Source organism: Elephas maximus, chromosome 23, assembly GCF_024166365.1.
Source record: "Elephas maximus indicus isolate mEleMax1 chromosome 23, mEleMax1 primary haplotype, whole genome shotgun sequence".
Lineage (NCBI taxonomy): Eukaryota > Metazoa > Chordata > Mammalia > Proboscidea > Elephantidae > Elephas > Elephas maximus.
This window is the reverse complement of record NC_064841.1, coordinates 1,984,153-2,041,968: the sequence shown is the minus strand read 5'-3', so window position 1 is coordinate 2,041,968 and position 57,816 is coordinate 1,984,153. Positions and strand designations below refer to the sequence as shown.

Genomic DNA, 57,816 nt, shown 5'->3' with positions numbered 1-57,816 from the left:
AGAACTCCAGACAAACTTTAAACACAGAAGAAAATATTCTTTGATGGTTATGAGGGCGGGGAGGAAGGAGAGGGATATTCACTAACTAGGTAGTAGATAAAAATTTTTTTAGGTGAAGGGAAAGGCAACACATAACACAGGGATAGTCAGTACAACTGGACAACCAAAAGCAAAGAAATTTCCTCGATACAACCAAAAGCTTTGAAGACCAGAGTAGCAGGGACGGAGGTCTTGGGACCATGGTTTCAGGGAACATCTAGATCAATTGGCATAACAAAATGTATCAAGAAAATGGTCTGCATTCCACTTTGGTGAGGTGTCTGGGGTCTTAAACACTAGCAAGCAGCCATCTAAGATGTATCAATTGGTCTCAACCCACCTGGAGCAAAGGAGAATGAAGAACACCAAAGACACAAGGTAAATATGAGCCCAAGAGACAGGGAAAGGGTCACATGAATCAGCCTGAGACCAGAAGAACTAGATGGTGCCCAGCTACCACCGATCACTGCCCTGACAAGGAATACAACAGACAATCCCTGATGGAGCAGGAGAATAGTGGGATGCAGATCCTAAATTCTTGTAAAAAGACCAGGCTTAACGGTCTGACTGAAACCGGAGGGACCCTGATGGTCATAGTCCCCGTACCCTATGATAGCCCAAGATTGGAAGCATTCCCGAAGCCAACTAACTCTACAGACAGGGATTGGCCTGGACTATAAGATAGACAATGACGGTTGTGAGGAGTGAACTTTCTGGCTCAAGTAGGCACATGAGACTATGTGGGCAACTCCTGTCTGGTGGCCAAATGAGAAGGAAGAGGGGGACAGGAGCTGGTTGAATGGACACGGGGGAGTACAGGGTGGAGAGGAGGAGTGTGCTGTCTCATTAAGGGGGGAGCAGCTTGGGAGCGCACAGTGGGGTGTGTATGGCTTTTTGTATGAGAGACTGACTTGATTTGGAAACTTTCACTTAAAGCACAATAAAGAAAAAAAAAATTCCTGGATTTGAGCATTGAGGTCTTAAAACAATTTTGGAATATTGTCAACAATTGCTACTTTGAATAGCGCTTCTTCCCCTCTCTGAAAGTCCCAGAAGATATTTGTTGGATCTTCTCACTTTATCCTCCATGCCTTTTAATCTTCTCATATTTCCTACCTCTGTGTCTTTTTGGACTGCGTTCTGATTCATTTCACTGGCTCCTTAACCGTTACTCATCTTCTCTTCGGCTGTGTTTAACCTGATTTTTAACCCGTCTACTATGCTTTTAATGTTAGTTATTTTTCATTTCTAAAAGTTCTATTGGATTCTTTTTCAATTTTGCTTGGTCTTTCTTTATAGTCTCTTCTTTCCTGCTCAAATTTTCATGTTTCTCTTTTATTTCTTTAAGATATTAAGCATAGTTTTAAAATTTTGTATGTTGGATAATTCTAGTATCTGAAGATTTTGTGGGTCTATTTTTATTGGTTCTTAACTCATTTTGCTCATATTCCTCTGCGTCTTGTGGTTTTTTTTTTTTTTTTTTTTTTTCTGTGAGGTGATTGTTTTCCTTGGAATTTTATCTGTGGGACTTCTTTGAGGCCTGTGTTCTAAAGGTTTTGTTTTTTAATTTTTTATTATGCGTTAGGTGAACGTTTACAGAGCAGATTAGTTTCCCATTGCATAGTTTGTACATAAAGTGCTCCGCGACCTTGGTTTCATTCCCCGCAGTGTGTCAGCACTCTCCCCATTTCCACCCTGGTTCCCCGTTTTCCTTTCATCCTGATTTTCTATCTTCTCCCGCCTTCTCGTCTTTGCTTTTGGGCAAATGTCGCCCTTTTCATCTCGTAGAATTGAGTGTTCTGAGGAGCACATCCCTCTTGGGTGTTATTGTTTATTTTATGGGCCTCTCTATGGTTTGGCTGGAAAGTGGTCTCCGGGAATGGCTTCAGTTCCAGTTTAGGGTGTCTTAGATCATAGTCTCAGGGATCTAAGGCATTTTTCCTCAGAAACTTTTATGTATTTCTACCAAATGCAGTTAGACAGCTTAGGTAATCTTAAATTCAATCAGCTTGAGTTTTTTACCAACCTACGCCTTTTTTTTTTCTTTTTTTACAGTTAAGGAAGTCGAAGTCCAAGAAGACGAAAGAATAACCTTAATTCATGTGGTTAAAACCTGTTGCCGTTGAGTCAATTCTGACTTATAGCGACCCGATGGGACTGAGTACAACTGCCCCATAGGGTTTCCAAGGCTGTAATCTTTACGGAAGCAGACTGCTACTTCTTTCTCCCAAGGGGGGCTGGTGGGTTTGAATCGCCAACCTTTCGGTTAGCAGCCGAGCACTATAACCACTGTGCTACCAGGAGTCCCATTCATGTGATACTTAGCAGTATTCATGCATACATTCAATAATAACTTGAGCATGCTATATGCTGGGCTCTGTTCTAACCAAAAAAAAAAAAAAAAACTAAACCCCGTTGCCGTTGAGTTGATTCCAACTCAGAGTGACCCTACAGGACTGAGTAGAACTGCCCCATAGGGTTTCCAGGGAGTGGCTGATGGATTTGAACTGCTTAACCCCTGCGCCACCAGGCTCTGTTCTAGGTGCTGGAAAAATCTAGTTGAGTAACATTGGCAAGGACCCTGGCCCTCGATTTTATCATCTACAGCAGGAAAGGCAGTAACCAGTCAAGTAAATCATGTTTCATATAGAAAACGCTCACTACTGAGAAAATAAAATGATACTGTGGTTGAGAGCGACTGGTGTTTTGTGCGTGTGGTAGCGTGGATGGTGGTGTTTTGTGCGTGTGGTAGCGTAGATGGTCGGGGAAGGTCTTTACGGAGAGGTGACATTTAGTTGGAGACCTAAATAATAAGAGGGAGCCAGCCTTGTGAAGGGCAAAGAGAAGGGTGTGCTGAGCAGCAGGTGCAGACAGCAGGTGGACGGGGGCCTGTCCCACAGGAAGAACAGGACCAGGTAAAGCGAGAGAGCGCGAGGTCCAGCTCGCCGGAGCCAGCTAACTCAGGGTGAGGAGTTTGAATCTTATGCTACATGTCCTGTGAGACTGTAGGAGGATTTTAAGCAGAACTGGCACTTGAAACGCGAAAACTTCAACAAATTCAGTGCTCTTTTTACGTATCTAGAAGTGGAATTGATGGTTTAACAACCACCTAAGGTATTCCCACAGAAGCTAGACAACTGAGAAAGTAAAGATGATCTCAGGTTTAAAAACGGCCCTGGCCTCATCAGTCTGCAATAACAGGCATAGATGAAGCCGCCAGCAAAGGCAGCAGGCAGCCAGTCCTCCAAGGACACGTTGCAGAGGTAACGTCACGACCCCCTTTCTGCATGACTGCTGCTTTCTTACTGAGAAACTTTGTTCTCGAAAATCAAACTATCAGCAATTTGCTGTTTGAAATTACATTGATGAGAATAAAACATACCACTTTTGTCTGGAGAATCTAAATCACTTTGGCACAGGAGCAGCCTCGGTTTATAACCCAGGTGAAGTACTTCAGATAAGGGGTTTCTGAGCACAGGCCTCCACACCTATCTTACTTAACGTTATTGTTTCTGAGGAAGCACGACCAGGTCCATTTTGCTGTCCATACCTAAAATTGATCTCTTTACACACATCCCTGCCTTGCTCCGGGACTATCAAAACACTGCATTCACATTTCACCTAAACCCCACCCTTCCCCCCAAATCCTATAGGAATGCCATCTTTTTCCTTGGTCAGACTCCCACGGCTCCTCTGTCTAACCTGTGGTTTCCCTCATTGCAGTGGGTCATTGAATGGGGCTTTGTAGATGACAAGCTCATCCCTGCTGGTCTTAGGTGATCCACTAGGACGTTTGGAGGTTCTGCCGAGGTTTGGCTGAGACCCTCACTGCAAATAGTCATGAGTGTCTTTAAATGTAATCAGATTACGAATGGGTAAATTGGGCCAGGTGACATAATTTTTGTCGAAGTTAAATCAATTTACCGTTAAAAAAAAAAAAATCAGATTAGAGAACCAGTTCCAGAACTGAAATCTCTTCTTGGTCAGGATTCTCCAGAGAAATGGGATAGACTACGGACACACACATTTAGGGAATTGGCTCATGTGATTGTGGTGGCTGGCAAGTCCAAAACCTGTAGGGCAGGCTGGCAGGCTAGAAACTGAGGCAGGAGTTTTAAGGCAGAATTTCTTCTTCTTTGAGAAACCTGTTTTTGCTCTTAAAGTCTTCAACTGATTGGGTGAGGCCCATCTACATTATTGAGGTTAATCTCCTTTACTTAAAGTCAACTGGTTATAGGTGTTAACTGTATCTACAAAATACCTTCACAGCAACACCTAAATTAGTGTTTTATTAAATAACTGGGTACTAGGTGGCGGGAACGGTTAAGTGTTTGCTTGCTAGCCAAAGTACTGGCAGCTCAGATCCACCCAGCGGTGCAGGAGCAAGGCCTGATAATCTGCTCCCATAAAGAATACAGCCAAAAAATCCCCATGGGGCAGTTCTGCTTGGTCGCACGGGCTTGCTAGGAGTCAGAACCGACTCGACAGCACCTAACAACACAGCCTAGCCAAGCTGGCGCACAAAGTTACCGTCACAACCGCCACAGCTCAGCGTGTTCGCAAAAACATCACACCCAGATCCTCAGTTAAGTATTCAAGTCAGAAAATGTCGTTAGTCCTTGGACACTTGGACAATTTCTAAGTAAAAAATAATGAGGAGCTTTAGTCACTAAGATGGTTTCAATTTACCCTTATTGTGATATAAAAACATTATAGAATAAATATGAATTAACAGAATGTGCAAATGCTTTGAATAATGTTATATATATTTTATCTTTCCACCTTAAAACGTACAAAGGTAATCTAAAATGTGTATTCATAAAAAGTTAGCTGGACAGTTCTTGGATTTCTCCTCTAGTTTTCTTTCTGTCCGGAGAAAACAAAAGTTGATTATTGTGGTTAAAAGTGGTGATTAACAGAAATGATTCAGTACAATAATTACAGAAAAATGTGAATATATAAATACATTCAAGATAATGGATATGATGTTTTGCTTAAGAAAATTACTAGTTTATGAAATGGTAATTTCCATTTAATAAACACTCTATTTAATATGCAGGTAGGATTAATTATGTCTTAATATTAAAGTAAAAACCTTTCATTTTATTATCTATTTACACAATTACATATTTAATTTATGAATTCTAAACAAATACATACAATGGTAAATAAAGATTAATTTTAAGAAGTCTATAAATGGGAATTTAAGTGTATATCCAATAATTAATGCATTTATTCATACAGTAGCTTACAAATTATTACATGAATGTTATACAAAAAGAATAAATTAGAAATTCATCAGTGAGCCCAATTTTTCCTGTATCTTGTATTTTCCTCTGATTTTCACTTATTTTATGTCATTCATTCATTCAACAAATATATCTTGAGCACCTAGTAAGTGCAAGGGAATACAGCAATGAGCAAAGCCAAAGCTGCTGTCCTATGGAGCTTACGTTGTAGCTGGGAGAGCCAGGCAGTCAGACAGACAGATACGTAAAATGTCCGGTGCTAAATACATCTAAAGGGGCAGTGGTTCAGTGGTAAAGCTCTTGCCTTCCATGTCAGAGACCCCTTTGGATTTTGGGACAATGCACCTCAATTGTGGCCACCAGCCATCCTCAGTGGAGACCTGCATGTTGCTATGATGCTGAACAGGTTTCAGCGGAGCTTCCAGACTAAGACAGGCTAGGAACAAAGACCCGGCCGTCCACCCCCAGGACGGAAGACCCGGCCGTCCACCCCCAGGACGGAAGACCCGGCCGTCCACTCCCAGGAAGGAAGACCCGGCCCTCTACTTCTAGGAAGGAAGACCCGGCCGTCCACTCCTGAAACTCAGCCAATGAAAACCCCGTGGATCACAACAGTCAGATCCCATTGTGCATGGGATGGGTCACCATGAGTCGGGGCCAACTCCACCACTCCACAAGATACATCTAAGAAGTGCTATCAAGGAAAACAAAGCAGCTGAGGAGATAGAAAGGGAGGGCCATGTCATTTAGAAGGGTTGGCCAAGGAACAAGGCGCCCTGGTGTCACAGCAGTTAAAGCACTCAGCTGCTAACCAAAAGGTAGGCAGTTTGAATCCACCAACCCCTCTGAGGGATAAAGACGTGGCATTCTTGCAAACATTTACAACCCTGGAAATCCTATAGGGCAGTTCTACTCTGTCCTATATGGGTCGCTATGAGCCCCATGGACTGGATGGCAGAGGGTTTGGTTTTTTTTTGGTTTGTCAAGGAACGCCTGGATGGCAGACGCTATTTGAACAGGTGAGGGGAAGAGCCGCGAGATACCCAGATGTCTGGGGAAGGCCAAAGGCTTGCCACGTGAGGAGCGCCAGGAGGTAGCGTGGCCAGGTGGAAAGAGCAAGGGCGAGGGAAGTGGGAACACGCTGGGGAGCCACTCACGCAGGGCTTTGTGGACTCTGTGAGTGGGAGGGGAAGCCCTTTCACATTTTCTAAAAAATGAATAATTTCAAACCTGCACAAATGTAGAGAGAACTGGAGAGTTTTCTTCAGAGAAATGGCGCCATCTGACTTGACAGGGACACCCCAGTTACTCTGTCGAGGGGGACGGCAGCAGAGGGGCGGAAGCACAGACATCCCTTAGCAGGCCATGGCGGAAACTCAGGTGAGACGACGGCGGTGCAGGTGGGAGAAAGGTAGGTTCTGGGTGTATTGTTGACGACAGCGCGGCTGGGATGTGCTAACACAGGCAGATGAGGCCTGTCAGAGCGAGGCGTCGACGTGAATGACATTCGTGGCCTGGGCACCTTGAGGGATGGAGTTTTCATTCATGGGGGGGCATTTTGGGGGGAAGATCAGAAGCTCGGTTTTTGGCCACGTTGAATTTGAGGCGCCTCTAAACCACCCAGGTGGAATCAATACCAAGGGCTGAGCATGAAACATTCACACTGAACAATACAGAGGCCTCCCTGAGATGAGAGAAAGCGCTCGCAGTTGACAGCTCATTCGCCTTTGTTTTTCTGTGTTCTCTTTCAGACCGTATCCTATAATTATTTTTTCATACTTGTAATAGTAACAAAAATAAAATCTGGCATTCTTTTTTTTACTTAAATTCCGTTATAAACATTTCTCCACATTTCAATGTAGGCAAAACAACCATGTTTACAGGCTGCATCTTTAATAATAATAATAGTAGAAATATGGAAAAAGAGGAAGATGAAGAAAAAACGGAGGAGCCCGGCAAAGCAATGCACTTTTTCTTCCACGCCGACAGAGGGCGCCCAGGCCACCGCTCTTTGCATCAAGCCCCGCCCCTTCCGGCGAAATCCCCGCCCCTTCCCTTCGTTTCCCCGCCCCCTCGGCCTTCGCCCCGGAAGTGGCCGCCAGCGTGACTCTGAGCGCTTCCGGCTGCGGTGCCGGTGGCTGAGGAGACGCGGACGCGAGGGCCCTGCACGCCTGTTGTGCGCTCGTCATGAGGCTGCTGGGCGCCGCGGCGGCGGCTGTGGGGCGCGGGCGGCTCCCGTGGGTCCCCGCCGCCTTGGGCCGGCAGGGGAAGCAGGTACCCGTACGGGCGAGGCGAGGCCCCTGTGCCCGGGGCAGGGCAGGCGGTGACCCCCGCTCCATCCCCGGAGCCCGACGGACAGCTCCGCCTGCGGCGGGTCCCGGTTCCTCGCCTCGTGAGCACCCTGAGCGCCCTGGGAGGCGGGCGGGCGGGCCCCCAGCTCGCGGTCCGGGAAGATGGACCGTAAAGAGGAGTGCCTGGCGTGAAGGTCACACGGCTGGAAGTGCGCCGTACGCGGGGCTCGAACCCAGGACTTGGGACTCACTGTCCAGTGCTCTTCTCATTTCAGCGTGCTCCCCGGGCGGACGGCCCCTCTCAGCCGCCCCTGGCGTTGTGTCCTTTGATTTGGCGCTCCGACCTCCCGCTCCTTTTCTGTAGCCAGTTACCAGGCGTGTAGAGGATTGAAGACTGGGAATACTGTTTCTTTTTTGGAGAGGCGCGGGGTGGGGTACGGTTACATAGCTCTTCCTCTCGTGCAGAGCTCGTTTGTTTTGCTCTTCGGGGTCCCCGGGGTTGGACCAACTGAGCGTTTATCCCCCCGACTCCGTTGACATTTTACCCGCCCTTTTCAAGCTCTTCAGCCTTTATTCTTCCCAGAAGTGGTTCTGGTGCATTTTGGATATGAAGATCTTTCGGGGACAGGCTTATACTATGTCTTGAGTCCCTAAGGTACAGGATTTTTCTCCCCAGGGTAAAATAAAAGTGAATAATTTAATAAACTTTATTGTTTTTGTTTAGAAGAGTTGGAAACTTGTTTTGGGGGACTGCCTGGGAGCTGTTGGCACCGCTACATAGAGCATTTAAATCTTTTCGCCAGCTTCCTTGCTGGTTCTGACCTACAGTAAGGAAGAGGTGGAAAAAGCAAAATTTAAGTGAAAACCTGTATTTCCCACTAAAGTAGCAGTTGGGAACTGTCTTTGTGATTTTATTGGCCTTGCTATGTTTTTTCAAAGCTGGCATCTATGGCAGAGTTATCTGTCCCCTTTTACGCCACTGCACTGTGGGGCACCTTCTTGTCACCTGGTGTCATCAAGAGTTTTACTCACTGAAGCATTTCTCATCTCATAGAGAATTAAGGTTTGGTGGGCCCGTAAGAGGCAGGGAAACAAACCAATATTTAGAAAGTAAGCACCCCAGGAGCTGAGAGTATTAAAATTAAGCATTTTTCTTTGAACAAGACCTAATCAGATGGCTCATTTCCATTTTCGGGTTTTGTTAAAGAGTTTGCCATAGGTCACAGGTACCATATTGCTAGGTTTTCAGCTCCATAAGCACAAAGCCCACGTTTGTCCAGTTTACCTTGGTGCCCTCCACAGACTTGCACACTTTGTACGTAATAATGACTTCAGTGCCATCATCCATTAGGATGGATGTGATAGGCCATCAGGTACAAGACAGACCTCAGGTTCAACTGATGTAATGTCTTGCTTCTGGTAAATATTTAAACCTATTGCCGTCAAGTCAATTCTGACTCATAGCGATTCTACAGGACAGAGTAGAATTGCCCCATAGGGTTTCCAAGGAGTGCCTAGTGGATTCAAACTACTCACCATTTGGTTAGCAGCCGTACCACTTAACCAGTACGCCACCAAGGTTTCCAGTAAATATGTAGTAGGTAATATTTCTTTGTAGTCTTTTAACTAAGATCTTTCCAATTCAGATTCTCTAATTTTTAAAAAAAATTCTGTTTTGGGAGATCTGGAAGTCCTCTCAGAGTAATTCTCTGATGATAAATGCTTATTTGTGAGATTTTGATTTTGCATCTAGGAAATAAACAAGGTCTCTTTTAGTATTTCCCTTTAGGATTAACAGCCTTTAAGGTCCACAGTAGGAATCCACAGAGGTATTTCAATATTTCCCTTTATATTGAGAAACACATCTTTCAGGGCTAATGGGTGCAGATCTCTCTGCAAACGTATAAATTGCGAGCTTCTTGGATGAGGTGGACACGTGAGACTTTGTTGGCATCTCCTGTCTGGGGGGGAGATAAGAAGGCAGAGGGAGTCAGAAGCTGGTGGGATAGGCATGAAAAGAGAGTGGAGGGAAGGAGTGTGCCGTCTTATTGGGGGGAGAGCAATTAGGAGTATATGGCAAAGTGTACATAAATTTTTGTATGAGAGACTGACTTGATTTGTGAACTTTTACTTAAAAGCACGGTAAAATTTTTTTAGAAAAGAACCCATTTATTCATTAAAAAAAGAAGTATAAATTGCTCTTAAAGAACGGTGTTATGTCTGGATCATTTTAATTCCAGGACCCAGTATAAAGCAGACACAGGAAATACATCCCTTCTGTCCTCTCTTATAGCCTCCTTTGCTGAGAGGAGCTCCTGCCAAAGGCCTTCTTCCCTGTCGGGCTACTTCCGTGATCTTGTGTGGCCATTAAGATCCCTTGGAGAAAAGACGTCTGCCAAGCCTGTTCTAATTGCTCGTTTATATAAAAAGAGTGTTGAATTGAGTTCTTTTATCTTTTCAGATTAACTGGAAGGCCTGCCGCTGGTGTTCATCAGGGGTAGTTCCTAATGAAAAGATACGAAACATTGGAATCTCAGCTCACATCGACTCTGGGAAAACGACACTGACGGAACGAGTGCTGTACTACACTGGCAGGATTGCACAGATGCACGAGGTAGACACGTGGTTGATTCCAGATTACCTGGAGCTTGGTTTTAATCGTTTGTAGTTATGATTTAATAAACTTCCCAAAACTTGGAAGATTAAAAAGAAAGAGCAACAGTGGATCTTGAACCAAAGTCACGTGTACGAAGGCGATCACTCAGGGTGGCTTGAAATGTTGCTCTGAGGGATACAGCTAGAGACCATCACTGTGGGTGTCCTGAGCAGGTTGTCTTTTAAGAATGTTAAGTCAATGTGATGTACTCTTAGGCAGCCATTAAAATAGTATGTAACAATAATTTTTAATGTGAGAAAATGCTCATTATTTTAAATAGAAGGTTTAAAATGATACATAGCGTGAGCATCATAGATAAAAAATACATATGTCGGAAAAAATTATTTTAAAAAATCCTGCAGCTCTCCTGAAGACATCAACGGTAATGTCAGCTCTCCAGTTTAAAATATCCCTTCAGTTGAAGGCCATCTTGTTAACTCATATGCTTTACAAGCAGAATTCTCCCCGTCCAGGTCTCAGAATCCACATGTAGTGTGGCTGGCAAAGACCTTCTCTCTGAAAATGCGCTGCTGGATTGACCTGGGCTGGTGGGCAGGAGCAGAGGGACAGAGATGGTCCTCAGAGCAGGGCAGTTGCTGAGAGCAGCGTTGAAAATGGGGCTGGTAGATAAAACAGGGGCTTTAACAGTTAGGCGTACCTGAAAACTGGGTCAGTCAAATATCTATGTTCAGGTTCCATTTCAGTAGATTCCTTCCCTTCTTGGAATGCAAGGGCAGGAAACGCTGAGTAAAGTGCTGTGTGTGTGTGTTCAGGTGAAAGGGAAGGACGGGGTTGGTGCGGTCATGGATTCCATGGAACTGGAGAGACAGAGAGGAATCACCATCCAGTCAGCAGCCACCTACACCATGTGGAAAGACGTGAACATCAACATCATAGACACCCCTGGTGAGTCTGGGTACTGACCTTGCCGCGGCTCGTTTTGGCACACGTGACTGTCAGTTCGTATTGAGAAGACTAGACCGACTTGGGACCTCGAGCTCTGTTCCTTACGTGGTTCCCTTAAAAATAGTGCAAATAAATTTTGAGTAAGGAAGTTCCTACTCTACGTATTCCAGCTGATTCCAGAGATGCCCGTGGCCTGGAATCTCCTGAAAGTGGTCTTTGGGGCTCTGGTCCTGGTGGGGCACGGACAGTATCCATGGGCTCTGGAGCCCACACTTGAGTTAGAAACCTTAGGTAATACACAGAGGTAGGAAATGTCTCACAGTGCGTGTGTTAAAACCTCAGGCTGCTCTTCTTTGTCTCATTTAGGTCACGTGGACTTCACGATCGAAGTTGAAAGGTCCCTGAGAGTGTTGGATGGAGCGATCCTTGTTGTCTGTGCCGTTGGAGGGGTGCAGTGCCAGACCATGACTGTTAATCGTCAGATGAGGCGCTACAATGTTCCATTTCTAACTTTCATTAACAAACTAGACCGGATGGGCTCCAGCCCAGCCCGGGCTCTGCAGCAAATGAGGTAGTGAGCCTCAGAAAGAATAGATGGGGTAGATGTTATGTACGCAGGTTTACATCCAGGAGGGTGATGAATCTGTGGTCACTAAGCTTTATCCTTGAGTTTCTCCTATTTAAAATTTAGTTACATGAATGACTTATCCTAGTAAGTGGAACACAGAGCCCGGTAGTTCTACTGATGAAAATTTATTAACTCTACTCTGTATCTTCTGTTCTTACCTGCCAGTGACACCCTTCCAGTTCTTTAGCATCTGCCAGTGATTTATTTTTATATTTCTTTTGTCATTTCAGAGGGCTTTTGGAGGAAAAAAAGGGGCAAATGTGTACTTTTATTTCTTCAGGTCCAAGCTAAATTATAACGCAGCGTTTGTGCAGATACCCATTGGTTTGGAGAATGACTTTAGAGGTATTATAGATCTTATCGAGGAACGAGCCATCTATTTTGATGGAGACTTTGGGTAAGTGTTAAAAAAAAAAAAAAAAAAAATTATTAAAATCTTTCATTTTACGAAACATTAGAGTGAAGGACAGTATGAGTTTTTTAGTAAGCATGTTTTTAAAACATAGCTGGAAGACATGATATCTCCAAGGTGATATTTTCTTAAATGCTGTTTTAGTTATCTAGTGCTGCCATAACAGAAATACCAGAAGGAGAAATTTGTTTCCTCACAGTCTAGTAGGTTACAAGTCCAAATTCAGGGTGTCGCCTCCAGGGGAAGGCTTTCTCTCCCTCTCAGCTCTGGAGGAAGGTACTTGTCCTCAGCCTTCCCCTGGTCGAGAAGCTTCTCAGCCTCAGGGACCCTGCGTCCAAAGGACGCACTCTGCTCCTGGTGCTGCTTTCTTGGTAGTATGAGGTCCCTAACTCTGCTTGCTTCCTTTTCCGTTTATCTCCTGAGAGATAAAAGGTGGTGCAGGCCACATCCCAGGGAAACTGTCTTTACGTTGGACCAGGGAAGTGACCTGAGTAAGGGTGGTGTTACAATCCCACCCTAATCCTCTCGACATAAACTTACAATCACAACATGGAGGGCAACCAAAGAATACTGGGAATCATGGCATGACCAACATGACACATATTTTGGGGGAGACGCAATTTTAATGCAAATATATCAGAGCTCTTTCTTTAAAATAGTTACAGCCCTTAATCCATGTTTTTGATCAATGCTTTATAGGTTTAATTGGATATCCCTGAAAAACCAAAATAAAACCTGTCTTTTCTTAGTCAGATTGTCCGGTATGGTGAAATTCCAGCAGACCTGAGGTCGGCGGTAGCCGACCACCGGCAGGAGCTGATTGAATGTGTCGCCAACTCAGACGAGCAGCTTGGAGAGCTGTTCCTGGAGGAAAAAGTTCCCTCAGCTTCTGATATAAAGGCAAGTGCTCTCAAAATCAGTCTTAATTAACCAGCAAGTGAGGTTTTTAAGGGGAAGAGGGGCCATGATGCTCTTATACATGGACTTTATTAATGAAACCTGAGTAAATTCATTTTAACGTAATTGGTTTCCTCGAAAAATACTTGACGTGGCATGTTACTTTTTTTATAAGTAGAAAAAAAACCCATTGCTGTCCAGTTGATTCCAGCTCCCAGTGACCCTGTAGGACGAAGTAGAACTGCTCCATGGGGTTTCCAGGGAGCACCTGGTGGATTTGAACTGCCTACCTTTTGGTTAGCAGCCGTAGCACCTTAACCACTATGCCACCACGGTTTCTTTTTTAAGTAGAGAGTTATGTAATATTTTAAATTGGAAAAACAGTCATAGTTTGTTCCAGGAGAAAGACTCACAGTAAGCTTCTTGGGTGTGGCCTTATTAAAAAGGTAGAGAAACACAAGTGTCAGAGCAGTAAGGCGGTTTGAGAGACTGGGCCGCTCACGTTTGCAGACTAAGTGTTGGTACTTAACACTGTGCTAATATTTGGAAAGCTCTTTTGGTTCCGTCTTCAGCTCTTTTAAACAAAAAAAGAAGGTTCCTTCCTAAGACATACTTGTTTTGCCAAGACAGTCGGTACACTTGGCAGAGGTTCAATAAGCAGTTATCGTAGGTGAGGAGGTGCACCTGTGAGGTTTATAACAAACCAGACGCACAGGGAAAATACCACGTTGAGACTGAGGAGGCCAAGTAACCAGCTTTTGACTGTCTTTGAGCTGGGACCACATCTTGTATCTCCAGTCCTTTTGCAGTCACAATGGCCTTACCTCAGCTCCGTGTTGAGTGAGGACACCGTACAGGAAGGCAGGGCTGACCTCAAGTAAAATCAGGTGTTGTATCCTGGGCATAGATGGATAGCTAGGTTCTTTATCCACTAAGTGGTGTGTGTCAAGAGTCTCCACGGCCACCCCAGGTTTGGTGATTCGGCAAGGGACTCACAGGACCCAGCGTGTGGTCACTGTCTTGGCTGTGATTCATGAGTTGAAAGCATAAGAAGCCCTGTCATCAAAAGGAAAGAAAGGTGCGTAGGGTGAAGTCCAGAGGAAACCAGGTGCAAGCCTCCGAGAGCCCTCTTCTGGTGGGGTCACACAGGACACCCAGGTCCCCAGCAGCGAGAGTGATGACACACGTGAGATGTTGTCTACCAGGAAAGCTTGTTAGAGACTCAGTGCCCAGGTTTTTTATTGGGGGCTGGTCGTGTAGACACTTGCCTGGCATTTACCGACACTCCAGACTCCCAGGATAACGTGAGTGTTCAGCATAAACCACGTTGTTGGTACAAGCAGTCTAGGCACACTGAACCACCCCTGTCCGTTCTGGCAGTGCTGGGAAGTCTCCCAAAATCCAAGTTCCCAGATACCAGCTGAGGGCGGGGCCTGCTGGCAGGCCTTTCTGAGGACAGCAGTCTCAGACCTGCCGTGCTGAGGTTACCCACAGGGCACATGGGTGTTGTTTAGTTTCTGTACTGTGTGGTTGGGTATGTTACTGTTGGGAACAGTGGAAAGGCCGCAACTAGGGGTCCATTTGGGAGAAAAGTAAAGCTTTGGTTAGGCTGATTGAGAGGATAATTCTGATTCCTCCTTTGTATTTATTTACCACCCACATATGGTCGGCTGTTCTACGCATGTAGTGTAAGTGGGTGAGATTCCTTTATGTCCCTAGTTGCGTATTAGGGAGAGATGAAAAGTCAGAGGTGAGACCAGGTGGCCCAGGGTGGCCTGAGTGCTTAGGGACTGAGCCATTTCTGGTTCCCAGGAACAGCAGAAGCAAGTTTTTAAGATAATTTCAGTAGTAATTGCTCTCTTCCCATGCGTGTGTTCGTTTTTATACCTTCTTTTATCATGCCAGTTACTATCCTGCCTTTCGGTGTGGTACTGTTTAGCATTGGTGATTCTAGATTTTGCTTTAAGCTTTTCTGGGTGTCAGTAGTTTTATATTTCTTCACAAGGGCTGGAAGATACTTGTATGCAGGCGCTGTATTCTCATAGGGCAGATTGTAACCACAGCATCGCTGGCAGCCTCTTCTAGCTGCCAGAGCTAAAGGTCCACCTTTAATCCTCTGAGCCTGCCAGCCACTGGGGCCTTGTGAGGAAGTGCATCTGGAATCCATCAGTCATGCTTACACTAGGAGGTGAGGAAGTCCAGCTGGGACCCATGTACTGTGCTTACACTAGGAGGGGAAGTCCAGCTGGGAGCCGTGTATGGTGTTTACACAGGGAGGTGAGGAAGTCCAGCTGGGACCATGTACTGTGCTTACACTAGGAGGGGAAGTCCAGCTGGGAGCTGTGTATGGTGTTTACACAGGGAGGTGAGGAAGTCCAGCTGGGACCTGCGTACGGTGTTTACACTGGGAGGTGAGGAAGTCCAGCTGGGACCTGCGTACGGTGTTTACACTGGGAGGTGAGGAAGTCCAGCTGGGACCTGTACGGTGTTTACACTGGGAGGTGAGGAAGTCCAGCTGGGACCCATGTACTGTGCTTACACTAGGAGGGGAAGTCCAGCTGGGACCCGTGTATGGTGTTTACACTAGGAGGTCAGGAAGTCCAGCTGGGACCCTCGTACGGTGTTTACACTGGGAGGTGAGGAAGTCCAGCTGGGACCCGTGTACGGTGTTTACACTGGGAGGTGAGGAAGTCCAGCTGGGACCCGTGTACGGTGTTTACACTGGAAGGTGAGGAAGTCCAGCTGGGACCCGTGTACGGTGTTTACACTGGGAGGTAAGGAAGTCCAGCTAGGACCCTCGTACTGTGTTTACACTGGGAGGTGAGGAAGTCCAGCTGGGACCCTCGTACGGTGTTTACACTAGGAGGTGAGGAAGTCCAGCTGGGACCCGTGTACGGTGTTTACACTGGGAGGTGAGGAAGTCCAGCTGGGACCCGTGTACGGTGTTTACACTGGGAGGTGAGGAAGTCCAGCTGGGACCCATGTACGGTGTTTACACTGGGAGGTGAGGAAGTCCAGCTGGGACCCATGTGTGGTGCCTGCAGTGTGGGTGGAGGAAGAACCCAGAGATCATTATTGTTACTATCGTGGCCTTAATTTGTGAGCAGTTTGTACTGCTGGGTTCTCTGTATTTATGTTATTTTAAAAAAAGGAAAAATGGTAATTAAATGTCTTTCAATAAATAATACTTTCATATTGATTAGACATTTAAGAAGCATACGGAGCTGCACAGTCGGAAATTTCCCACCCTGTCTCCCATGTGCCCAGCTCTCTGCCCCCTCCCTGAGACAGTTTACCTGTTAATAGCTTCTTGTATATCTTTCCAGAGATGTTTTTGTGTACGTATTAATTTTTGCCCTATTTGACACATTCATCAGCATACTGTTTACACTCTTCTGTACTTTACTGCTTTCTGTGTATATGTATTTTTTTTTGTAAATTGATTAGTAGTGACCTTCCAAGAGTGTTGAAGGAAAGCACTTGTGCCAAGTCGCCTCTTAGCCCTGAGGACGAAGTCTGCGTGTGTCTGTTCGTGTGTGTGTGTCTTGGTCCTAAGTCACAGGACACCTGATTGTTGTCTTGGTGGAGCAGCGTTCCAGAGAATATCAGTTATGTTACTTATTGATGGTGGCGCAGTGGCAAAGTGATTGGCTGCTTACCAAAAGGTTGGCAGTTCAAATCCACCTGCTGCTGCTTGGAAACCCTGTGAGGCAGTTGTACTCTGTCCTGTAGGGTCGCTGTGAGTCAGAATCCGCTCCGCAGCGGGGGGTTTGGGGTTTGGTTTGAGTTGGCGATTGATTGAAGCACAAAATGTAATTTTTAAGATTAAGTTATTAATTTTTTTGTTTTGTTTTGTAGCTTGCCATCCGGAGAGCTACTCTAACCCGATCTTTTACTCCTGTCCTTGTGGGAAGTGCCTTGAGGAACAAGGGAGTTCAGCCTCTTCTGGATGCGGTTTTAGAATACCTCCCAAATCCGTCGGAAGTCCAGAATTACGCTGTTCTCAATCAGGACGAGTGAGTCCTCGAGATGCTTCAACACTTACGTGTTACAGAGGAATTTAGGAACGATTCTTCTGGTTGTGTTGGGTTTGTTTTTCTAATTTACAAAATTGGTTTACAAAAATCAATCACTTTTTATTTAGGTAACAATTTTGGCAGATAGAAGATATTTATTATACTAGTTACCAGATCATGTACTATATTTGTGGGTTTAGAGTATGATTTGTTTTATTATCTCTCCAGGATTCTATCATTAGAAAATTTTTTCATTTGGAACCAGCTATTTTTAGTAGTATTTAAAAAAAAAAAGCTTTAATATGCAGACCTTTTTAGCTCTCACTGACCATTTTCTCCTTCTCTACCAGACCAGTTCTCTGGTTGTCCCTCACTGAGCCTGTCAGTATCTAGTAGCAAATCGCCGAGAACAACTTCTTACCCATCTCTTTCAGGAAACTTTACTTGCATGGAGTCAAAAATGTTTAGCACATTTTCTCAGATGTTACTCTTTGATGAAATAAATTGATGTAAAAGAAATATCAGATACTGTATCTCATAAGTTTATATTTCATTTATTTTAAGTGACTCAAAAGAGAAAACCAAAATCTTGATGAACTCCAAAAGAGACAACTCCCACCCGTTTGTAGGCCTGGCTTTTAAACTGGAGGTAGGTTGCCTTTTAGTACATGTAACGTCTGTAACTGGAAGCTTTATTTTAGAATTTACTCCTGTTACAAATGATTCCGTGCCCCTGATGAAAGATTTGGAGAATAGGAAGAGTGGAAAGGACAGATAGAGTTCCTGCGTCAAAACCCTCAGGGTACGGTTCCCCATTATCAGCTGCACGTCCTTCCAGCCTCTTCTCTTTGCGGTTTTGAAGTATAAATATTTCCTTAAATCATACTGCCTGTGTAGTTTTGTCGTGTTCTTTTCACTCAGCATCACAGCGGATATGGTCCATGTTTTTGTAAATGGCCTAACTGTTTTCACTGATATCATAATAGTCCATCAAGTAGATGTGTCATGATTTACTAACACTTTCCTAGGTGTCGGACACTTAAGTTGTTTTCAGGTTATCACTGTTACAGCCACATCAGGGCCACTTCTAGAAATGTGTCTCAAGCCAATGCTCTAAGGTTGGCTTCAGTTTGCTTGTCTTGTCTGGGCTTATAAACGTGAAATCTCACACACAGCTGTCAATACCCCTGAATTAGTTGGGTTAAATAAGCTGAGGTACGTTCCTACAGTGGAATGTTATTCTGACTTTTAAAATTATGTTGAAATGACCTTAATACATTTTTTTATTGTGTTAAAATATGTGTAGCATCCATTTGCCATTTTAACCAGTTTTAAGTGTACAATTCAGTGACATCAGTTACATTCATAACGTGCAGCCGTCACCGCTGTCTGTTCCATTGCCCCAGACAGAAGCTCGGTGCCCACAGAGCGGTAGCTGTCTGTTCCATTGCCCCAGACAGAAGCTCGGTGCCCACAGAGCGGTAGGTGTCTGTTCCATTGCCCCAGACAGAAGCTCGGTGCCCACAGAGCGGTGGCTGTCTGTTCCGTTGCCCCAGGCAGAAGCTCGGTGCCCACAGAGCGGTGGCTGTCTGTTTCGGTGCCCACAGAGCGGTGGCTGTCTGTTCCGTTGCCCCAGGCAGAAGCTCGGTGCCCACAGAGCGGTGGCTGTCTGTTCCGTTGCCCCAGACAGAAGCTCGGTGCCCACAGAGCGGTGGCTGTCTGTTCCGTTGCCCCAGGCAGAAGCTCGGTGCCCACAGAGCGGTGGCTGTCTGTCCCGTTGCCCCAGGCAGAAGCTCGGTGCCCACAGAGCGGTGGCTGTCTGTCCCGTTGCCCCAGGCAGAAGCTCGGTGCCCACAGAGCGGTGGCTGTCTGTTCCGTTGCCCCAGGCAGAAGCTCGGTGCCCACAGAGCGGTGGCTGTCTGTTCCGTTGCCCCAGACAGAAGCTCGGTGCCCACAGAGCGGTGGCTGTCTGTTCCGTTGCCCCAGACAGAAGCTCGGTGCCCACAGAGCGGTGGCTGTCTGTTCCGTTGCCCCAGACAGAAGCTCGGTGCCCACAGAGCGGTGGCTGTCTGTTCCTTTGCCCCAGACAGAAGCTCAGTGCCCACAGAGCGGTAATGCCACATTTCACCTTCCCGCAGCCCCTGGCAAACACTCACCTACTTTGGTCTCTGTGCATTTCTGTTGTAGGTATTTCATGTAAGTGGACTCATACAATACTTGTCCTTTTATGTCTGACTAATTCCACTCAGCATCATGTTTTCAGCGTTCATCTGTGTTGTAAGCATCTACCAGAACTTCATTTTTCTTTATGGATGAATAATTGTCCATTGTAAGTGTGTACCACATTTTATTTATCCACTCGTGTTGAGGAGCGCTTGGGTTGTTTCCAGCTTTTGGCTGTTGAGAATAGTGCTGCAGTGAACATTGGTGTAGAAGTATCTGCTTTCAGTTCTTCTGGGTATATACCACCGAGTGGAATTGCTACGTCATAGGTAATTCTAGGTTTAACTTTTTAAACAACTGCTAAACTTTTCCACAGCGGTTGTACCGTTTTACATTCCCATCAACAACGAGGGTTCCAAATTCTCCACATTCCCACCAACACTTGTTATTTTTTCTTTTGTTTTGGGTGTGAAGTGGTATCTCACTGTGGTTTTGATTTGCATTTCCCTAATGACTAATGATGTTTAGCATTTTTTCAGGTGGTCATTGGCCATTGTGTATCTTCTTTGAAGAAATATCTATTCAGGTCCTTTGCTCGTTTTTTCGGTTGGGTAGTTTGTCTTTTTGTGAGTTGTACAAGTTCTTTATATATTCTGGGTACTAAACCCATATCAGATTTATAGGCGCCCTGGTGGTACAGTGGTTAGATGCTCGGCTGCTAACCGAAGGGCTGGCTGTTCAAACCCACGGGCAGCTCAGCAGGAGAAGGATGTGGCAGTTTGCTTCCATCAAGACTTATAACCTTAGAAACCCTTTGGGGAAGTTGTACTCTCTCCTACAGAGTCACTATGTGTCGCAGTTGACAGCAGTGAGTTGGTTTTTTTTTTTTAATCAAATCATTTTGATTTTCTCTCTTTTTATAGGTTATTTATATCAGTGAGGACTCATGGATATTTATTTTATACTTTGGGTTTTAATCCAGTATTATGCTATTTATTCCGCTGCTCAGATTGGCCAGGTTTGGCCATTGGGAGCTCTTTCATTTGGCTCCTGAGTCCCTTTGATACCTTCCCAACAAGATGTTCGAACTCACCTTGTATATTCCCTGCCCAGCCCTAGAATCCGCCATTTCTTTAAGGAGCCCTGGTGATGCAGTGGTTAAGTGCTCAGCTGCTAACTGAAAGGTCCACCATCCACTGCATGGGAGAAAGATGTGGCAGTGTGCATTCGTAAGGATTACAGCCCAGGAGACCCATGGGGCAGTTCTGTTCTGTCCTGTAGGGTTAGTGTGAGAAAAATAGACTTGATGGCAATAGGATTTTTTGTGGTTTCTTGTATTAGAGAATGGTATTAGTAATCAAGATTTGGGTGCTGAGTGTGCTTGTTTGCTACTGGGTGTTATTGCTTTTGTTCGTGATATTTTAAGTGTGAAAAAAGGTGGAAAAGTTGAAGGTGTTCTGGGGTGGGATTGTATTTTTTGGCCTTTTCCTGCTTTAAAAAAGTTCTTTTACAGTATGCTTCTTATAACCTTTATAATGACCAAAAAGGATTTTTAAGTTAAAAATTATAAGTAACAATGCAGTGAAAATTTTTACACATAAAACTTTAAAAAATACGTATTTAAGAATATTGTCTTTGGATAAATTCCCAGAATAGTGACTTTTGAGTTAAAAGTATGGAATATTTTAACATTTAACGGTTTGTATTGCCAGATTGCTTTCATAGTCTCAGAATTAATAGATGTAATTATTTCAGTCAGTTTTTATCAGCATTGGGAATCATCATCTCAAAATAACTACTGATTTAATAAATGAAAAGTGGTATTTCATTTTAACTCCTCATGACAGAATGTGTTCCGTATATTATGCAGGTGTATTTCTTTTGTAATTGTCTATTTCTCTTTTTAATTTATTTCTGTCAAAGCGTGTTACTTATTTGTTTGCACAAGCTTTCTCTAATAGTTTTTAAACAATCAGCAGTTTATAGTTTTATACTCATTTTTATCTTTAGTCATTCGTTTTTGTCTTTAGTTATTCTCTCATTTTTAGCCACAGAAATCCTCTTCTTTCTGTATTCTTAGTAAATATTTACTTCTGTTTCTCATAGTTTTTCTCTGTTGGTTTTTTTTTTTTTTTTTAATCATTAATCCAACTGGAATTTATTTTAGCGTATGCTGTGAAGTAGGATCTAAATTTACTCCTTCTGCCTCCAAATAGAAAACAAGTTGCCCGGTGATCAGCGATTAGACAATCCTGTACTTTCCACTGGTTTATGATTCTACCTGTACTGTCTTTTGGCAAATGTATTTATGTTTTAGGTATTTATAATATGCTCTGAGGGCTGTTCAGTCTATTTTGTGTTCATTCTGTACTTTTAAAATTTTCGAGCATTTAATGTTTGTGTATCATTTAGGGTTGGTTTCTTTCATTACTATCGTTTTTCAGTAATTTCTATTTTTACCTATTCTTCTAAATGGGTTTTAAAATTATGAAGTGTTTAAAAATTCCTTTTGGGGTTTTGATTGCTGTTCTGTTAGACACATAAATTAACATGAGAAGAACTGGCATCTTTGAAGAAGTATATCTAATTGGCTGGTGTTGGTATTTCAGAAGATTGATCCTTGATTACTCCTTTTATGTTGAGCCACTTATTAGAACTCTTATTTAACAATAGTTTTACAAGCTATTTTTTTTTTTTTACAAGCAGTTACCAAATGTTGTTTTCGATATATAGCACGGTCTTACCATTTTTCACATGGTATTTTTGTTGTCCTTCCAACACTTGGAGCCCTGGTGGTGCAGTGGTTAAGAGCTCAGCTGCTATCCAAAAGGTTGGCAGTTCGAATCCACCAACCGCTCCATGGAAACCCTATGGGCGGGGGGGGCAGTTCTGCTATGTCTAACAGGGTCTCTATGAGTTAGAATGGACTCGACAGCAATGGGTGTGGGTTCCAATAATTATGTCTAATTTTTGTTTTATATCTTCCTGTATTAAATTGAAGTCACAAAATACCTGAAGGTAAAAACATACATCCTTACTGTATAAAAATAATCTTTAGAATTTTTTCTAAGAACTTTCATTTCAGAGGGAGCAGGAGTATCTTGGATTGTGATACCAAAAAGATAGAATCGGCATCTTTATCTTGTCTGTATTCCTAGCTAGTACTAAAGGTAGTTTATGAATAAAGCATACACATGAGGTGGACTACTAAAATCGGAAGGGGTGTTTGGGAATAGTCGTGATGTTTTCCTCCTAATTTTTGGTTCTTGTGTTTCTTTTTTATTCTTCCCGCCCTGGCCCAATCTTGACTTACAGGCAGGTCGGTTTGGGCAGTTGACGTATGTTCGTAACTATCAGGGAGAGTTGAAGAAGGGTGACACCATCTACAACACGAGGACAAGAAAGAAAGTGCGGGTGCAGCGGCTGGCTCGCATGCACGCTGACATGATGGAGGCAAGTACCGGTCCTCGTCCTGAGACTGGAAATCTGTAATGTGGTCCTGAGCCCCACCAGAGAATTCCTTCTGGTTGAACTCGAGTGTTCTCCTAACCTCTTCATTCTTACTGAAGCAGCTCCGACCTACATTTTACTGTAGGCCCCATGAGCAGATGTTAAGAACATATTTTAGACCACTGGTTGTAAGTTGGCTAGATTCCCTCAAGTGCCAAGGTTAAGGAGAAGAAACAGCCCTGAGACTCAACGCTATTCGACACTTTCCTCAAGAGCTCTTGTTACAGAGAGTGTGGTAGATGCTTAGGACAGTGGAATCGTGGTTCTCAACGGTGAGAGTAATAAATTGACACTAATTTCCTACCTTCCTACTTTCATTGAACCTGAAATAAGGCAGGTGTGAAAGTCCTGTATAACCCTAGAGATTTTATTCGTCTTGTAGAACCCTCTGGAGGCTACATTAGTGCCAGAATCCATTTAAAGATTTAAAACTCCTTAAGGTCTGGTCTGGCCTGTGGCTTGAGATTTTGAGTTAGCCCTGAATCAGCCCTGACTGCCTGTGGTCCTTCAGGTTAGGCCTTGGCAGGATCACTGAGTATGCGTGGCCCTACTCCAACCCTTTCCTAATTGAGGTCAGTATTCCTGTAGAAATATATCAGTCTAAGCAAAATCTTAACTCAGAAATTTTTGGTGGCTGTTCTCTCTCCTGAAAGGTGAATAATAAGTTTTTTCAAAATGGGACAGTGAGCGTTGCTGTTTTATGATACCGGCAGCAGGGGGCAGAGTAGAGGGAGGAGTAATTTCCACCTGTTTCCTGAGCCAGAAGCTGGATGTGCACAGCTGTGCAGATGTTAGAGTGTGCGGCATGCACACAGGCACGCCCTCTGACAGCCACCGCTGTTACGGATGACTGACAGTATAAAAGGACAACATCTCGGAAGCTTGGAGGCACCAGTGCTTTGTTCTTGGGTTTCCTGTGTTTTTTTGACTCCTTGCATCTGTGGAAAGTTAAGATTATTTTAAGTACAATGAGCTCTGTTCTCCTGTCTTTGTTCTGAAAACTTCCTTTGCATTTTTCCCTTGGATGTTTCTGTCATACCCTTCTCACGCTCCTGACTGTAGTAATGTAAACAGAGCGTGCTTTTAATCCATAGAAATAACTTTAGAACCGTGAGACTCTGTCAGTACTACAGATGCTCCGAGTTCCTCATTTAAAGTAAAATCTTGTCTACTGAGGTGTGGTTTAAGTAGGACCCTCTTTAAAATACGCCTTGGCACGGTTGATGGTTGGTGTATTGATTCTGTCTAGTTCATCCTTCGTAGGATTCTCTGTGCAAGATCTTGCCATGTTTGTTTGTGTAAAGGATGTGTATCGTGCAGTTACCATTCCATTACCCTGTTTGATTTGTATCACTCTCAGGTTTGTTGCTTGGGTTCTTTCTTTAGGATGTTGAGGAAGTGTATGCTGGAGACATCTGTGCACTGTTTGGCATTGACTGTGCTAGTGGGGACACGTTCACAAACAAAGACAACAGCAGCCTTTCTATGGTGAGTCATTTGCTTTCTAAGCTGTTTATCATCTGATTTTCAGAAGCCTGTTTTTTTTTGTAGTGCATTTAGTACTTCAGGAAAGCACCACAGAAGTTTTACTGATGCCACAGACATCAGATATGGGCCGGCTGTGGCTCTTTGAGTGCCAGTTAGCCAAGTGCTCTGTGTACACTAACTTTCCTGATGTTGCCTAGTAAAATATTCCACAGTCCTCCGAGGTTTGGTGTGTGGGAAATCTTCACGTGTAGGTACACTGGGCTGTGTATCCCCAGCTCCACATCCTGTGGTCTGCCTCCCCACTGGGGGGGTCTCAAATTGCTGCCCCATCTCCAGGGTTGTCCCAAAGGAGTGCTGCTTCGACTCCCTGGAGAATTGTGAGACGAGACTGTGATTCTAAGACTAGACTCGGGCGTAACAGAACCTATCACACAAGGGACGCAAGACGCAGCTGGTCCGCCTGACTTATCGCATATAGCCTGCCCTCTGGGAAACCAGAACAAATCCAGCCAGTAGCCATCGAATCAACTGCAACTCATGGCAACCTCATGTGTTTCAGAGTAGGCCTGTGCTCCACAAGGTTTTCAGTAGCCATGATCTTTCAGAAGTAGATAGCCAGTCCTTTCTTTCCCCTTCAGAAGTAGACAGCCAGTCCTTTCTTTCCCCTTCAGAAGTAGACAGCCAGTCCTTTCTTTCCCCTTCAGAAGTAGACAGCCAGTCCTTTCTTTCCCGTATAGAAGTAGACAGCCAGTCCTTTCTTTCCCCTTCAGAAGTAGACAGCCAGTCCTTTATTTCCCCTACAGAAGTCGACAGCCAGTCCTTTCTTTCCCCTGCAGAAGTAGACAGCCAGTCCTTTCTTTCCCCTGCAGAAGTAGACAGCCAGTCCTTTCTTTCCCCTGCAGAAGTAGACAGCCAGTCCTTTCCGCTCTGGAAGCCAGAGGCCCCTTTTCATCACTGAAGGATCCTGAGGGGAAGAGGCAGCTTCAGAAGCTCCAGCCTTTGAATCCCTGTCACTCACTTCCCTGTTGAGTTTCTCCTCCTGGAGGGAATAAACTACCGTGCGATCATCTGTTCTGAGAGTGGCCCCTCTCGTAAATTCAGAAAAGAGGGTACACAAGGGGAGGGGTAGTTTCCGGTAGAGGAATTTGTAAGGGGGCTTTTATATAAGAGCTGGTCCAGCCCTAACAGAGGAACACTGATTGATTGAAGACAGTACAAAAAACCCATAAAGATATTGGTACAATTTGGTTTGGAATCTTGGTAAGGGGAATGTTTTGTAAGTATTATTGATAAGGCTGTCTCCAGATACTTGGCCTTGGCAATGTGAAGGGACTGGAGGTCGTGGAAAGTGCTCAGGCTTTGAAGCAGATAGTCCCAGCTTGGTCTCACCTCGGCCTCACACTAACTGCTGACCCTTGGCCGAGCTAGTGTATCTTCTTTTATTTGTAAAATGAGGTTGATAGTACCTGCCTGTGACAGCCATGATGATTAAATGAGGAATCATGTGTGTACTCCAGTGCCCCTTCCCTGTTTCTGTCGTCAGTGATCCTGGTATATTTTGATTAAATAAACGGACTCGTCAGATGGTGACCACAGCAGATGTCAACGTTAGCCTATAAGAACTGCATGTCTCCGCATTTGGATCCCCCATAGAGACTGTGTTAAACTGACAGTATCAGTAAACTTCAGGGCCTTAAAAAGGGAACAAACAGAGAAATTATTTTGGGTTTGGTTATTTTTGGGGGGGAGGAGAATTATATAAGTAGACAACTGTGTGTTTAATGCAAAACAGACCAAGATATATATTGTCCAGCCTAAAGACGTTGGCTTGTGTTTGTCCTTTGTTCTGTTTAAAGTACAATGCCAAAATCAATCCATCCCTGACCCATACAGTATTGTATTTGAATTCTCTGTTCTTTTCAAAAATATTTTAGGAGTCAATTCATGTTCCTGATCCTGTCATTTCAATAGCAATGAAGCCTTCTAACAAGGTAGGGGTCTGATTTGTGGCTCAGTAAATCACAGGAAACACCTGGGCTCTTTCTCCTCTGCCTCCGTGATGCATGTGGTACCTTGTGATAACAGCCATCTCACAGTCTATTTTCTCAGTTGGTACCGAGATCACCTTTTTAAATTTATCAATCTATTCCTACTAATAACTCCTCAGTGTATTTGAAGAAATTAATGGCATTAAAATATTCACCAGACTCTGCTTTTTACTTCTTTCCTACATCAGAGTGGTATAGGTAACTTCTGGATTCAGATTGTAAAGGGATAGGAGAGGAGGACACTTGTCCTAAGTTATGGTGTATGGTGTATAAAGTATGTTAGAATTCCGCATGGACTAACTGCCCCATGGGTTATGATGTATCTCCCAATTATGAAGTAAATATCTGGTTATAAAGTGGAAAGCCTGCAAACAAAGCTGTTTTTCTCACTTTAAAATAGTTATTCTGTAATTGGGTGTGATGTCATTAGCTTCTTACAAAGCCAGAATGGCCTTGAATAGATTCTGCCTTCACATTACTTGCCATTTGAATTAGTCCTGCTATTGAAGCGTAATTGTTTAGTTCTCAAGTTGCGTTGACATTCATAGCAGTCACGTTAACATGGTGTGTTGAAATTGGTTCACGTGTGCGTTGAGTGAACACTCTGTGACCTGGGAACTACCATTTGCAAAACGCATTCTGATTTATTGTCATCTGGAATTCATTACTAACAGCTACTATGTAATCCTGAGGAATCTTAAGATTTTCCAGACCCTTGCTTCTCATAGAGTAGAAATATTGCATCACTCCGTCTTCCTCAGATTTGAGGGAAGGTGAGCCTCACGCCCAATCCCAGTAAGATGCTATAGTGCGATTGTTCCAAGCCTGCTCCTAAATTGCTTGCTTTTTCCTCTTGGAAATAAGCAGGATAAGAAGTTATATACTTCTTTGTTCCTAAATCTAGAGATTGTTTGGTACATTTAACTGTTGGTGGTCCACGATAATGGAGAGTAATCAAATGCGTCAGTATCCTGAAGGTGTTTTGTTTTCTGCTTGGGGTTGTTTATACATTAAAAACTTTAAATGTGTCTGGTATTAGTTTGCTAAGGCTGTTGTAACAAATTGCCACAAACTGTGTGGTTTTAAACACCAGGAATTTATCGTCTCACAGGGCCGGAGGCTGGTAGTGCAGACTCAGGGTGTCGTCTGCAGGGTGACGCTTTTTCTCTCTGGGTGCTCTGGGGGATATGCTTCCTTGTCTCTCCCACGCTTCTGTGTTGCTTACTGTGCGGCGGCCTCACCTAGTCTCTCTGCCTCTGTCTTCACATGGCTCTCTTTCCTCTGTGTTTATGTGTCTCTTCTCTTTTTTTAAGGGTACCAGTCACATTGGATTAGGGTCACCCTACTGCAGTATGACCTCATGTGGGCTAATTAGATCCACAAAGTCCCTGTTTCCCGGTCCCGAGGGTTAGGGCTTCAGCATGTCTCTTGGGGGAACACAGCTCGGCCCTTAACAGTATCTGCTTTGGAGGACTGTGATTCCGCCTACCACGTATAGAACTGCATTTAGGTATTTTAAAGACGCATCATATTACATCCAGGCAGATGGTTTGCCAGGGAGAGGTCTCACTGTGGCGTCTGCCTCACCGTTGGTCCTAACCATCCTGCTCGAATCTACAGTAGAATTCTGGTAAACCACTAGTTCCTTTGGTTATGTTTATATATAGGATTTCTAAAATGTAGCTCACATTCTACCTTCTACTTTATTTTCAACCAGAAATGAGCATTTTTTTTGTTAGTGTAATAGGAAAAGGGCACAGAGCTCAGCTTTGGTCTCTTGTTGCCCATCTCAGTATGGAAAGAAGTCTTTATTAGCTAAATATTTCCTGTTCTCTTGCCTGTGCGGCATCCAAGTTCACATAGGAAACAGTCCTTGGAAGTGGGTGTGGTTTATTTTTCCTTTTTAACTGCTGGTGTATTTCAATTTAATTCAGTAAAGTTCTTTCAAAAATTTAATTGTTTATCATGCTTAATAAAGTGTTCATGATTTTCCTCTTTTTCAAAAAGAATGATCTAGAAAAATTTTCAAAAGGTATTAGCCGGTTCACAAGAGAAGATCCCACATTTAGAGTCCACTTTGACACTGAGAGCAAAGAGACGGTTGTGTCTGGAATGGGGGAATTACACCTGGAAATCTATGCTCAGGTAATGACTGACGAGGAAGCTAAATTGAATTCGATGTATTTCTGTCTGTGTTTTGTTCAATGTCAACAATTCTAAGTCTTACGACCAAACCAGCGGTGATTCTTCCCTGCCTCACTCCGGTTTGTTTATGGTGAATAGCCTTCTCCGCTATGTGTTAATGAATTATCTTTGATTTCTAAACCTCTTTTTTTTTTTTATTTGTCAAATATTGAGGACTTCTAGAATCAAGGCTCAGGGTATCTGCAGTAGGGCCACCGATCCACCCCCAGTCCCAGCCTTAGGGAAACAACCTGCAGAGAGAACCCTGCTGAGAAAGCAAGCACGCTGCTGTCCCTGCTCTTCAGGCCGTTTCTCGCCTGTCGCCCTGTCTCGCCAACGCCTGAAAAGTGTTACGATACAGAGAGTGGGTGGGGCCTACGCTAGAGTCTGAATAAATACAGGAGGTATATGACTTACTGAAAAACACCGTTAGGATCCTGTCTTTGAAGTCAAGATGGTAGAAAAGCTGTCATGATAGAGTCCCGTATTATCCCCGTGAATATGTAATAACAGAGCAGCAGTAAAGTTTAGTGGGTGGCTTATTTGGAGGAAGTGTGCATCAGCCAGCCTAAATTACAAACCATTTATATAAAAATCTGTAAATGCAGTTTGCATTGTTTAATTACCATGTATCTTAATCCTTATAAGATGCTTAAATGATTTAGGATTTATAGTTTGCTTATCTATTATATTTAAATGAATGCCCCTAAGGTATTTAAAATGCTTAGGATTTTTTTTTTCCAGTTTTTTAAATTTAAATGTATTAAAAATTTATTTATAGCATTAATTTATATTGCTTGTGAAAAAAAGATTGGTTAAGTCCTGGTAAATGTCAGTTTAGTATGTATAAAAATTAGCAAATTCTGCCTAACCAAACCCACTGCCGTCGAGTCGATTCTGACCCCTAGCAGCCCCATAGGACAGAGTAGAGCTGCTCCATAGGGTTTCCAAGGAGCGGCTGGTGGATTGGAATTGCTGTCCCTTTGGTTAGCAGCCAAATGCTTAACCACTATACCACCAGGGCTCCACTTCTGCCTTAGTAAGGGAATAAAAATTAAGATTTTATTACATATCTTTATGGGGAAAACTGACTTACCTTCCTGTTTCCCTCCTCATCCCACTTTTTTTAGAGAATGGAAAGAGAATATGGCTGCCCTTGTATCACGGGAAAGCCCAAGGTTGCCTTTAGAGAGACCATCACTGCCCCTTTCCCGTAAGTATGCAATATAATTAAATATAATTATGAGGCTGGGATTGAAGCTCTTTATTATGGTCTATATTGTTATTAAGGTGTCTTTACACGGTGACACTTTTCATTATGGAATCTGTATAGTTCTATAGTCAAGACACTGATACAGAGTGACACTTTTGGATTGAATTGGGTTGGTCCTGAAACTGGATGCCAACAGAGACTGGCACAGACGTCACTGATGCGCATTTATGCTCCGTCCCGGCTTTAGGTCTCGGTTTATTCCAGTTGTGCCTCTCTCGGCAGACGGCTGTTGTGCTTTACTTTGGTGCCATACTGTGGGTGCCAGAGAACTTGCATCTGCCAGGGAGTCATCTCCTGCAAGTAGAGAAAACTAATGCCATGATCAAACTCAGAAAACATTTACAAACATACAGCTGTGTTTGTGTTTGTTAGAGGCAAACAGTTCTCATAAAGAGAAGCACAAAACAAGTTAAATGGCTACAAGTATAAATACTTCAGCCTAGTGCCTATCTGAACTTACATGAGCTGTGATTTAAAGTCAAAATTAATAAAGTATACTGTGGCCGTAAAACTTGGCTCAGTTTTCAGCATGGTATCAGATAAAGATAAGTGGTACTTACCTGAGAGGCAATGTCATGGAGCAGGATGGTGTAGTCTAATTCGATAAAGTCGTCATTTCTTTGCTAGGACAAAAATAAGAACCTGGCGTTTGAAACTTAACATCATTGGCAAAAATGAACGGCATTTTAATTTTTAAAATCAGCTTTCATTAGATGATTATATTTAGGTAAAAATAAATATCGAATGTCATAACATTTAGCTTGAGAGATAAACCATTCTATACTAAATATTCTTCCAAATCAGATTTTGAAATCATGATTTTTCATTTTCTATTTAAAGATGGTGTTTTCCCCTTTTGGTTTTAGTGTCCAGGTTTATTGGGGCAGCTCCTTAGGAGCATTACGGTACCATCTGTCATTAAACAACTCTTCCCACTGTTCAGAAAAGCAGTGTGTAAGTGTTTACATGAAAGGAAACAAATTGTATAATAGAAATTTTCTTTAGGAAACTTAAAATAGCAAGAGGTGGTAAATGTAGTTCTCTGATAATGTAATTAAAGCAAAGCCTTGGTCTGTATTGCTTAGTGCTTAGGAAGTAAAGTTACACCATCAGATACACAGAAATACAGTGCCTGCGTAGTTGAAAACCATGACGATCAGAGCTTTGCTGTGCTTACGCAAGGCTCTTTAAGGTTTGTAATCCATGTGTTGAAACAATTCCTAGACTCCAAGGGGCAGCCCAAGCTCCTGAGGCTCCCTTGGTTAACAGTGATTCTAAACGTGGCCCCAGGGTCAGATAAAGTACTGTTTTAAAGTGTACTTTTCTCTCCTTACAAGGAGAAATAATCTTTTCTTTGAATGTATCAGCAAAGAACGTCCTTTAGGATGGTATAAAAACCAGTCAGGTTTCGTACATGTTGGATCTTAATAATAGGTAAAGATATATAACATGTATGCCCTGAAGCAGTGGGGTTTTTTCGTATTGACAGAGGCCAGTGGAGACCCGTTAAATCCCTCTGTTGAGGTGTTAACAGGACTTTTTTTCATAAAACTACTAGCACTGTCTTGTGCATACTTTGCTAAAAACGTGGATTGAAAATCATGATTATGGTTTTATGGCTTCTGTTACCTAGACCAGTTACTCAGTTGAGGTCTCAGTACCCCTATAACACACCCCCAACCCCTCCCCCAAAAAAACCAGACCAGACAGAGTAGAACTGCCCCATAGTTTTCAAGGAGCGGCTGGTGGATTTGAACTGCTGACTTTTTGGTTAGCAGCCGAGCTCTTAACCACTGTGCCACTAAAAAAAAAAAAATTTTTTTTTTAGGGCCCCCAAAACAGAAACTCAGTACCCCTTAAATAGTTACATCTCAGTTTTCCCTCCCCTATAGGAATGATGTAATGTTACATGAAAATGCGTTAGAAAAAAGGCCCTATTTCTCAAACAGTTGTCACAGTATTTATGGTAGGTATCTGGCATCACTCCGAGTGCTCTAATTGGACATCCTGCCCTCCCCTGGCCTATAGGGATCAGCTCATGGTTACAAAAGCCTGGGGAGAACAGTGCTCCAGCTGCCTTGGCAGTGTGTTGCCAACAAGCCGAAACAAGTCACCTGGAAAAGTCCTTTTCTGTTAAGGACCTGACTAAGAGTGTGGTTTCTCTGCACTCCATTTTTCTTGATTTGCATTAGATACTAGTTGGAATGTTTTCTTGTTTGTTTTCTTTTCTACTGCTTAAGAAAGCAAGAATCAAAGAATTCTTGTCTCTTTAAGGTATAAGAGAAGCAGTTTTTAAGTAGTCATCCTATCAGATTTAAGAAAATAAAAACCTAGGAACAAGTAAGATATAAGCTTACAAATTATGACTAAATGAGTTATAAAGAGAAAACTGTGTACAGCAAGCTAAGGCAAGAGTAGTGAAACTGTTCTGGAGACACAGCAGGCTTCACAAAACACAGTGAACACAAAACTCCAGTTGCTAAAGGAAGCAATCTGCATTAAGCTGAGCACAAAAACTGAATGCCAGATTATAACTTGAGTTCATCTGTTGAAATTGCAAGAAAAGGCAAAAAGGAACAAAAACCCAAGAAATACAATCTAAATTAACACCTAATAACCAGCTTCAGTTGTGCGGCCCTCATTACCCTGCAGAGCTGATGGAAGGTGGGTCACACTGTCAGAAGTCTTTGAGGGCACCTGGGAGTCTCTGTCCTACCTCAACTCCTGAAGAACTCGCCAGACCTTTTTCCTCCAGCAGAGGGAGCAGAGCAGCGCAGTCAGATCTAACTTGCCGAGCGGAAAATCCCTGGTTTTGCCTTGCTACCATTCTGTGTGGTCAGTTTGTGCCCAGGGAATGCTGACCAGCCCAGCTCAGTAATTAGGAAGGCCAATTGGAGGCAGATGAGGCCTTTTGTTGTATCTCACTCAGCTAAACCAGGCTACGTTCTGGACCAGCTGCTGTTGCTCTGGCCTCTTCCTGCAGCTGTTCACTTTCTCTGGCCCTGACTGTAACTGACCTCTCCTTTAAAATGTCAGGTTCACGATTTTAAATACAAAATGACTGAAAGGGCACTACATCAATTACAATACTCTCAGTAAATATTAGTCCTGTTAGTAGTGTATTTTATAGAAATTACTTACCACTTGCTTGACAGTCTGAATTTTTACCATTTTATACCATGTATTTTCAGTAGAGTTCTGCCATATTATGTAACCACAGGCAACCCAGGCCAAATGTCGAACTGGCTTCATTTCTGGAGCTACATTTCCAAAACTGTCTGGAGGAGAAACATTTACATTAGTATTAAATAATGTAGTTATTTTATATATTCAGTATTAGCCTTAACAAATCTAAATTCTGAGTCATGTCTTAGCTTCCTTCAAATGTGTGCAAAAAAAAAAAAACTTCACTAAGCCATGGAGCTCTAAGGTTCCAAAGCCTCTTTTTTTCTTCTTGGGTTAGATTGCTAATGAAACTTTGCAAAAACCAGTATATTTCCAACATAATGTTAATATCTAACAATTTTGAGCTTAGATAATTGAGATCTTAAAGTTGGGAAAAGACATTTTTTCCAGGTCATATTTATATACCTGGAATATTTTGTGCTTCTAGTGGTTCCTTCATGGCCTTGAGCCTTTGATAAAACGCATTATCCTCTTCATCTGGGTTCTTCTCAATCTCTCCTTCAAATGTGAAGTTGACTTCTGGTGCAGTGTCTTGTCCCACTGGAGGGTAAAGTACTTCAGCCGTGCAGTTCACTGTAATTTGCTGTTTGAAACATTTTTACAAAAGATCCTTACATCTAGATTGTGGTTCTTTGAGATGGAAGATTTAAAGCACTGAGCCCTGACGTTGCTTCAGACCTGACTTTTTCCAGAGGTGTGTCATTGGAACTGACCTAGTGAATTTCCAGAGAGATCCTTTTAGTATCCTAAAAAAGAAACTTTTAGAAAGTCTCACAACTTGTAAATACATCTTATAACTTTGAATATATTTCAGTATTAATGGGGTGTCCATTTGTGAGACCACATTTTAGTCTGTTTATATTTACCTACTGCAGATGCTGGTTACTTTTTAAGCCTTTCCATTACGCTTACTCTCTGCTCCCAAAAGTACAGAAATTTTCTCAAATCCGGATACAGCAATGTGTACCTGGAAGACTGTAGCATTGAGTTATGCGTTGTAAAGGCGTCTGCCCTAACAGCTCCAATGCCTTTTAATGAATCCCCTTATGTTAGCCTGATGTCTTCTGAATTATGCTCAACAAAAGGCCAAGCTTTTTTTAATTTCAAAATGGTTATAGTACAAATTACAGTTCCTTGCTCTTCAATCTGTCTCATGAATTAATCTGAAAGGTGCATAATTTAAAAATGTTTCCGGCCCTTCTATTGAATGGGGGCACCAGTTGGCCATTCTATTGCTCCCGAATATCTGAAAGCACCTACTTTCTTTAAACGCTCAATCCAAAGCAGAATGAGATATACAGATAAATGAAAGTGATCGTGACTGAAAAGTAAATTACTTCACCTGTTCATATGGGGCGTAAGTTCAGACTGCCCTGTGAGTATGTCATCTTTTTAAAGGAAATTTAATTGAACCGAAGTGTAGAATCTATTTTCTAAATAGCACAACAGACTACTTCATGGACCTTGGAAGACACGAAGATAGTATAAAAACCGACCCTTGTATGCCTTACCCATTTGGACAGTATTTTATCAGAACCAAGGATTTCACATCAACTTAAAAAAAAAAAAATTAATCCTCTGACTTGATCAGCTAGAATCATCTGGAATATTCAGAATCAGATTTTATTTACTACTAAAGAACGCTTCACTTACTTTTTGGATAATTTCTTCCACAGAAAACTTAAGGCGATACTTGTGTCCTCTTCCTGGAATGTCCTACAGTTAAAATGTGGTGGAGAGAAGAAAGCATTATAGTGATAACTCAATTCTTTGTTAGAAGAACGCATTCTCATCTGGTTGGGGGGCTGGCTGGTGTGGGTAAGAGATTGCAGCCTTAGACCTTGAAAAAGACAATCACCATGTATGTAATATCTAATTCAGCCGGTCCTCTAACCCTGGTCGTGGCTCAGTGGTTAAGAGCTTGGTTGCTAACCAAAAGGTTAGCAATTCGAATCCATCAGCCTGCTTCTTGGAATCCCTACGGGGCAGTTCTGCCGTGTCCTGTAGGGTTGCTATGAATCGGACTCAACTCTACGGCAATGGGTTTGGTTTTCTATCAGGTTTATTTTGGATGAAAACAAAAAGATGGGATGAAAGCATACAAATAAAAGGGCACAACTCTTTTTCAGTCATCAGATCTTAACATCCGGATCTCTGGTAATTCTCAACACAAGAGATTTTTAGACGTTTCATTCTAAGGATGATGAGAAAGAGGACACTCCTTTGAAGGGTTTCTTCCACGAAGCCCATGGTACCCTTCAAATCGTGTTCAGTTAAGCCTAGTAGCCACCAAGTGCAGAGGCTTAATGAAGGGTCAGGACTGGCTTTGCGAGTTTATTAGGTGACCTGCAGAATGACACTTTAAGCCTTATAATTTTAAGACAGTTTATGCCTACTTGTGTAGTGTTATACTACATAATACCTATTCCCTGCCAGCTCTTACAGCCTGTCCACAGTTAACCCTTTGGTGCTCGTGGGTCCCTCTAGGGAGGAACCTTTTGTTCAGCCTCTGCGGTTTACTAGGAGGCTGCTGTACAGTGAGAGTGTGTGCTGCCTTGGACACCAAAGGAACAGGCATGTGCCGCAGGTTGTTTTTACAGGGTATCGTAGGAAGTCTGAGTTTTTGGTAGGAAAAACAGAAATGTTGAAAGTTTCTGTTACACGTAGGTACCAGCAGACCCCGGTGTGGACTCTGGAGTATAATTAGTAGTACTTCACGTGTACCAGTGAACGTTTAGGGTGGGCGTACGGGAGGGGGTGAGAAAAAACATCCATACTACCTGCCAAAAATTCAGACGCACTCAATTATTCAGCATGCTTCCATTAATGAAAATACATGATATCAACGAAAAACTCAAAGCTGAAAATAACTGGCGCACAAAAGGGTTAAGATTATGTAAGATAAATGAGGGACAGTCTCATAGCCTTCCAATGTTAGTCTAATGGGAACAAAGCTACTGAAGCTCCTGAGGCATTAAACATTTAGTATAACCCTTCGCAGCTCCGGAAGGCAGTCGGTGGCCATCAGGTGTGGGTGACGAAGGGGTGTGGGTGATTGAGGCCAAGCTTCACCTCACAGTGGTTTTATTCTGCCGTTGGTTGTCAGTTTCTCTTGCTTCCTTTCCCTCTTTATTTTGGTGAAAGGACCTAGTAAGGCTTGGTGTTAAAATTTAGGCAGTGAAGATGGGGGCTTTTAGTGGTCCCAGCTGTAGTAATAGATGAGAAACGTGGCAGCACTTTTAAGATTCCTTTGAATGGTTCTTACGGATTTCACGTGGGCAAAGAGGAAAATGCTTCCCTTCTTTTAGACCGTTTTCCCATTTCCCTGTATATTACACCAAAATAACTAAACCAAACCGATTGCCATCGAGTTGACACTCCTCGTGACTGTGCCAGACAGAGCAGAACTGCCCCACAGGGTTTCCAAGGTTGTAATCTTTACGGGAGCAGATCACCAGGCCTTTCTCTCCGGAAGCTGGTGGGTGGGTTCGAACCCCCGACCAGCCGAGTGCTTGCCCATGTAAACTGTGCTGGTGTCTACCTAACCCTGAAGACAGAGAGCCCCGGGCTGTCACCTGAGGTCGGAATGTGGAAATCTTAGCTTCCCTAGGGAGGAAGCCAGCGGCCTGCTTCAGGACGGAGGCGGTGGGGCAGGGCGAGGGGAGACGGGCGAGCGGAGGCCACCGGCCCCCGGAGCCCGCGCCCTGGGCGCACTCACCTCCGTGCTGGCTTGTTCCACCGTCTGCACCAGGAACACCTTGTGGGGAGTCCCTTGCTGGTAGTTGATGCAGTTCTCCGCCACCGAGGCCGCCCTGGAGGCTGCGAAGTGGGTGGGTGGGATCTCCATGCTCAGAGAGCGGGCCTTGGAGGGCACGCAGGCTGGCTGGGCGCGGACGGCTCGCGCGCTCCCGCTCCTCCTGTGGCTCCGGAAGCTGCTGCGTGGCTCGGGCTCGGGCTGGGCTCGTGGCTCGGGTTCGGCTCGTGGTTCGGGCCCGGCTTCCACCTCGTGGCCGCTCCGGGCTCTGAGCTTCCCACCCGGGCGAGTGCCGAGTGCCGGGGAGCTGGGCGGCGGGCGGCGGGGAGAGCTTCCGCGCCGGCGGCGGCTTTAAGGGCGGCTCCTCCCCGGGGCGGTGGAGGGGAGTCGGCTGACTTTCCCTGCACCCTGGAGCGACACGCCCACAGTGTCTGCAGGGTGCGAAGGTGCTCCAGGTGGCGATTCCACTTCCTCTTCCCCCTTCCCCGGGAGGGACCCGCCCCAGTCACACCCGGGGAGGCTGCAGACCACTATTAATTTGGGGGATTATGTAGTTTAGGTCACTGGAGATGAGAAATGGGCTCCCCTCCGTATTGACTTTAGAAAGATGAGGTTTTGGTAAAACGCCATACTTGAAGCTGAAATCACTGAAAATTTTACCTTAAGGATTAGAACACACTTACAAAGGGAATTTACAAAAAGCGTTACACTTGGTTAGCTTCTGACAAAAGCAGGAGTTTTAAAAGTGCCTTAAAAGCAAGGGCAGACTTCAGTAGGTGGGGCGTTTTCACTCTTGGTTTTATTCCTTAACTTTACGTGAGACCTTTAAAGGAGCCATGGCTCAGACCCTTGGCGGGTTGGGGTCCCCATCGGGAAGCTGGGGTTCCTCTGATTCTCACCCGTTGCCGGGCTTGCACTTTGCCTGGTTCGGTTGGAAAGAGTGGTTCTCTGCTCTTTCTCACACGTGGATTTTTGAAGGTGTTCTAGGTAGACCTGTCTGTATCTCCTGGTGAGACTTAAAGAAAAAGTAAACAAAAACGTACTTGTGTTGTCTTCCTCGTATACCATTTTAAATTTACTTACAGGTAAGGTCTTCTATTGAGATAAGTATATTTAAAACAAAATAGCAGCAAGACATTTTCCCTCTTTTCTAGTTACTTTAGCTAACAGCTTGAGGTAATTAGAGGTCTGATTTATTTCTGAATAAAAGGGTTAATTTCTCCTGTTAGGGTTTAAGAAATGGAAGGTTGTTTTTGTCTTTTCCTTTTGGAGGGGAGTGTGAGTCACTCGCTTGGCAGCTGACCACTGAGGCTGTAGCTGCCTGTGAATTGAGCTGTTTGAATTAGGTGCTCCTTTGATAGTGTTGGAAAGAAGTGGCTGAGGGAGTACATGATGAAAAAGCTTTTGAGAATAATGAAGTTTTAGGTTTCACAGTTGCTTATTAGCACCCTGAGTGTTATCATTTAGAGACAGAGAAGTACAACAGGTAAGCTTCCAAGAGGAAGTCACCCTTTTGAAACTTTGTGAATACAGCCACTGCCCCTGTGAGTCAAGATTAATAAGAGTTTGTGATGTATCAGGAGTCACCTGAAAGCACACATACCAGTTTAGGTTCTTTGAATTACTATTATTAGTTGTTACATGTATTTAAAAATCTAACTGCCTATTTATATGTTGAACAAATAAACCCTATTAAGAGAATCTCCTTACTGTATTTGGGTCTTTAAACTTCTAGCTCCTTGCTGAAGCTTCAAGAATGGTTGGTCATCAGTGCACTATCCTCAGACTTGAATAATGTATGGATGACTTTTAAAGTAACAAAACTACTGTGAATGTGAATCTGTAATGATGAGTCGTTATTTTTATTATAATTTTATATTACTACGTGAACTTAAGAGTCTCTGGGTGGCACAGATAGCTAAGCATTCAGCTCCTAACCGGAAGGAAGACAGAAGAAGTACTGATGCCTTTGAGTTATGGTGTTGGCAAAGAACATCGAATATACCAGGGATTGCCAGAAAAACAAACAAATGTGTCTTGGAAGAAGTACAATCAGAATGCTCCTTAGAAGCGAGGATGGCAAGACTTTAGCTCACATACTTTGGACGTGTTGTCAGGAGGACATGGAGAAGGACATCATGCTTGACAAAGTAGAGGGTCTGCAAAAAAGAGGAAGACCCTGAAAGAGATGAATTGACACAGTGGCTGCAACAGTGGGCTCAAGCATAACAACGATTGTGAGGATGGCACAGGACTGGGCAGTGTTTCATTCTGTTGTACATACAGTCGCTGTGAGTCTGAACCGAGTCAACAGCACCTAACAACAACAGGCCTCTGTAGCTGCCTGCCCAGTGGTGTCTTAGCTCTACCCCCTCTTCTCTATTCAGACTACTTGCTGAGTAAAGAGTCTTCGTGCTGGGCGCTCCAGTGGCTGTTGGAGTGGTTGCATCATTTGCATATTAAATGAGTTTATATTCTTTTCTTAGTCTTCTAGGAAAATGTTTGGTTAAGGATATTGGTTTTGGTGCAAATCCAAGCTCTGCCACTTAAGAGCTGTGTCATATTGGAGAAGTTATTTTGCTAGCCTCACTGACCGTTAGGTTTCTCATCTGCAAAATGGAGGTTGAAAATAGCACCTTCTTTATGGGTTTGTGGTGACGAACAAGTAAGACAATCCACGGTAAAGTGCTCAGCACGAACCTGGCACACGTGTGCCCCCTTGTTTGATACCCATTGATTATAAATTCAGAAACGGCCCGTGAAACTGCGTGGGATCACATGTTTATGAGTTGGTTCTCCAGAGCAGTACTGTCTAGCAGAAGAGCCTCGTGGACAGTGGAAATGTCCTGTGTCTCTGCTGCCTGGTATAGTAGCTGCTCTCCACACGCCGCCGGCAAGTGCTGGACATCAGGCTGGCGTAACCCAGGAACTGGATTTTTAGTTTTATTTAATTTTAATTTAAGTAGCTGCAGTAAGCGATTACCGTACGGATAACACAGATGTAGAATATGTCTGTGTACATGTTATTGTCAAATTTCAAACAAAATTTAAAATATCTTAATGAGAACTCATGCATCCTGAGAGTGCCACTGGACCACAGTTTGGGAATCGCGGCAGTGATTCTGTGGTGGTTTGGCAGTGGTTTCCCTTCCGCTTCCCTTGTTGTCCTTAAAGCTGTTGGTTTTTTTCTCCCAGGAAAATTAGCCTTTCCTCATTTTGTTTTCCTGGCCCATCCTGAAGCTCTTGACCACTGGAGTATTATTTAAAGGCATTTAATCAGGCACATTCACACTTAGCCTCTCTATGAAATCTCCTTTTTCAAGATGGCATCTCCTGCCAACATTGGTATTGACTTCCTCCAAACCCCTCAGATCCATACGCAGGAACATGCTTATCAGTGTCCGGTTGCCTGCCGTTATCTACAGATAGGTAGTTTGGAAAGCAGCTGGCTTCTTCCATCTCATTGTGTAGGGGAAGGCTTCAGTTTAAAAGAAGAAAGGCATACAGTGGGTACTCATGTAACGTTCTTCTCATTGAAATAGCAGCCTATGTTTAGGTATGCATGATATGTATGTAAAATGCTTATTTTATGTTGCCTTTAGTGGCTCGAAGTAAACACTGACCTGTGTTTATATATGTGTGTGTGTGTGTATAGTGGATGAATGGGCTACAAAAGACCTCTTTAAAGTGTTAAAAAGCAAAGATGTCACTTTAAGGACTAAGGTGTGCTGACCAAAGCCATGGTGTTTTCAGTCACCTCATATGCATGTGAAAGCTGGACAATGAGTAAGGAAGACCAAAGAAGAATTGATGACTTTGAATTTTGAGTACACCATGGACTGCCAGAAGAACGAACAAATCTGTTTTAGAAGAAGTACAGCCAGGAGGCTCGTTAGAAGTGAGGATGGCAAGATTTCATCTTGTGTACTTTGGACATGTTATCAGGAGGGACCAGTCCCTGGAGAAGGACATCATGCTTGGTGAAGCAGAGGGTCAGTGAAAAAGAGGAAGAGCCTCAATGAGAAGAATTCACACAATGGCTGCCACAGTGGGTTCAAGCATAACAACGATTGTGAGGATGGTGCAGGACTGGTGTTTTGTCCTGTTGTACATAGATACAGTCGCTATAAGTCAGAACCAACTCAACAGTACCTAACAACAACAACATATATGTCTATATGAATGGCTGGGGCCCTAGTGGCGCAGTAGTTAAGCACTCAGCTGCTAACCAGAAGGTCAGAAGTTCAAACCCTCCAGCTGCTCTGTAGGAGGAGAATGCAGCAGTCTGCTTCCAAGAAGATTCCAGCCTTGGAAACCACATGGGGCAGTTCTACTCTGTCCTGTAGGGGTGCTGTGAGTTGGAATTGACTTGACAGCAGTGGGTTTATACGAACGGCTTATTTGTGTTAGTCCCTATTGTGTTGTCATTAATCATTTTTAGGTGTTAATTATCCCACCGGAAACTCTCTTTTCTTACATTGAGCCAGTTTATAGTGCCCAAGCACTGAGGTCAGAAAGTAACTAGCTCAGGAAGTCAACTGTGGCCATCAGGGCTCCTGTGTTCAGTTAACTCCCTGGTTACAGTGACTGAGGGAGAGAACGCTGTGTGCCAGGGAAGGGAGGCATTCCAGAAGCTGCGGGTAAGCTCTGTGGAACATAGATCACTAGAACAAGGACTTAAACGGGCCTTTTTATCTTAATCACTTGACTTTTTGTGTTTTTATTTATGAAATTCAGAATTGGCAGAATTAAAGCCGTCGATCGTTTGGAAGGTATTCCCTGCCCTTGCCGCAAATAAGAACAGGAAAGAGAGGACCCTTTTTTAAATAAATTCTACAGTCAAACAGTATAGCAGTGTCATCATATTCAATGGAAAAAATGAACATGATTGAATGTAGTTTTTCATTTAAATTAGTGGAGTTACTTAGTTCTGGTAATTACGTAATGTCTGTTGGTTTCTCCCCCCTAAATCACTTTCAGGTTTGAGTTTACACATAAAAAGCAGTCGGGTGGTGCCGGCCAGTTTGGGAAGGTGATGGGTATCCTGGAGCCTCTGGACCCAGAGAACTACACCAAGTTGGAGTTTGTAGACAAAACCTTCGGGTCAAATATTCCAAAGCAGTTTGTGCCTGCCGTAGAAAAGGTAAAAAAAGAAAAGCTTTCCTGCATTTTTATTTCTTAAAAACAGCATCAAATTCATACGTCATCTCCTGTTACATTATCTTCCACGCTTCGTTTTGCAAACTGCAGTCGTGCTTCTGTATCTGGTTGTTATGCTTCTCCATCTGATTTAGAATCTTCGGTTCACTGAGCTCAAGACCTATGAATCATGCGGTGACGGTAGCCTGAGGTCGTCCTGTTTCTCCATGACTGTGTTCACATTTCTCTTGACAAAGTGCGGCTCCTTAGTCAGTTGTGAGCAGCAGTTAGAATTCGCAGGAGCCCCTGTGGGTTTCTGAAGTGTGGTGTGTGCTCTTATGGTGGAGTGACTGTTTGTGGTCATTCTCTGCGCCAGCTTCCTGCTGCGTCAGCGCTGCTTTTGATCAGTGTGGTCGCTTGGTACAGCTTCAGCGTCAGAAACAGTTTCTTCATTGGCAAGCTGATAAAATCCTGAAACCTGCGCCCCTCACAAAACTGCAGATCAGATAAGACTGTGTGAAGTTCCTTAGGAATTGTGGCACACTGCACATTTAAGGGGTTGCTGGTTTGTTTGGCAGTCACTTCAAGGCAAGCATTTATTAAAGATTGAGGTCTTTTTTAGCCTTTTAAGTTAGAAATCCTTATTTGCAGGTTATAATTTTGGTTTCAGTAAGAGTAATGTTTTTTGTGATCATTGCATTTCATTATGTTCCGTTTCAAGGCAATATTTTGTCATTCACGTACTTTTAAGTCTCTTCTTGATGTAGGTGAAGGGGGCTTGGATATTGTCAGCGTACATCGCCTGTCGTGAAATGTCAGGCATATGTTGCACTGTGTGTGGAGCCTGCCGTTGTCTTGCCAAGAAGAGCTGCCCTTTTTTTTTTTTTGGCTGGAGCTCTACAAAAACCTAAGTGACTGACCAAAAATTGCACACTTACTGAATTGTACTCTTTAAATATATGCAGTTTATTGTCCATAACTATACCTCAGTGAAACTGATTTTTTTTAAAAGGAGTGCATTTGGAAAAATGAAATTATTTTAATTCTAGTTCTTACTGACGTAGTGTAACACTGAAGCTGTATGTGGTGATCTGGAAATGAGGCAAAGCAGTTACAGGTGTACAGTAGGGTTCAAGACACACGTGTTGAACAAATGCCGGTTTTTGGGAGGTTTTCTTTAAATAGCCATTAAAAAAAAAAAATAAAGGAGTTTCTTAGTTTTGCCTTTTTTCTGTTACCTCATTGTAAAACTAAGATCATAATGGGTTCTGAGAGTTATGTATTTCCTGAGGATGAGGCCATGAGAAAGTGGTTGTTAGCACTCTCAGCGGCACTTTGAAAGTAGCGCGAACCTTTCAGTAACAGGCTTTTCCAAGGTATTGTTCATCTAGATGCAGTAATAATAAAGCTTAAATAGTAAAGTTGCTGAACTTTTTAAAAGTTCTTTTTTGAGGAATGGAACATAACGTACATAGAAATGATAAACTTCTGAACACTGATGTTTGCTCGTTCTTGGTAATGTACCTGCAGGTGAAATCCACTCACTCTAGAAGTTGTTTTCATTAACAGGGGTTTTTGGATGCCTGTGAGAAGGGCCATCTTTCTGGTCACAAACTCTCTGGTCTCCGATTTGTCCTGCAAGATGGTGCGCATCACATGGTCGATTCCAATGAGATCTCTTTCATCCGAGCGGGAGAGGGTGCTGTGAAACAAGGTATGCTGTGTCCTAGCCCCCACGGCCTTAGCGTGTCTCTTTCTGCCAGTGGACGTCAGAGCCGCAGAAGGCCGCACTGTGGTCTTGTCCACCCAGAGCCCTAGACACCATACCGGACAACACAGAAACGTTTACTACAATCATGCCATTTTTAGTGGCTTGTCCAAATGCCAGGGAATCCTTAAATTTGTAAGTACTGTAATTGTTTCGTGTATGACATAGTAGGCTTTAGGCATTTTGAGGATGGCAAAGTATTTTTAAAGAATATGCTTATTCACGGTGCTGAACTGTTCGAATTGTCCACCCATACACACAGAATAATATGTTTGTGGTAAAACCCTAATTAACCAGAACCCTAAACAACTGAACTCCGATTCTTTGCTTTTAAGAGAGAAAAGTAAATGACAACAGAACAATTTTACATCAGGGTTATTCAACAAAGAAACATCAAAGTTGTGCCTTGAAACCAGACAATTTATTCTTTCTCCCCTCTTCATATCCTTCATTTTCTTCATACCACCTCTCTATTAAATACACAGTTGAAATCTATGCTCTAGAAATCCTGTCACAATCTGAAAATTATGTTAATAAGAAAACAGGGAGAGGAACCCAAGGTCAAGAAGGGTGAGTGTTGACATGTCATGGGGTTGTTAGCCAATGTTGTAAAATAATACGTGTACTGTTTAATAAGAAGCTAGTTCTGTAAACCTTGATCTAAAGTACAATTAAAAAAAAATCATGCCCTTAACCACTGGTTAAACAGTTTTGTTTTGCTTGTTGCTGAATTTTATTTGTATTAAATTTTTAAAAATATATTCAACCTGAGAAGTGTCAAACAACAGAGAATATAAAATATGTTACTGAAGTATGTTACTTAAAAAAAAAAAAAAAACAGGGAGATGAAATCACAAGGAAAATAATGTCCTGGCTCAGAATAAAACACTGGCCTCTTGCTCTCCAAGTGTTTATCGTCTTAATAAAAAACTGGTAATTATAATCACCTGATATACCCTTTTAGAAGTACAGTTAGAACAAATTGAAAATCATTAATTATTCTCTGATAGCTCTTTTATTGGCTAGAAATGGGTAGCTTTCCTGGACATAGAGTTATATAAAGCCAGATAGTTGACATTGTTATCAGTTAATACAGAGCCTCGTTCTCTTTAACTGCTTCTATCTTTAAATATTAGTGAGCTGAAATGGACTGGTGTTGGTTATTCTGAATCACAGTCATATGGTCTCCTGTTCCAGGAATGACAAACCGGAAGAGGAATGGCGTCGCATTCATTGTCAAAAAGAACATTTCAAGATCTATCTTGAAATCCAATGCTGTGAGTGATAAGATGATATCCATATCCCTACAAGGAAGACCAGTTAATACGACCATTATTCAAATTTACTCAACAACCACTAATGCCAAAGATGAGGAATTCGAAGATTTTTATCATCTTCTGTAGTTTGAAATTGGTCAAACATGCAATCAAGATGCATTGGTACTTAGTGAGTGCAAAAGTTGGAAGCAAAGAAGGATCAGTAGTTGGAAAATATGGTGATAGAAACAATGCAGGAAATCACATGATAGAATTTTGCAAGACCATCAACTTAATTCAGCAACACAAAGAATGATAGTACACATGGACCTCACCTCATGGAATATATAAGAATCAAATCGACTACATCTGTGGAAAGAGATGATGGAGAAGTTCAGTATCATCAGTCAGAACAAGGCCAGGGGTTGACTGACAGAACAGACCATCACTTGCTCATGCGTAAGTTCAAGTTGAAGCTGAAGAAAATTAAAACAAGTCTACGAGAGCCAAAGCACGAACTTGAGTATGTCCCACTGCAATTTAGAAACCATCTCAAGAATAGATTTGATGCACTAAACACTAATGACTGAGAAGACCAGATGAGTTGAGAGATGACACTGAGGACATCATACGTGAAGAAAGCAAAAAGACAGGAAAGAAAGAAAAGACCAAAATGAATGTCAGAAGAGACTCTGAAACTTGCATTTGAACATAGAGTAGCTAAAGCGAATGGAAGAAATGTTGAAGTAAAAGAGCTAAACAGAAAATCTCAAAGGATGACTCGAGAAGATAAAGTATTATAATGAAATGTACAAAAACCTGGAGTTAGAAAACCAAAAGGGAAGAACATGCTCGGCTTTTCTCAAGCTGAAAGAATTCAAGAAAATATTCAAATATTGAAGGATTCTGTGGGGAAAATATTAAATGACGCAGGACACATCAAAAGAAGATGGAAGGAATACACGAGAGACCCTATACCAAAAAGAATTAGTTGACATCCAGCCATTTCAGGAGGTAGCATATGATCAAGAACTTATGGTACTGAAGGAGGAGGTCCAAGGCATTGACAAAAAAACAAGACTCCAGGAGGCACTTACTGATGAAGATTAAAGACCACAGCCTTCAGTATGGATTGCACCTCAACATAAAGAAAACAAAAATCCTCACAACTGGACCAATAAGCAACTTCATGATAAACAGAGAAAAATATTGAAGTTGTCAAAGATTTTGTTTTACTTGTATCTACAACCAACGCCTGTGGAAGCAGCAGTCAGGAAATCAAATGGCACACTGCACTGAGCAAATCTGCTTCAGAATGTGTTAAAAAGCAAGGATGTCACCTCGAGAACTAAGGTGCACCCGACTAAGGTATTTCATTTGCCTCGTATGTATGTGAAAGCTGGGCTGTGAATAAGGAAGATCGAAGAAGAACTGATGCGTTAGAATTATGGTGTTGGCAAAGAATATTGAATATACCATGGACTGCCAGACAACTGGACAAATCTGTGTTGAATGGAGTACAGCCAGAATGCTCTCTAGAAGTAAGGGTGGGGAGACTTAGTCTCACATGCTCTGGACATGTTATTAGGAGGGACCAGACCCTGGAGAAGGACATCATGGAGGGTAAGTGAAAGAAAGGAAGACCCTCGACAAGATGAATTGACTCAGTGGCTGCAACAATCGGCTCAAACACAGCAGCAACTGTGAAGATGGCTCAGGAGTGGGCAACATTTCGTTCTGTCATATGTAGGGTCGCTTTGAGTAGGAACCAACTCGACGGCACCTAACAGCAATGCAACAATATTTAAATATAACTGTATAAATACAGATATATAAACCCATTGTCATCCAGTCAATTCCAACTCATAGCAACTGTATAGGACAGAGTAGAACTGCCCCATATGGTTTCCAAGGAGCGCCTGGTGGATCAAACTGCTGACCTTTTGATTAGCAACTGTATCTCTTAACCACTACACCACCAGGGTTTATATATATATATAATGTGTATATATATTCATAAAAATGTATGTATATAGTCATGAAAAACATGTAAATATTAACTAAAGAGTTGAATATGTACATTTACTTTTACTTAAATATCAAATATTCCAAACGGGGAAACCCTGGTGGTGTAGCGGTTAAGTGCTATGGCTGCTAACCAAAAGGTCGGCAGTTCAAATCCACCAGGCCCTCCTTGGAAACTGTGGGGCGGTTCTACTCTGTCCTTATAGGGTCGCTATGAGTCGGAATCGACTCGATGGCACTGGGTTTTTTGGCTTTCTAAGAAGTGCTTTAATGATAGACTATATAAGAAAGTGCTAATTAGTTCATTAATAAACAAATTGATGCTGTAGAAAAAAAAACATGATTTTGTTTTATTAACTTTTATTGAGCTTCAAGTGAACGTTTACGAATCAAGTTAGACTGTCACATATAAGTTTATATACATCTTACTCTGTACTCCCACTTGCTCTCCCCGTAATGAGTCAGCCCTTCCGGTCTCTCCTTTCGTGACAATTTTGCCAGCTTCCAACTCTCTCTATCCTCCCATCCCCCCTCCAGACAAGAGTTGCCAACACACTCTCAAGTGTCCACCTGATATAATTAGCTCACTCTTCATCAGCATCTCTCTCCTACCCACTGTCCAGTGCCTTTCATGTCTGATGAGTTGTCTTCGGGGATGGTTCCTGTCCTGTGCCAACAGAAGGTTTGGGGACCATGACCTCCGGGATTCCTCTAGTCTCAGTCAGACCATTAAGTCTGGTCTTTTTATGAGAATTTGGGGTCTGCATCCCACTGATCTCCTGCTCCCTCAGGAGTTCTCTGTTGTGCTCCCTGTCAGGGCAGTCATTGATTGTGGCCGGGCACCAACTAGTTCTTCTGGTCTCAGGATGATGTAGGTCTCTGGTTCATGTGGCCCTTTCTGTCTCTTGGGGTCTTAGTTGTCGTGTGGCCTTGGTGTTCTTCATTTTCCTTTGCTCCAGGTGGGTTGAGACCAATTGTTGCATCTTAGATGGCCGCTTGTTAGCATTTAAGACCCCAGACGCCACATTTCAAAGTGGGATGCAGAATGTTTTCATAATAGAATTATTTTGCCAATTGACTTAGAAGTCCCCTTAAACCATGGTCCCTAAACCCCCGCCCCTGCTCCACTGACATTATCCCGGAAACTTCTTTGCTTTTGGTCCAGTCCAATTGAGCTGACCTTCCAAAAAAACATAATTTTTAAAAACAAATTATTTTCTTTGTCATGTTTTCTGTGTTTTGCTATTTGAAGATAACTCAGCTAATTTGAGACTGTAGTATTACTCTGCACTATCTTAGCTTCCAAATTAAGGATGAGAGTTTGAAGTTTTGTTGTATTCTCTCTACATTGTTACATGTGAACATCAGTCAGTCTTTGTCACAGTAAGAAGTGTTCTAGTCCTGTGTTTAGTGGGTTGAAAATAAGCACAGTGTTGAGTTTTCATGCTAAATTGCCCCAGCTTCTAGTCCAATACTTGGTTGCCCAAAGTGAAGAAGACTTGAAGCACTTATTGACGAAGATCAAAGACCACAGCCTTCAGTATGAATTGCACCTCAACATAAAGAAAACAAAAATCCTCACAGCTGGACCAATAACCAACATCATGGTAAGCCCAGAAAGGTTGAAATTGTCAGGGATTTCATTTTACTTGGATCCACAATCAATGCCCACGGAACCAGCAGTCAAGAAATCAAATGACGCATTGCATTGGGTAAATCTGATGCAAAAGACCTCTCTCTAAAGTGTTAAAAAGCAAAGATGCCACTTCGAGGACCAAGGGGCATCTGACCTAAACCATGGTGTTTTCAGTCACCTCATATGCATGTGAGAGCTGGACAGTGAAAGACTGAAGAATTGATGCCTTTGAATTGTGGTGTTGATGAAGAATATTGAATACACCATGGACTGCCAGAAGAACAAACAAGTCTGTCTTGGAAGAAGTACAGCCAATTCTGGCTCCTTGGAAGTGAGGATGGTGAGACTTTATCTTGCTTACTTTGGACTTGTTATCAAGAGGGATCAATCCCTGGAGAAGGACTTCATGCTTGGTAAAGTAGAGGGTCAGTGAAAAAGAGGAAGACTCTCAACGAGATGGACTGACACAGTGGCTGCAGCAATGGGCTGAAACATATCTATTAACGCAGAGACGGCACAGGACTGGGCAGTGTTTTTTTCTGTTAGAGTCGTTATGAATCAGAACCAACTCAACAACACCTAACAACAACATCTAGACCAATGCCTTTATTTTGTAGGTAAAGAAACTTGAGACCTGGACCGACTGTGTTTTGCCTTGTTAGAGGCAGAGCAGAAAGTAGAAACTTGGTCTTCTAATTCTCAATTATAAATTGTTCACCTACAGAAGGAAAGACAGAGCTCAGCTGTGTCCTGCTTATTATCTCCAAGTAAATGAAGGGTACCCTCCACCCTTCTCCTCCCCTAGATGAAAGTTATTTTCTTACAGTTAAGAGCAACTGTCTGCCAGGGGTCAAAAAGGAAGGGTGGGCTTATCTTCATCAAAGACTTTAACAGTTTCCTAACCTCTAAAGATTTCAGAAAGAGAGTAAGTAACCCTCCGCTGGATAATTTGGATGGTGAAGGACTCCATCAGATGTTGTATAAAGATCTCTTTTAGTATTCTCTACACGTCAGTGAGTTTTAAGGATAAAAATTAGAATTAAGTATTGCCTTATTAGAATTTCCATTTAGAAGGGTGACTGTTAACTGCTACTAGAAAAATGAGTCCAGGTCAAATATTTTAACATCCTCATTGTGTGTATCCCTTTGGGAGAATGCCATCCATCTTCCATTCACACACCTGGATAGAAGAGCTCCAATTTGTTCTGGGGAGATTAATAAACTGATTTATTTATTTGTTTTAACCCAGCCCTGGCAAATGGAACATGGTGTATTCTTGAGCCTGTTATGTCTGTGGAAATCGTTGCCCCAAATGAATTTCAGGGAACAGTGATTGCGGGAATTAACCGGCGCCACGGGATGATCACCAAGCAGGATGGAACTGAGGACTACTTCACACTGTACGCAGATGTGAGTACTGCCCGTCGCGGGCAATCTGGCTTTAGTAACCACAGAAGGAAATGAGAGTTAGCTTTTGTTGTGGGAGGTTTGGAGCAAATTGCCACATTTCCCTGGCTGTTTGTGGCCACATACGTGCCGCAATTTCTGTAATTTGCTCTGAGAACAACTCTTTAAGTGCAAAAGCTAAAAATAAGATTCGTTTCATGTGGCCTTTTGTGAATTTGTCTTTTTTTTTTTTAGATGCATGATTGTCTTTCTCAGTATGGCTTTATTTGCATAGCTGCTTTATTACGAATACATTATCTCTAGTTTATTGGGATAGTAGGTCACCTGCCTGTCATTTACCTGGCTTAAATATCATGAGAGAAAGTATTTATCACACTACACAAAGCCTTCCAGAAGGCAGCTGCTTGCACCATGTCACTAAGGCACCCACAGCAAAGTCGTCTTAACGTTTCCACGGAAGAAACACTTCCGAATGCTTGAACTGAGGCCGGAGAGCAGCCTGGGAATGAGGAAGCGGGTTGATCAGTGGTGTCAGCTCTGAGTCTGAGGAGCTGAAAGATTTAGCTTCTGGTTGTAGCTTTACGTCAGATAAAATTATTTTCAAGTAAGGGTCTCCACTTGGATTAAAAAAATGAAAATATGTTTCTCTTTGGCTTTTAATTTAACCAGTAATTGTTAGTAGAACCCTAAAGGAATGAAACAGCTAAGGTGTCTCTTTTTCTCAAATATATTTCAGTAAGCAATGCTGAAATGTCTCCTCTGTTTATTTTCAGGTGCCTCTAAATGAGATGTTCGGTTATTCCACTGAGCTCAGGTCGTGCACAGAGGTAAACAAGTTTAAACGATACTGTAGTACTCTTCAGTATGGCAGTACTCTTCAGTACTGTAGTACTCTTCACACACCACCCTGCAGAGGGATCACGTTGTGAAATCCTGTCTTTGCTTGACTTGGTAATTGTAAAAAACAAAACAAACTTGCTTTTTTGTTTTTCTGACTTCTAGGGGAAAGGAGAATATACAATGGAGTACAGCAGATATCAGCCGTGTTTACCGTCTACCCAGGAAGATCTGATTAATAGGTATTTGGAAGCTACAGGTCAGCTTCCAGTGAAAAAAGGAAAAGCCAAGAACTGACTTTCCTCACTTTGAGTTTTGACTATCAAACTTTGAATCTGCAAGGCTGAGATACTTGGACAGATTCCGGCAGGATGGATTCAGGCTGCCAACACAAGAAGTTATACACGCCTTCCTGGTGTGTTCAGAGACAGCTCTATTGATACGTTTTATAGTTTATTGAAAAATATAAGATACGATGATTTCTGAAATGTATTTATTTAAGGGAGGAAGAGACTAATTTTGGTTATCCTTCTAAGCTTAGAATGTGTGCGTAGACTTCCACATTTTTATCAGGAATTTTCAACATACAGAGAAGCTGAAAAAATAGCACAAAGACTGTCCATATGCCTTCCATCTAATTAATGAAAACAGCAAGTTTTTAAATAATTTATCCTGTCACAGTAGTGTTTTCCCACATTTGCTTTATCTGTCCATTTATCTGTCTCATGCCATTATGTATTTTTTTAATTTTTAAACATTATTATTTTGCTGAGCACTTGACAGTAAATTACATATATCATGATACTTTTTGGAGGGTCACGTGTTGTTTTTTTTTTTTTTCTTAACCGTGCTTTACATGAAGGTTTGCAGAGCAAATTAGTTTCTCATTCAGCAGTTTATACACAAGTTGTTTCATGGCATTGGTTGTAATCCCCGCGATGTGTCAGCACCCTCCCCTTCCCCTTTCCTCCCTGGGTTCTCCGTGCCCCTTTGTCCAGCTTTCCTGGCCCTTCCTTCCTTCTCGTCTTTGGTTTTGGGCAGGTGTTGCCCATTTGGTCTCACATACGTGGTTGAACTGGGAAGCATGTTCCTCAAGTGTGTTATTGTTTGCTTTATAGACCTGTCTGATCTTTGGCTGAGGAGCCCTGGTGGCGCAGTGGCTAAGAGCTACAGCTGCTAACCAAAATGTCGGCAGTTCAAATCCGCCAGCCATTCCCTGGAAACCTTATGGCGCAGTCTACCCTGTCCTGTAGGGTCAGTGTAAGTCGGAATGGACTCAGCGGAAATGGGTTTTATTTTTAGTCTTCGGCTGAAGGGTCAACTTCAGGAGTGACTTCAGTTCTGAGTTAAAAGGGTGTCCGGGGGAGGAGCGTCAACTTTGAGTGGACCGGCTTTTTTTGTTTAAGAGTGAATTCTGTAGGATCTTATTATACAGCATTTTTCAAATTCTTCGTTGAGGTATTGAAGCACTGGCTACACTTTTAGCTGTCTTATATGTGGCTGGTTGCTTAAATTTTTGGCTTCTGTAATTCACTTGTAGCTGCTTCAGCTTCTAGGAGTGTAAGGTCACACCCTTGCTGCCTTCTGTGAAGTGAGAGACAGACCCTCGTGTAGGATATCCTTGTCTATATTCATTTCTAGTGTTTCTGTAGCCCTAAATAATAAAATATGTTTTTACAAAGTTGCTGCCCAGCAGTTTCATTTCTTGTAGATGTTAGTTGAATTTGTAGTATTGTATTCATTGAGGTTGTGAAAGAACAAATGTTAAGGTTTTGTCTCCAGAATAAGTTGGGCTTTCCCAGGCAGCTCTACCATATTGTCTGGAATTGCCTCATCCAAAGAGTATCTGATTACACAGACATATCCTAGCCTTTCCCCTTAGTGGATAATGGAAATAAAATAACTGACTTTAAATTTAAATGCCTTTGGTTTTTTGATTTATAGATTTGGCTTTATAGTTTAACGTTTCTAGAAAAAAAATTAATCACTTGTTTTCAAGGCTGCTTCGCTGCTAACCAAAAGGTCGGCAGTTCATATCCACCAAGCGCTCACTGGAAACCCTATGGGGCAGTTCTACTCTGTCCTATGGGGTAGTTGTTAGTTGGAATCGGCTCAAAGGCAGTGAGTTTGTTTGTTTTTCAAGGCATTGTCTTAAATGCTTTAAATGTGTTATCTAATTTAGTTCTCACAACCCCGAGAAAGTAATTACTATTATTGTGTCCATTTTGCAGTCAAGGAAGTGAAGGCACAGAGAGGGTAAGTAACTTATCTAAGACCACACAGCTTGTTAAGTTTTCAAATGGAAACCTCAGTTACGGTTATTCATCAAACCAGTGCATTTCCCCTGTGAAATGTCTGTTGCTATAATAGCATCAATCCTGACAAATGCCGTTGCTTTGGCATTTTAGCCACATCTTGTGCCATTCCCAGTGACTTTGAATGTCGTTCACGATGAAGAAATACCTTCATAGAACTTAGCTCAGTTCCTTGGGCTGTTTTGAAGAGTCAGAAATGTTAAAACTAAGATGGACAAATTTGGATGTGTTTTTGAATTGTTAGACATTCTAGCTATAAAATTACAGTGTCTGAGAAGATCCAAGACATTTGATCCAACAGTAGCATCTTGACGGTGGCGACACAGGCCCAGCTGTCGGGAGTAGTTGGAATAGGGCCACGGGGGCACAGCTCCAGGACTAGGACCCACAGCTCTCGCTGACTCGTTTTCAGTTGGTAAAGACCACGTGCCAACTAGCATCTGTAGCAAGGAGAAGTGTGTAAATGGGGTATTTATACCGCTGTTGCGAAGGCTAATTGTTGGCTGATTTAAAGACGCGTTGGGTCACGGCAGCAGCACCAGTCAGTATCACACTGGTTCCCAACCCTGGCTGCACTTGAAAAACCAGCTGGGGAGCCCTGAACAGACACAGCAGGCTGCCTCCAGGTACTCTGATTCTGTCACTCAAAGGAGGGGACCCAGCATTGGGACTCCTTAAAGCTTTCAGGCTGTTCCAGTATGCAGGCAAGGTGAAGGACCACCTCAGTATCGCCCGAACTTAGGCCCAAGATACAAAACGGAAAGTAAAAACCCAGATGGGTCATATTAATGTTCTTTTGTGTGATGTTAGTTTTGGGCTTTGGGGTTCTTAGCTTGATAACTTTACCTTTAAAAAAAATACTTCATTTTAAAAAACATGACTCTAATTCCTCTCCTTCCTGCTCACTTTGAGATTGTGTAGTTGTAAAATCACTAAAATTTAATCATTCTGAACTCTGACATGTGTGAACGAGTCTTAAAATTGATGCCAAAAGAGAAAGTTAGCAGCCACAGGAGAAAATTGTGACATGTTGGGGGCGTGTCCCTTTGTGGAAGACAGCTGTTTGCGTTGCTAAAACTATACATGATTGAATTAGAGCTTTGATTGTCGCTTAAAGTATCTTCAAATACGTAACATGAGAACGCATCCCTGAAATAGTTGTGTTCAGAGAAGATGTTTGTGAACATTAATTTATCCACTCAGATATGTGCCAAGCAACCTTCTAAGCTAGGAGAGGTCACAGCATAGGTCACAGACTATGCTAAGCTGAGAGAAATTGCCATAATAAACTTGTGTCATGAGAACATCGATCAAGTGCCAAATACAGAACCTTCCCACTGACTTTCAAAAGAACTTGCTTGACGTCTAACAATTCATAATTCAGGTAAAGAAAGATGAAATTCTGAGTAGGATCAAATGTAATACAGACAGAAGCCCTGGTATTGTTCTGTATGTCTTTAAATTCTGAAAGTTGTTGAGAAATAAGACAGGGAAGTGATACTGTATGTCAGCGGCTCAAGGTGATTTAGAAGAACTTTAGATTTCATGAAGAGGGCTTAGGGAACTTAGAGGTTTTTCTTCCATGTCAAGGCAGATGAGGCAGCTCTTCTCTGTTGTTAGCTAGTTAAACCAGTGTTAGCGAACTCAAGTCAGCAGTTTTAGAGTTTGTGCTAAAACATATTCTAACGGCGATGTTATTAAGAAATTATAGTTGGTTTAACTTCTGTGGCTTTTGTAAACTTATAAAATAGGAAATTGCATTTGTATGTTGTCTGTTTAGAATTCCCGTTCATAGTCTCTTTGACTGGAATAAAGATGTTAAAGGGTTACCTTAGAGTTCTTCCCTGGTTTCGTGGGTCTAAGCTCACTTCTTAAAAATGCTGTATGAGGACTCTGAGGAAGCTGAGACGCCAGAAAGCCGAAACACCAGGTAGAGGCTGCTTCCAGCCCTGGGAGTAGTCCTGCAAGGTTCAGCGACAATCGCAGGACTTACTGTGCCACCCCGAAGTGGTCCTGCAAGGTTCAGTGACAATCGCAGGACTTAGTGTGTCACCCCTGGGAGTGGTCCTGCAAGGTTCAGTGACAATCGCAGGACTTAGTGTGTCACCCCTGGGAGTGGTCCTGCAAGGTTCAGTGACAATCGCAGGACTTAGTGTGTCACCCCTGGGAGTGGTCCTGCAAGGTTCAGTGACAATCGCAGGACTTAGTGTGTCACCCCGGAAGTGGTTCTGCAAGGTTCAGTGACAATCGCAGGACTTAGTGTGCCACCCCTGGGAGTGGTCCTGCAAGGTTCAGTGACAATCGCAGGACTTAGTGTGCCACCCCGGAAGTGGTTCTGCAAGGTTCAGTGACAATCGCAGGACTTAGTGTGCCACCCCTGGGAGTGGTCCTGCAAGGTTCAGTGACAATCGCAGGACTTAGTGTGCCACCCCCGGAAGTGGTCCTGCAAGGTTCAGTGACAATCGCAGGACTTAGTGTGCCACCCCTGGGAGTGGTCCTGCAAGGTTCAGTGACAATCGCAGGACTTAGTGTGCCACCCCCGGAAGTGGTCCTGCAAGGTTCAGTGACAATCGCAGGACTTAGTGTGTCACCCCTGGGAGTGGTCCTGCAAGGTTCAGCGACAATCGCAGGACTTAGTGTGCCACCCCGAAGTGGTCCTGCAAGGTTCAGTGACAATCGCAGGACTTAGTGTGTCACCCCGGAAGCGGTCCTGCAAGGTTCAGTGACAATCACAGGACTTAGTGTGCCACCCCGAAGTGGTCCTGCAAGGTTCAGTGACAGTCGCAGGACTTAGTGTGTCACCCCTGGGAGTGGTCCTGCAAGGTTCAGTGACAATCGCAGGACTTAGTGTGTCACCCCTGGGAGTGGTCCTGCAAGGTTCAGTGACAATCGCAGGACTTAGTGTGTCACCCCTGGGAGTGGTCCTGCAAGGTTCAGTGACAATCGCAGGACTTAGTGTGTCACCCCTGGGAGTGGTCCTGCAAGGTTCAGTGACAATCGCAGGACTTAGTGTGTCACCCCGGAAGTGGTTCTGCAAGGTTCAGTGACAATCGCAGGACTTAGTGTGCCACCCCTGGGAGTGGTCCTGCAAGGTTCAGTGACAATCGCAGGACTTAGTGTGCCACCCCGGAAGTGGTTCTGCAAGGTTCAGTGACAATCGCAGGACTTAGTGTGCCACCCCTGGGAGTGGTCCTGCAAGGTTCAGTGACAATCGCAGGACTTAGTGTGCCACCCCCGGAAGTGGTCCTGCAAGGTTCAGTGACAATCGCAGGACTTAGTGTGTCACCCCTGGGAGTGGTCCTGCAAGGTTCAGTGACAATCGCAGGACTTAGTGTGCCACCCCTGGGAGTGGTCCTGCAAGGTTCAGTGACAATCGCAGGACTTAGTGTGTCACCCCTGGGAGTGGTCCTGCAAGGTTCAGTGACAATCACAGGACTTAGTGTGCCACCCCAGAAGTGGTCCTGCAAGGTTCAGTGACAATCGTAGGACTTAGTGTGCCACCCCGGAAGTGGTCCTGCGAGGTTCAGTGACAATCGTAGGACTTAGTGTGCCACCCCGGAAGTGGTCCTGCGAGGTTCAGTGACAATCGTAGGACTTAGTGTGCCACCCCGGAAGTGGTCCTGCGAGGTTCAGTGACAATCGTAGGACTTAGTGTGCCACCCCGGAAGCGGTCCTGCAAGGTTCAGCGACAGTCGCAGGACTTACTGTGCCACCCCGGAAGCGGTCCTGCAAGGTTCAGCGACAGTCGCAGGACTTACTGTGCCACCCCGGAAGCGGTCCTGCAAGGTTCAGCGACAATCGTAGGACTTAGTGTGCCACCCCGAAGTGGTCCTGCGAGGTTCAGTGACAATCGTAGGACTTAGTGTGCCACCCCGAAGTGGTCCTGCGAGGTTCAGTGACAATCATAGGACTTAGTGTGCCACCCCGAAGTGGTCCTGCGAGGTTCAGTGACAATCGCAGGACTTACTGTGCCACCCCGAAGTGGTCCTGCGAGGTTCAGTGACAATCGTAGGACTTAGTGTGCCACCCCGAAGTGGTCCTGCGAGGTTCAGTGACAATCGTAGGACTTAGTGTGCCACCCCGAAGTGGTCCTGCGAGGTTCAGTGACAATCGCAGGACTTACTGTGCCACCCCGAAGTGGTCCTGCGAGGTTCAGTGACAATCGTAGGACTTAGTGTGCCACCCCGAAGTGGTCCTGCGAGGTTCAGTGACAATCGTAGGACTTAGTGTGCCACCCCGGAAGTGGTCCTGCGAGGTTCAGTGACAATCGCAGGACTTAGTGTGCCACCCCGAAGTGGTCCTGCAAGCTTCAGTGACAATCACAGGACTTAGTGTGCCACTGAGATGCTCTTGGTGTCTTCACTGAAGACGGTTTAGGGAACTTCAGTTAGAGGAATTTACCACTTGATTGTGCCATGATTTAATCTTTGTCGATTGTTTCTTTGATATTTTAGTAAAAGAGCATTTTTTCTGCATTATCACTGAGGTGTAATATTCCTTCAGAATACTCTCGTTTTGTGTTTGTTAACTGCTGCAGAGTTGGCGGCTCTTTAAATCAAGGAATGCAGAGGGTTGGAGTGTTAAATAGAGAAAAGATTATGAACTAGATTTGCTGAAAAGTAACGTTACCGTCCATCTTGTCAGAGTGCGTGTCTTTAAAACCTTTTTCTTTAGTAGTAACCTTTCTAATTTTCTATCAGTACAGACTTAAAAATAATATTTTGGTATATTTT

The 57,816-nt window shown here is 43.4% G+C and overlaps 2 protein-coding genes across 2 annotated transcripts; one reads left to right on the top strand and one right to left on the bottom strand.

Moving 5' to 3' along the window:
• The first annotated feature begins 7,397 nt into the window (after window positions 1-7,397).
• GFM1 (G elongation factor mitochondrial 1) lies at window positions 7,398-52,695 on the top strand. The gene is made up of 18 exons (XM_049867172.1): window positions 7,398-7,562; window positions 10,041-10,193; window positions 11,009-11,141; window positions 11,508-11,712; window positions 12,050-12,166; window positions 12,931-13,081; window positions 16,937-17,094; window positions 17,659-17,743; window positions 22,573-22,710; window positions 24,154-24,255; window positions 26,190-26,246; window positions 28,311-28,448; window positions 29,618-29,700; window positions 41,681-41,843; window positions 43,409-43,553; window positions 49,774-49,934; window positions 50,705-50,758; window positions 50,934-52,695. Exons 1-18 carry the CDS (start codon window positions 7,476-7,478, stop codon window positions 51,063-51,065), a joined length of 2,262 nt encoding a protein of 753 aa, XP_049723129.1. The 5' UTR covers window positions 7,398-7,475; the 3' UTR covers window positions 51,066-52,695.
• LXN (latexin) lies at window positions 29,740-37,133 on the bottom strand. Its single transcript, XM_049867174.1, has 6 exons — window positions 36,665-37,133; window positions 34,600-34,662; window positions 33,352-33,529; window positions 32,902-33,038; window positions 30,321-30,383; window positions 29,740-30,054 (listed from the first exon to the last, which is right to left on the bottom strand). The coding sequence occupies exons 1-6, from the start codon at window positions 36,791-36,793 to the stop codon at window positions 29,956-29,958; spliced, it is 669 nt and encodes a 222-aa protein (XP_049723131.1). The 5' UTR covers window positions 36,794-37,133; the 3' UTR covers window positions 29,740-29,955.
• Window positions 52,696-57,816: the final 5,121 nt, after the last annotated feature.

Bases quoted from the DNA above. Each gene is read 5' to 3' on its own strand.
- GFM1 (XM_049867172.1), top strand. From the start codon at position 7,476: ATGAGGCTGCTGGGCGCCGCGGCGGCGGCTGTGGGGCGCGGGCGGCTC. The intron at 11,713-12,049 runs GTAGTGAGCCTC...TTATTTCTTCAG, and splicing joins CGGGCTCTGCAGCAAATGAG to GTCCAAGCTAAATTATAACG. The intron at 17,095-17,658 runs GTGAGTCCTCGA...ATTTATTTTAAG, and splicing joins GCTGTTCTCAATCAGGACGA to TGACTCAAAAGAGAAAACCA.
- LXN (XM_049867174.1), bottom strand. From the start codon at position 36,793: ATGGAGATCCCACCCACCCACTTCGCAGCCTCCAGGGCGGCCTCGGTG. The intron at 34,663-36,664 runs GTGAGTGCGCCC...TTTTAACTGTAG, and splicing joins TGGAACAAGCCAGCACGGAG to GACATTCCAGGAAGAGGACA. The intron at 30,055-30,320 runs GTAAGTACCACT...CTCTACTTGCAG, and splicing joins TCCATGACATTGCCTCTCAG to GAGATGACTCCCTGGCAGAT.